At 47.4% G+C, this 70,074-nt stretch overlaps 4 protein-coding genes, 1 long non-coding RNA gene, 4 other non-coding genes and 1 pseudogene across 11 annotated transcripts; 3 read left to right on the forward strand and 7 right to left on the reverse strand.

Annotated features, from left to right (window-relative positions):
• Positions 1–1,211: 1,211 nt before the first annotated feature.
• On the reverse strand, positions 1,212–3,073 carry LOC125556602 (uncharacterized). Of its 2 annotated transcripts, XR_015602628.1 has the most exons (3): positions 2,767–3,073; positions 1,815–2,639; positions 1,212–1,735 (listed from the first exon to the last, which is right to left on the reverse strand). It is a non-coding gene; the product is annotated as an uncharacterized LOC125556602 (long non-coding RNA). The 2 variants fall into 2 exon arrangements; XR_015602627.1 differs by having other exon boundaries at positions 1,815–3,073.
• An 832-nt stretch (positions 3,074–3,905) lies between these two features.
• On the forward strand, positions 3,906–3,987 carry TRNAS-AGA (transfer RNA serine (anticodon AGA)). Its single transcript has one exon. It is a non-coding gene; the product is annotated as a tRNA-Ser (tRNA).
• Positions 3,988–7,997: 4,010 nt separating this feature from the next.
• TRNAS-AGA (transfer RNA serine (anticodon AGA)) lies at positions 7,998–8,079 on the forward strand. The gene has a single exon. It is a non-coding gene; the product is annotated as a tRNA-Ser (tRNA).
• An 843-nt stretch (positions 8,080–8,922) lies between these two features.
• Positions 8,923–13,503, reverse strand: LOC125510400 (cleavage and polyadenylation specificity factor subunit 3-I). 2 transcript variants are annotated; one of them, XM_048675564.2, is made up of 5 exons: positions 13,312–13,503; positions 13,126–13,223; positions 12,994–13,039; positions 12,739–12,888; positions 8,923–12,030 (listed from the first exon to the last, which is right to left on the reverse strand). In XM_048675564.2, exons 1-5 carry the CDS (start codon positions 13,459–13,461, stop codon positions 10,393–10,395), a joined length of 2,082 nt encoding a protein of 693 aa, XP_048531521.1. In that variant the 5' UTR covers positions 13,462–13,503; the 3' UTR covers positions 8,923–10,392. The 2 variants fall into 2 exon arrangements, with proteins under 2 accessions (XP_048531521.1, XP_087377710.1); XM_087521584.1 differs by lacking the exon at positions 13,312–13,503 and having other exon boundaries at positions 12,990–13,039; positions 13,126–13,196.
• On the reverse strand, positions 9,293–9,619 carry LOC147972663 (cleavage and polyadenylation specificity factor subunit 3-I pseudogene; annotated as a pseudogene).
• A 5,510-nt stretch (positions 13,504–19,013) lies between the features above and the next one.
• TRNAS-AGA (transfer RNA serine (anticodon AGA)) lies at positions 19,014–19,095 on the reverse strand. Its single transcript has one exon. It is a non-coding gene; the product is annotated as a tRNA-Ser (tRNA).
• A 4,091-nt stretch (positions 19,096–23,186) lies between these two features.
• Positions 23,187–23,268, reverse strand: TRNAS-AGA (transfer RNA serine (anticodon AGA)). Its single transcript has one exon. It is a non-coding gene; the product is annotated as a tRNA-Ser (tRNA).
• An 827-nt stretch (positions 23,269–24,095) lies between these two features.
• On the reverse strand, positions 24,096–26,302 carry PUP5 (purine permease 5). Its single transcript, XM_048675567.2, has 2 exons — positions 26,060–26,302; positions 24,096–25,365 (listed from the first exon to the last, which is right to left on the reverse strand). Exons 1-2 carry the CDS (start codon positions 26,121–26,123, stop codon positions 24,224–24,226), a joined length of 1,206 nt encoding a protein of 401 aa, XP_048531524.1. The 5' UTR covers positions 26,124–26,302; the 3' UTR covers positions 24,096–24,223.
• A 24,705-nt stretch (positions 26,303–51,007) lies between these two features.
• On the forward strand, positions 51,008–53,259 carry LOC147972664 (uncharacterized). Its single transcript, XM_087523468.1, has 2 exons — positions 51,008–52,627; positions 52,823–53,259. Exons 1-2 carry the CDS (start codon positions 51,323–51,325, stop codon positions 53,135–53,137), a joined length of 1,620 nt encoding a protein of 539 aa, XP_087379594.1. The 5' UTR covers positions 51,008–51,322; the 3' UTR covers positions 53,138–53,259.
• An 878-nt stretch (positions 53,260–54,137) lies between these two features.
• On the reverse strand, positions 54,138–56,769 carry LOC125507315 (GDSL esterase/lipase At5g45910-like). The gene is made up of 5 exons (XM_087523469.1): positions 56,414–56,769; positions 55,389–55,604; positions 55,114–55,265; positions 54,736–55,015; positions 54,138–54,645 (listed from the first exon to the last, which is right to left on the reverse strand). Exons 1-5 carry the CDS (start codon positions 56,730–56,732, stop codon positions 54,428–54,430), a joined length of 1,185 nt encoding a protein of 394 aa, XP_087379595.1. The 5' UTR covers positions 56,733–56,769; the 3' UTR covers positions 54,138–54,427.
• Positions 56,770–70,074: the final 13,305 nt, after the last annotated feature.

Raw genomic sequence — 70,074 nt, forward strand, 5'->3', positions numbered from 1 at the left:
TATCCTTGTTTTCGCTTAAAATATACACCGCATGATGGCATTTCCGTAAAAAAGCCAGATGTAATTGTACATGAGCAAGAATGATTATCCCTAGGAATAACTAGCTTAACCCGTGCGGCGGCACGCCGCGCCCGTCTGTACATCATGATAGAATCATGAACCATTATTATAAGCTAAAGAAAATATATGTGGTGGCTTCACGTGTGTTACATGCTATTACATGAAGAAAAGCACATTGAAGAGCCTTGTGTTGATTATTTGGCTAATTGATTGGTTGTTTATGTTAGTTGATGTGTTCTCCAAGAGTTTTCCAGGTTCGTGTAAGTTTAATTGTATGTTTTTTGTCACATTTTGTTTGGTTTTCATCTTCATATGTAGCTTCATGTGCTCGGATTTAACTCTTTTTTTTTGTTTGATTATTCCGGTTTTGTTAATTTCATGTGAGATAGATGATGTGTGTGTCTTTATAATGAAGATACAATCGGTTATGCATCAATAATACCATGTCTTTTGGGACCTTCAACCACTGAAAAAGTTGGCCTAAAGTATACCTAGGAAAAATTTCTACTTTCCATCCAAAATGGAGAGTAGCATTTTCTTTGTTCTCCAAAGAAAGCACATCCTGATCTCTTCTCTTTTCCACTGATTTTGAAGAGAACCAAAAAAAAATACATGCCTTAATTTGACAGCCAAGAGGTGCATGTTGAATCAAATTTTAGACGAATAATACACAAATATATGAATAGAGACCCTTGGGTATGTGTATAACTATATTGTAATCTGAGCAATGCTACACGCCCAGGCAGATTTTTACTAAATGTACAGGATGCTTAGCTGGGTTCAATTGATTGAAAGAAAAGCGGGTGAGGGGCCCATACCCTTGAAAATCAGGGGGATGGAGATTAGTTAGCGAGAAGAATCCCATAGAAAAACCCGTATAGTCTGTCGTTCTAGAATTTTAGTTGTAATCTAGGTGGACAGACTGAAACTAAAGCTTGAAATTAGGCTTTTGTAGAAATAGTGTAATGGCAAGATTATTTCAGTGAACTACTACCACATGAGTAAAGATATATATGGTTTAAGATTAAGCTCGCTGTGTGTAAGAATTGCATCGTCGGCATATGGATCTCATGGCTGGCACTTCACTACTCATTATACGTGTTAGGAGCGGCCAATGACCAGAGATACGTGTCTCGAACATGCAACGACCATAAGTAACACTACATCTATAGAAATTAAAAAATCAACTTGACATGTCATTGAGTGTGTACGTTTTAAATTACTAACTGAGAGCATTGCGCACGTTTAATAAGTAGACCGAAGAAACAAGAATGAATTAGGCATCTGTAAAGAGAGGGTCAAGAAAGTAGGCAAGAGAACGGAGCAGTAGATCTCCACCCCAGGTGTTGCCGTGGCCGCGGCCCTCGTCCTTGCGCTCCACCTCGAACTGCAAGTCTGCAACCACCAGCCAACTTTCCTCTTGCTATCACCATTTTTTGAAGCTCTACGGCAGGAATGTCCCAGCTCTCCGCTGACGACAATGGATGCCTAGTCGCCTAGATTACTCATCTCGGGGATGTTCCTGGCCATATATATCTCGTCGGGTTCAGCTCCTGGAACACGCTGGCTGCGGATGCGCGTCCTCCTCTCCTCCTGCAGTCGCCACATCCTCTCCAGCAGCTCTTTCATGTAGTCGATCGCGTCCCCAGGATCGACACTCTGTCAATCTAGATGTCTACAAAAACACACATTCAGATTTACTCCCAATATTCTAGCCATTAATTTTCCAAGATCGATTGACGATTGGTCTTTACCTTGATGATCCTGGGCACGACGGAGGTAGCCTGGAGAGACGATTCACGGTTGTTGAGGCGCTTACAACGCCGGCACTCAACCATCAGGTTCTTGGAGGGCATGCCCTCCAGTCCTCCACCCTCTTCTTCCTCGACGCCGGCATACATAGGAGCTGCCGCCATCGTGTAAGGGCAGAACGCGCCACTGTCCGCGCCCGGCAGCCCGGGATCTACCACGCAGGCGTCGAGGCGTCACACGGCGCTGGCGATTTTACTGCTCACCGCTGCCGGGCCGGCCCGTGTAGATAGGACGGCCGAAGTGGGCAAAAAGCGGCAACGATAGCCTCATCCTCGCCACCGAGGAGGGTGAGCATTCCGTTGCGAGAGCCGCCGCTGCCGCTGGAGTCAACGGTGTGGCAACCAGCGGGCCGCACGGCCACCGACCTGGACGGCGTCGCTCAGCACCGACTTCAGCTTTTCCTTTGGACCTCTGCGTTGCCGCAGTAGCTGTCTGTCGCTCTCGCTCCGCCCGCGTGGAACGACCCGGAGGCAGTCGACTGTCCAGACTCCAGGAGATCGCAATGAACCCGCCCGGGGAGTCGGCAGCGCCACGGCCGATGTACCCACTGTGGCAACGGCTGCACATCGTCCTTCGCTGGCAAACAAAAGAGCATGCATAGTCGACGACGGCGAGGACGGACTGTCAAGGCGAACATGTCAGGTGTGAAGGACTGGAGAAAGTAGAAGAGAAGCACATCCGGCGAGAGCTTTGACGCGAACTCGGCGCCGGCCTCTCACCCCGCCGTCCGTGTGCGGTGTGGTTCCCTCACCGGCTCCTTCCGTGCTCTTCTCGTGGTCACCCCAAGGCAAGGAAAAACGAAAGCAGGAAAGCCCGTATTATAGAACTTCCAAATGACCAGAACTAACGATGAAAGCAGTGCCTAGAATCCAAGAACGCCCAGAAGAGCTGCACCTGCTAACACGTCCTGCTACCGCTCCTCCTTCCGCCTCCTCGCCCACATCTTCATCGTGTACGATGGACTGGCGGCGCCCAGGTCGCCGACTACTGCCAGGACACTCGCAAGCTGCAAGTCGTGCGCCGCAGAGGACCGCGTCGGAGCCTCCGACAACCTGCCCGGTCTACCCGGGGTTGCCTCGAGCTGACGACCTCCCAGGCGGACGACGGCCTGCCATCCCCGACCAGACCGGACAGCAACAAGAGTAACCATCCCTAATTCTTATGCAAGACAGAGTGCACGGCCGGCTCGAACCAGGATGGAAAGAAGATGGATGGAAGAGGCTGGTATTTATAGGAAGCAACAAGGAAGCAAAGGACAATTTGAAGGTAGCCACTGCATGGATAGAAGAAGCAACCAGAGAAATAGAGAAAGGCGGCAGCCGACCATAGAGCAGGCCTAGAAAGCACGGCGAAGCGGCAGCCAACCTCACAACAGCACACGTGGCAGAAAGGAAATTCTAGTTCGAAACAACCAGCATTATTAAATATAAGCAGTCAGACCAGGATACATTGCATGTTGCATGCCTGCAGACCAATGAAAACTGCATATCCTGTGCGCACATGCAACCAAAAGCGAACCGGAGGAAGAATCGCGCATGCATGCCCATAGAAACCGCCCATCCTGCACACCCATGCAGCCAATGGCAAACCGATTTAGAAAACCTAGCCGCAATTGCTAACTGCACACAGGTGCATACCCTTCCAGATCCCCCACTAAAGCACGTGGCGTGTCCCCGTTGGCTCGCTTTTTACTGATAGAAAAAAGTCAAAGAAACAGTAAAAAAAATCCTGACCAGATTTAGTATATGTATAATTATCAGTGAACAAGGATTTTCCTCGGGCCAAAATGTATGTTCAGACTGAGCACATCATTGGGGATAGCGTGAGATAGAAGGTCGTTGCACTTGCACAAAGCGCTAAGAATAAGTTGCCATATGATGTCAGCGATAACCTGTGTAATTTCCGGGAATCCATGTAAAACGGACTATTGACAATATTTAGGCAAAGAACCCCGACAGATAGAGACGGATTTAAACGGTTTCTGTGCTTATGACTGACTCACTAGTAAAAACGCATGAATAAATGTCAAGCAAGTGGTCGTGCCGGAGTGGTTATCGGGCATGACTAGAAATCATGTGGGCTTTGCCCGCGCAGGTTCGAATCCTGCCGACCACGCTTCCACTTTTTCATTTTCTGTTTTCCTTTTTTTCACGAAGCCAAAAGCCATAACACCAACCCAAACTAAATTTGCATGTGCTTTTTGTCTTCCTTTTATAGCACAATAGCTGGCCAGCTTCTACAAACCGAAAAAGACTTTCGCCATGTTTTATACTTTCTCCATCCGAAAAAGCTTGTCCCTCAAATAGATTAATGCTAGATACATTCATTTGAGGGACAAGTTTGAGACAAGTTTTTCGGACGAAGGGAATATATAAAAGCAAACCGCCACGAGTTATACAAAGTTCAAACAAAGAATACAAACGCACACCCAAACACACATAAAAGTCCCACGAATAAGGTTTTGTTGAAGGCACTAGCTCAACAAGCCCAAGGTAGACCACAATTTCATATCAATGGGCTTAACCTTTTTTAGGTGAAAATTTTCTGTTTTCCTTTTTTTTCACGAAGCCAAAAGCCATAACACCAACCCAAACTAAATTTGCATGTGCTTTTTGTCTCCTTTTTATAGCACAATAGCTGGCCAGCTTCTACAAACCGAAAAAGACTTTCGCCATGTTTTATACTTTCTCCGTCCGAAAAAGCTTGTCCCTCAAATAGATTAATGCTAGATACATTCATTTGAGGGACAAGTTTGAGACAAGTTTTTCGGACGAAGGGAATATATAAAAGCAAACCGCCACGAGTTATACAAAGTTCAAACAAAGAATACAAACGCACACCCAAACACACATAAAAGTCCCACGAATAAGGTTTTGTTGAAGGCACTAGCTCAAAAAGCCCAAGGTAGACCACAATTTCATATCAATGGGCTTAACCTTTTTTAGGTGAAAATTTTCTGTTTTCCTTTTTTTCACGAAGCCAAAAGCCATAACACCAACCCAAACTAAATTTGCATGTGCTTTTTGTCTTCTTTTTATAGCACAATAGTTGGCCAGCTTCTACAAACCGAAAAAGACTTTCGCCATGTTTTATACTTTCTCCGTCCGAAAAAGCTTGTCCCTCAAATAGATTAATGCTAGATACATTCATTTGAGGGACAAGTTTGAGACAAGTTTTTCGGACGAAGGGAATATATAAAAGCAAACCGCCACGAGTTATACAAAGTTCAAACAAAGAATACAAACCACACCCAAACACACATAAAAGTCCCACGAATAAGGTTTTGTTGAAGGCACTAGCTCAACAAGCCCAAGGTAGACCACAATTTCATATCAATGGGCTTAACCTTTTTTAGGTGAAAATTTTCTGTTTTCCTTTTTTTTCACGAAGCCAAAAGCCATAACACCAACCCAAACTAAATTTGCATGTGCTTTTTGTCTCCTTTTTATAGCACAATAGCTGGCCAGCTTCTACAAACCGAAAAAGACTTTCGCCATGTTTTATACTTTCTCCGTCCGAAAAAGCTTGTCCCTCAAATAGATTAATGCTAGATACATTCATTTGAGGGACAAGTTTGAGACAAGTTTTTCGGACGAAGGGAATATATAAAAGCAAACCGCCACGAGTTATACAAAGTTCAAACAAAGAATACAAACGCACACCCAAACACATATAAAAGTCCCACGAATAAGGTTTTGTTGAAGACACTAGCTCAACAAGCCCAAGGTAGACCACAATTTCATATCAATGGGCTTAACCTTTTTTAGGTGAAAATTTTCTGTTTTCCTTTTTTTTCACGAAGCCAAAAGCCATAACACCAACCCAAACTAAATTTGCATGTGCTTTTTGTCTCCTTTTTATAGCACAATAGCTGGCCAGCTTCTACAAACCGAAAAAGACTTTCGCCATGTTTTATACTTTCTCCGTCCGAAAAAGCTTGTCCCTCAAATAGATTAATGCTAGATACATTCATTTGAGGGACAAGTTTGAGACAAGTTTTTCGGACGAAGGGAATATATAAAAGCAAACCGCCACGAGTTATACAAAGTTCAAACAAAGAATACAAACGCACACCCAAACACACATAAAAGTCCCACGAATAAGGTTTTGTTGAAGGCACTAGCTCAACAAGCCCAAGGTAGACCACAATTTCATATCAATGGGCTTAACCTTTTTTAGGTGAAAATTTTCTGTTTTCCTTTTTTTCACGAAGCCAAAAGCCATAACACCAACCCAAACTAAATGTGCATGTGCTTTTTGTCTCCTTTTTATAGCACAATAGCTGGCCAGCTTCTACAAACCGAAAAAGACTTTCGCCATGTTTTATACTTTCTTCGTCCGAAAAAGCTTGTCCCTCAAATAGATTAATGCTAGATACATTCATTTGAGGGACAAGTTTGAGACAAGTTTTTCGGACGAAGGGAATATATAAAAGCAAACCGCCACGAGTTATACAAAGTTCAAACAGAGAATACAAACGCACACCCAAACACACATAAAAGTCCCACGAATAAGGTTTTGTTGAAGGCACTAGCTCAACAAGCCCAAGGTAGACCACAATTTCATATCAATGGGCTTAACCTTTTTAGGTGAAGGTGAACAAGACCATTATTTATATCTTAATGTAGGGGACATACAAAGATTGTTTGGTGGGATTAACCAGCCAAACATAATGACCAACTTCCATAGTAGTGGCCACTTGAGATAGCCTATGAGCCGGGCGAGAGGTTGTTTTGATCCCGAGCTCATGTAAGCTTGGAAGAACAGTTAAATCACATAAATTAGAAGAAAAAAATCAGAGTTTTTTGTGCCAAACATTGATAAGTGTTTTGACTACTTGTAAAATTTCATCACGGGATGACATACACGGAAAAGGTGGCAAAAAACACAATCAATGCTCTAAAAGGTTAGTTTCAAAAGCATTTTCGAGCATCATTTTTTCCACATCTTCCACGAATGTCATTCATGATGTAGCTTTGCAAGCAATAACAATATTTGTCTATGTTTTGCGCAAAAAAAGATTCAGAACTTCTTGAATATTTCCCTCCTTTTAATTTTACTATTCACCCAAGCTCTCATGAGCTCGGGATCAAAACAACACTTTTGCTATGAGCCTCCTTATTACAAGTGCGTCGTTCATGGCCAATATTAACTACTGTCAGACAGTTAGTTGCCATGCATAGCTTGTCCAGCATAAGATCTTCTCCCATAAGCCTCTAGGGTTGACGTAGTCGTCACCCCTTCGAAAACCACTACTGATGAACCCAAGTAGGCGCCCAGGTCATTTTGGTGTGATGCAGTGGAGGATGGTCGAGACCCGGTGAGGAAGGGGGCCAGATGTAGCTGGGTGGAGTTTCGAAACGAGGTGCACAATGCCACATCGGCAAAAACGCTTGCCAAAACCACTAGAATCAGGGTTATGGGTGATTCACATGGTTTTGGAAAGATGGAGGTTAAATACCATGTTTTAGACCTCAGGGGGTAAAATAGCCGATTTATGTACCCCAGGGGTTATGTGGACTTCTTTCTCGACGCTGACATGCCTCCTGCTCAATGCAGGTGAACGCCATGGAGCTCGCCATGTCCAACATGGACATGCCAAAGAATGTCCTTGCCCAACCTGCATTGCACGGGGTTTCCACTACAATAACGAGGGAAGGAGGGCTGACATGACCTGGGCTCCTGAGAGTGGTGATCGTAGCCGCACAGGAGCGGCACTGAAATTCCCAATTTAGCGCGGCATAAGTGGTATTTCAGATTTTTGGCACCCTTGAAACCAAGAATTGTTGCCACATCGTGGAATCGGTTTGGATGCCGAGTAATTAGATTCTTCTACTTCAAAATTTGTGGAATCTATTGATCACTGTTGAGTGCCTGCCACGCGTATTCTATGCACTGTGGAGTATGAGCAGTAATAGTTGGGGGTGAGCAATATGGTCTAGGAACAAAAAGAAGGAGATCTATGTATTTTCGCTGATGAATTGACATTTTGATCATGGGACGACAATTTGAAGCAATGCCACGGTGCTTTTTTTTCTTGCAACGAATGCCATGGTTCAAACAGTTTGCTACTCGAAGCTGACAAAAATGACTGAGATTGCTCTGAGAAGCAAAAATGGCAAGCAGTGGTCGTGCCGGAGTGGTTATCGGGCATGACTAGAAATCATGTGGGCTTTGCCCGCGCAGGTTCGAATCCTGCCGACCACGCTTCAAACTTTTATGCTTATATCCCCCTTTTTTTCTCTCTCTCTATGCTTTTCTGTTTTGGAAGCATGTCCACATTTTTTTACTAACTGGAGTTGTTGTTTGCCCAAGATCAGTTGTCATGCATATTGTTTACCCCAAAAAGTTGTGCGGAGAATAGCCCCAAAAAACTCAGAAGTTACACACCAGTGACATGAATGACCAGAAACTGATCAGGAACAGGCAAGGAAATGCGTACCTATAATGTCCACATTTTTTTACTAACTGGAGTTGTTGTTTGCCCAAGATCAGTTGTCATGCATATTGTTTACCCCAAAAAGTTGTGCAGAGAATAGCCCCAAAAAACTCAGAAGTTACACACCAGTGACATGAATGACCAGAAACTGATCAGGAACAGGCAAGGAAATGCGTACCTATAATGTCCACATTTTTTTACTAACTGGAGTTGTTGTTTGCCCAAGATCAGTTGTCATGCATATTGTTTACCCCAAAAAGTTGTGCAGAGAATAGCCCCAAAAAACTCAGAAGTTACACACCAGTGACATGAATGACCAGAAACTGATCAGGAACAGGCAAGGAAATGCGTACCTATAATGTCCACATTTTTTTACTAACTGGAGTTGTTGTTTGCCCAAGATCAGTTGTCATGCATATTGTTTACCCCAAAAAGTTGTGCAGAGAATAGCCCCAAAAAACTCAGAAGTTACACACCAGTGACATGAATGACCAGAAACTGATCAGGAACAGGCAAGGAAATGCGTACCTATAACACTTGACAAGAGAAGACCTCAAAAGATTTCACAAAAAATATAAACTGGTCAGGAACAGGCAATGAGAGACTCAGGATGAACAGCAAAAATAAACAAGAATCAACTTCACTGGGACTTCAGCCCGTATGAGTTTTACTGCAAGTGAAGACGATTGTTCACACCACTGCTAGGAGTGACCACAACAGTCTAGTATCCGTAATCGACCAATTCGTTAACATATGACTGAACCACCTTTTATGTTAACATAATGTTACAACTCATGTTTCAGAGGCAGTATTGCACTTTTTTTCCATATCAGCCAAGTTTGAACTGCTACTTTGTTTACCTAGGAAACATTTTTTTTTAGACGTGGGGCAAAAGATTTGCCCCTTTTCATTAATTAAGAGAGAAGAAGTCTGACGAAGTTACAAGTTAAAGCATACAATAATCTTATTTATGGCTTTTCCTCACGAGGCCGAAAGTGGGATTGGTCTCACCGCGCCCTGTATGCGACGGAATGCAGTGCTGATCCTTTCTTTCAGTGCAGCATTTTCACACTCGACATCACCACTCCTCCCGTCCAAATGCGCGACGTCTCCATCCACGGATATAACAAGCTTCCCTTCCTCTGCGACTTTGACATCACCGAAAAGCGACACCATGAGAGCATATACTACCTTCTGCACCACCTTCTCCATTTCTTCTTCTGTCTTTGCTGCTGCTTCGATCGGAACAGCCTTTGGGCCTTCACGGCCTATGTTCAAGATCGTGGCCACCACAGAATCGGACACCATGTCACTTACGGAATCAGAGGACCACTGCAGCGTAACATAGCTTTCTGATTCCAGGCGAATGGTCACCCTCTCGTGAACAATCAAAGTTGGAACATCAGGTTCTTCGGTTGATGATTCCACACTCTCGTATATCTGCTTCAGCCTGTACTTGATCACTTCAAAAGAACCAGAATACGGGACGGAGATCCGCTGAGTAATGTTAGTAGTAGATAACTGTGTGTACACACGGAGATCCTCAGGGGCCCCAAAAAACTCAGAAGTTACACACCAGTGACATGAATGACCAGAAACTGATCAGGAACAGGCAAGGAAATGCGTACCTATAACACTTGACAAGAGAAGACCTCAAAAGATTGCACAAAAAAAATAAACTGGTCAGGAACAGGCAATGAGAGACTCAGGATGAACAGCAAAAATAAACAAGAATCAACTTCACTGGGACTTCAGCCCGTATGAGTTTTACTGCAAGTGAAGACGATTGTTCACACCACTGCTAGGAGTGACCACAACAGTCTAGTATCCGTAATCGACCAATTCGTTAACATATGACTGAACCACCTTTTATGTTAACATAATGTTACAACTCATGTTTCAGAGGCAGTATTGCACTTTTTTTCCATATCAGCCAAGTTTGAACTGCTACTTTGTTTACCTAGGAAACATTTTTTTTTAGACGTGGGGCAAAAGATTTGCCCCTTTTCATTAATTAAGAGAGAAGAAGTCTGACGAAGTTACAAGTTAAAGCATACAATAATCTTATTTATGGCTTTTCCTCACGAGGCCGAAAGTGGGATTGGTCTCACCGCGCCCTGTATGCGACGGAATGCAGTGCTGATCCTTTCTTTCAGTGCAGCATTTTCACACTCGACATCACCACTCCTCCCGTCCAAATGCGCGACGTCTCCATCCACGGATATAACAAGCTTCCCTTCCTCTGCGACTTTGACATCACCGAAAAGCGACACCATGAGAGCATATACTACCTTCTGCACCACCTTCTCCATTTCTTCTTCTGTCTTTGCTGCTGCTTCGATCGGAACAGCCTTTGGGCCTTCACGGCCTATGTTCAAGATCGTGGCCACCACAGAATCGGACACCATGTCACTTACGGAATCAGAGGACCACTGCAGCGTAACATAGCTTTCTGATTCCAGGCGAATGGTCACCCTCTCGTGAACAATCAAAGTTGGAACATCAGGTTCTTCGGTTGATGATTCCACACTCTCGTATATCTGCTTCAGCCTGTACTTGATCACTTCAAAAGAACCAGAATACGGGACGGAGATCCGCTGAGTAATGTTAGTAGTAGATAACTGTGTGTACACACGGAGATCCTCAGGGGCCATAATCTGATACGTGAAGCCCTTCTTCACGAGTAAGCCGCTAACTGATTCTCCCACTTCTGGTACCTTTGCTGCCAATCTGCCAATTGTCTTGGCCATTTTCTCAGAGCTGAAATACATCTCCACTGATTGGCAATTCTTGGGAGACACGATTTTTGTGTTTGTTCCATCAAACTGAGTAATAAGCTTCTGTTTAAGCCTCCCCGTCTCATTTGCTTCTCCGTGCACAAGAATAATGTTGGGTGGGCGAAGCTCGTCCAAGAAGCCGCTCGTCTGTAGGAAATCAGCATGAGCAGAAAAGGAGATGTAGAAGATCTGCATATGAAGGGGAGCAGTGAGCCCATTCGCTAACGTCACTTCTCTCGGCTCGCTGATAATGGCCTTCGCAAGGGAACCTTCTACGGCAAAACCTGGAATAACACATGTGTTCTTCTTATCTGTGCACCACTTGTCAAAGAGCTGCCTGGAGAGGCCACTTTGGAGACTACCTGGACTTGCCATCACCACTGACGGACCCACATCATGGAAGTTGTCTATGCTATTCAAAGGCTCAATATGCTTGAAATGGAAGGGATTGGATTGTGCAAACTGGTTCCTAATCCTTTCATTCATGGAGTTTATGTATGTCTGGTAGACAGCCATGCATTTCTTCGCAAGAGGGGAGGCGTAATAGATTGGAATCTTATGGAGCTCTGGGTGGTTAGACCAATACTCATCCAGGATAAGCAACAGTTCCTGTGCTCTACCAAGAGCGTATGCTGGGATAAGAACACGCCCCCCTTGAGAAACTGTGTTGTGGATGGCATCAGTGAAGCGCTTCTCTCTGATATGACGAGGTTGGTGTTGCTGCACACCATAAGTTGACTCGATAATGCAAATATCAGGGGAGAACTGGGGGACCTCAGCAGCTTTCAGGTGCCGGTCTTCTTCACGGGAGTAGTCACCAGTGTAAAGAATGCGAACACCGGCAATATCCACCATGAACATGGCAGCACCAAGTACATGGCCAGCGGTATAGCACCAGAAGCGTATGCCATTAACTTCCAGTGTCTGGTGGAAGTCTATGACCTGCATCACAATTATATGTTAATACAATCTCCATTCTCCCTGTGGTAAATTAAGACTTGCAATCCTCACAAGCAGAATCAGGCCTTAGCTGCAAGTGAAAGAGTCCTTCTGTTTGGAAGCAATGCCCAGATAAATACAGGGTTCTCAATTTTACCAACAGCCCAGTGGCCTTTAAATGTTTTGACTTTTCAGAATTGTACGGACACATATAAGAATTCCAAAGGCGGGAAGCAGGAGCTAGCGACATGGGGAAAACTGAATCTAAGTTCACTTTAAAATATCAACCAGAACAACTCCAGCTACCAAAAGAACAGAGTTTGACTGAATTTGTAGGAAAAACTATCAAGAACTACGATACCAAATTAATATCATTGGATACACAACAAAAATATATTTTCGTATTATATCTATTTAGTATTGTAGTTGTTGATGATTTTTCGTACAAACATGGTCAAACTATGCACCATTTGAGTTTGACCTCGACAAAATTTATATGACTTCGTTTCAGAGACAGAGGGGAGTAGTATCTTTGTGTGTTCTTCTTTTTTCCCCTAAAATAGTGTGTCGAATTTTCTATCGACCAGGCATTATCGATCATCATCTTATTAGCAACAGGCATCTCAGACCAAACGAAATGGATCAATTCATTCACATTTGTTCCATTTACACATGCCGGAAACAAAGAGATGAGCGAAAACAAGGTAGTACCTCGATCTTGTCCATGGAACGGATGATGTCCTGCTCGTCAAACAGCATGTCCTCCACGGAAACCTTGCTGACCTTGACGTAATCCGAGAGCAGCAGCCTGTAGATGGCCTTGGTGGCGTGGGTCATGAACACGCGGCCCTTGAACGTCGTCTGCAAACAAAAACAGAGCAGAGCAGAGCAAATTCAGGCACCAAACAGCATAACAACATCGACCCCCGCCGAACCGAAGTTAAGAGTTCCAACGTGATTACCTACCTTCTCGAGGAAGTAGGGCAGCGAGGCGGCGTGGTCCAGGTGGAAGCTGCAATTTCAATCCAAGGCCGGAAATCAGGCGGTAGGGAAACGCCAAGATGCGGAGGTGGGGATGGAGGAGGTGCGGCTGCTTACTGGGTGACGAGGAGGACGTCGATGGCGGAGGGGTCGATCTCGTCGAAGTAGGGCAGCGCCGCCATGCCGGAGTAGGCCGGGTGGATGCCGCAGTCGAACTGGGCACCAGCGAAGATCCAGTCAGTGGGATTCCCCGAGAACAAGGAGAGCTAAGCGGCGAGAGGGAGGAGGGGTTTGGATGCGAACCAGGACGGTGCGGCCCTTGAAGGACATGTGGACGCAGGAGCGGCCGACCTCGCCGCCGGCGCCCAGTGGCGTGATCACCATGTGGTCGCCCTCCCGCCCGCCCGACGCCGGCCGCTTCCCCGCCGGCGGCGCCATCGCCACGGATGCCATCTTTTTTTCTCTTTTCCCCGTTGCTTATGACAGAGAGAGAAGAGAGAGAGAGAGTAGAGCTTTCGGTATCAGTGGCTTCCCTATTTCCCGAAGGGATTCGTTTTTCTTGTTTTTTAGTAAGATGTTTCTTTTTTTACCCGCAAATTTTAACATGTTCCCTCTTATATCCTCTTTTTACATGAGAGATAAGAGTAGATAGTAAATTTAAACGGTTGACTTCATTAAGCAGTGGATCCGAGTAACTCTTTCCTTCTTTTACCATTTATGTGAAAAGTGAAGGTAAGAGAAAGCATGTCAAAATTGCTTTTTTTACTACTTTTCAGTAAGTTTTACCTGATTGTCATTTGTAATCCTAAGATTTTGCTGTGTACATCATCTAGCCGCGCCACACATTTGTTGACCGTGTTCCTATCTTCTTGCTCACTTCCTTCGTGACCGCCCCACCGCTATCCGCGCGCATAAAAGGGTTTGCTCCTATCGCCGATCCTTGTGCTCGGCTCCCAATTATGACTGACGTCTACATCGGGCATCTCCAGCCGCGTCTTTAGGAAGGTCTTTTCAGACGTTTTTTTTTACGCCGGCGTCGAAAAATTAGCCCAGTCACGTCTCAAGAACTCGATTTTCGCCGGCTTGAGCCGAAAACAGCGCCGGCGGACCCAGGCCGAACCCGGCGCGCTGGGGGGCGCCCGGGGGCGAACTGTTTTGGCGCGAAACAGCCGCGGGCCCGCCGCGTCAGGGACACGGCTCTCTTCTCGCCCCTTCGTCGTCCTCATCGCCTCGTTTCCCGCGGCGAATCAATGCCAAAACTGCCGCGCTGCCGCGCCGGTCAGCCTGCGCCATTGATGCCTCACGGGCGGCGCAGTGAAGACCGGATGACGCGCGTCCCTCGCCCTCCCTCGCCCGCCACGCGTACTCACGGCGGCTCGCGCACGGGCGGCGCCTCGGCCTATATAAGACGCGCCCCAGCGCACTCGGCGACTCGCACTCTCTCGTCGTCGTCGTTCCTCCCTCTTCTCTCTCTCGCCGTCTCCAGTTCATCATACCCATGACCGAGCGCTTTCCAGGCGACGGCGCGGCGGCGAACGGCTTCGGCCGCCGCCATCTTCACGAGAACGAGGCTCGCCTCCTTTTCGAGGCCGAGTACCCGGTCCCGCCGGACATGCGGGTGCCCGGGGCGTGGAGGATCAGCGCTGGCGGCGTGCCGGTGCCCCCGGTACCCACCGGCACGGCGCGGCGTGCCGAGATCGCACGCATCTGCTCGTCCCTGCCGCGTGCGGCGAGGGAGGGGCCACGGTACGTCCCCGACAGCCCGCTCTGGGAGCCTTATTTCCGCCGCCGTCACGCCGAGCAGCTCGAGGCCACCAATGGCGTCGAGCCCTCCGGCAGGCTCAACGCCGTCGGCCGGCGTCGGTGATGGGGCGTGCCCGGGCGCACGTTGGAGGCCGTCCTCGAGTACATCGAGGGTAGCAACACGCCGCGCCTCGAGTACCCCACTCCTCCGTCCTTCCCACGCAGCTGGGGAAGCTCTTGGACCCCGAGGCGCATGGAGACCGGGGGGTCCTCCTCCTCGTCCGGCGGCTCCCCCTGCCTCCACCTCCGCCCCGTCAAGCCGGAGCCCCAGGGCACGCCTGTCAGCGCGCGCACCCGCAGCTCCGGCGTCCGCATCGGCGACAACGCCTCCCCCACCGGCCGCTTCGTCCTCGTTGAGCCCAAGCCGGAGCCCGGCCTCCCCGCGGAGTACGAGGAGATAGCCCGGCGTGGCTTCTCCGACGAGGACGCCCTGCGGTGGGCGCGGGACGACTACCTCCGCAACGAGATGGTCCGGCAGCGCCGGGCCCTGGAGGAGATCGCCGCCCGCAAGCGTGGGCGCGAGGACAAGCACGACGTCGTGGTCCTCGACAGCGACGACGACGACGACGCCCCCGGACCGTCCAACCCGCCGCGCCAACCGGGGGAGGGATGCAGTAGGGACGGCGGAGGCGTCGGCGGGGGCGACGACGACGGCGGTGACTACACGCGGTTCTACAGTCTCCTCGGCATGTAGAACCGCGTGGGCGGGCGGCGAGGGAGACGGCGGGGTAGCCCGCGGTAGTTTTTCCTTTTTTTATAAAATATGTTTAAATTTAAACAAACTCAAACATGTTTGCATTGTGTTTGCGCCGAATTTAAACATTTTAAAAATCCGTGGAAGGCCGCGACTGGAAGGCATCACGCCCCCAATGTGCGATTTAGCGTCGGTGCGCCCCAGGGGCCAACGGCTGGAGATGCCCTTAGCTCGTCGGCGGCGTGTGCCTCGCCATAAGCCACCGCCAGGTCCACATCCCACCTCCCGGCGTATGGGAGTCCGTGTGAAGGCCACGACCGACGCGTGCCGGCAGAAAACTTTAGCCTTGTTGGCGTGTTGCCCCCATCGCCGTTGTCTGTGTCCTCACCATCCACGTTGCATCGCTATTGCGTCAACGGTAGGAGGGTGAGAGCATGACAGGTACCTCCTTCTAGGTCTCTTGGTTGTGTGTCCTGCCACCAGTCTCTCAGACCCGATCCAGCCTCCTTTGTACCCCATGACACCGACGGCTCCTCCGAACCACAGCTCTGTGCCTCCCTGGTTTGGGTCCAATGACTATCTTTTGTTTCCCCGATCTCAACTTTAGTAACCTTTCTTCATGTGTGCGCCCCCATGTGATTTTTTTTTTGTTTGCTGCTTGATTCCACTGACATGATGACGTTGAAAGTTAATTGACCTGTCAGGCATTACAATTAGTGACAGTATGTCTTTTTTTCTTTGTAATGGTTTGCAGACAAAAAATATGCAACATGCTACACAAAGCAGAACATAGTAATGATAAAAGCCAATTGAGCAGAAGATAAGCAACTCTGGTAAGTAGGCATTCAAAAAGAAAAATGCTTAATCGATCATCTCTTGCTTATTGCAGTAACTAAATTGGTGACGAAGTAGGTATTTAGCAGCTACTCGATGTTATTTACAACTAACATATATGTGTATTGAAAAAGCTAGGGAAAATTCGTTTTGGAAATTCCGAAAAAAGCTAGGGAAAATAAAAAATGATTTTTTTCTGGAATTTGAGTTTCTGGATTTTTTTTGGAAATTCGTTTTTTTATTTTCCGTGTTTTTCGAAAATTGGATTTCTTATTTCTTTTTCTGGATTTTCTTCGATTTTACAGGTTGCTTCCTTGGAATTTTTGCACTTTTTTGCTGATGTGGCATGCTGACTGGACCTGTTGACTGGTCAAAACCGGTCAACCAGGTCAAAACCGGTCAACAGAGAGGGGAAGGTTGAATCTTGACCGGTTTTGAGAGTTGGGGGTTGTAATTTAGATGGTATTAGAGTTCGGGTTTGTAAATTAGACTAGGGCAAAAATTGAGGGTTGAAATATGCACTTCTCTCAAAAATGTATGTCTGGACCACCGAACGGATCGATGTAGACCCGCATTGGATGAGAAAGCACATTCGAACTGCTCGAAAGATCGGGAGATGCCCTTAGTCGCATTCTTCATCAAATTGTTGTCGAAGCTGGCCAGCCACCGTGTGTTGTAAAAAGGGAGGAAAAACACATGTAAATTCTGTTTGTGTTGGTTCTTTTGTTCCCTCCTAAAATATTGAGCAAGTACAGATCTGAGGTCGTAATGGTCGAAGCATGTGGCATTCGGCTTGGCAACATCGATTTTCCCTGCAGTATTTCGAAGGGAAATGTTAAGAAAAAAATAAAACATAAAAAAAGCGTGGTCGGCAGGATTCGAAATAGACTAGGGCAAAAATTAAGGGTTGAAATATGCACTTCTCTCAAAAATGTATGTCTGGACCACCGAACGGATCGATGTAGACCCGCATTGGATGAGAAAGCACATTCGAACTGCTCGAAAGATCGGGAGATGCCCTTAGTCGCATTCTTCATCAAATTGTTGTCGAAGCTGGCCAGCCACCGTGTGTTGTAAAAAGGGAGGAAAAACACATGTAATTTTTGTTTGGGTTGGTTCTTTTGTTCCCTCCTAAAATATTGAGCAAGTACAGATCTGAGGTCGTAATGGTCGAAGCATGTGGCATTCGGCTTGGCAACATCGATTTTCCCTGCAGTATTTCGAAGGGAAATGTTAAGAAAAAAAATAAAACATAAAAAAAGCGTGGTCGGCAGGATTCGAAATAGATTAGGGCAAAAATTGAGGGTTGAAATATGCACTTCTCTCAAAAATGTATGTCTGGACCACCGAACGGATCGATGTAGACCCGCATTGGATGAGAAAGCACATTTGAACTGCTCGAAAGATCGGGAGATGCCCTTAGTCGCATTCTTCATCAAATTGTTGTCGAAGCTGGCCAGCCACCGCGTGTTGTAAAAAGGGAGGAAAAACACATGTAAATTCTGTTTGGGTTGGTTCTTTTGTTCCCTCCTAAAATATTGAGCAAGTACAGATCTGAGGTCGTAATGGTCGAAGCATGTGGCATTCGGTTTGGCAACATTGATTTTCCCTGCAGCATTTCGAAGGGAAATGTTAAGAAAAAAATAAAACATAAAAAAAGCGTGGTCGGCAGGATTCGAAATAGACTAGGGCAAAAATTAAGGGTTGAAATATGCACTTCTCTCAAAAATGTATGTCTGGACCACCGAACGGATCGATGTAGACCTGCATTGGATGAGAAAGCACATTCGAACTGCTCGAAAGATCGGGAGATGCCCTTAGTCGCATTCTTCATCAAATTGTTGTCGAAGCTGGCCAGCCACCGTGTGTTGTAAAAAGGGAGGAAAAACACATGTAAATTCTGTTTGGGTTGGTTCTTTTGTTCCCTCCTAAAATATTGAGCAAGTACAGATCTGAGGTCGTAATGGTCGAAGCATGTGGCATTCGGCTTGGCAACATCGATTTTCCCTGCAGTATTTCGAAGGGAAATGTTAAGAAAAAAATAAAACATAAAAAAAGTGTGGTCGGCAGGATTCGAAATAGATTAGGGCAAAAATTGAGGGTTGAAATATGCACTTCTCTCAAAAATGTATGTCTGGACCACCGAACGGATCGATGTAGACCCGCATTGGATGAGAAAGCACATTCGAACTGCTCGAAAGATCGGGAGATGCCCTTAGTCGCATTCTTCATCAAATTGTTGTCGAAGCTGGCCAGCCACCGTGTGTTGTAAAAAGGGAGGAAAAACACATGTAAATTCTGTTTGTGTTGGTTCTTTTGTTCCCTCCTAAAATATTGAGCAAGTACAGATCTGAGGTCGTAATGATCGAAGCATGTGGCATTCGGCCTGGCAACATCGATTTTCCCTGCAGTATTTCGAAGGGAAATGTTAAGAAAAAAATAAAACATAAAAAAAAGCGTGGTCGGCAGGATTTGTGTTGGTTCTTTTGTTCCCTCCTAAAATATTGAGCAAGTACATATCTAAGGTCGTAATGATCGAAGCATGTGGCATTCGGCTTGGCAACATCGATTTTCCCTGCAGTATTTCGAAGGGAAATGTTAAGGAAAAAATAAAACATAAAAAAAAGCGTATTTCGAAGGGAAATGTTAAGGAAAAAATAAAACATAAAAAAAGCGTGGTCGGCAGGATTCGAACCTGCGCGGGCAAAGCCCACATGATTTCTAGTCATGCCCGATAACCACTCCGGCACGACCACTTGCTTGTCATTTTTGCTTCTCAGAGCTATCTCAGTCGTTTTTAGTCAGCTTGGAGTAGCAAACTGACTTGAACCAATACAATCAAACTTGTGAAAAAACAGGCAGTGTATTCGGTGTCAGAAAAGTAGCAGTTCAGCCATGTTTACCGCGATCAAGCAACCACATGAGGCTGTCCGAGGAAGCCGAGCAGTAGCCGCCAGGGCTCTACGCCGGGAATGCTGTCAGCATCGCGCCGCCCCATGAGTGCGACGAGCGCCCGGAAGAAGGCGTGCTTGCTGCGGTACGCCGCCGCTGTGGATGCCGAGAAAATAAAGTTCAGAAATGAAGCAAATGGAACTTGTGAAATTCAAATATGCTGCCTGCAACTCAAAGTTAAAACTAACTTTGAATTTGTAGGTCAGTAGGGCCGAGTACAGCAGAGCCACTTGTACTGTACTGAGGCGGCAACAACATGAGAACATGTCTAATTTGAACGACAAAATTAAGTTTGTAGTCAAACAGAACTATGAGCTGCTTGCTAAAATCCGTTTGGGCCAGCTAAAATTCATGGGAGTTCACTAATTAGATCAAACGGTTTATAGTTTCCCCAAAATGCACCGCCACATTGCTTCACATTGTTGTCCACCCACGATGAAAAAGTCGATCCATCAGCGAAAATGCATACATCTCCTTTATTTATTTTTGTTCCTAGACCACATTGCTCACCCCCAACTATTACTGCTCATACTCCACAGTGCACAGTCTACGCGTGGCAATCAACTCTGATCAATAAATTCCACAAATCTTGAAGTAGAATAATCTAATTACTCGGCATCCAAATCGATTCCACGATGTGGCAACTATTCTTGTTTTCGAGGGTGCCAAAAAAAATTGAAGAGCCACTTATCCTGCGATAAATTGGGAATCTCAGTGTTGCTCCCATGCGGCTATGATCACCACTCTCAGGCACCCACATCATGTTACGCCTCCATCCCTTGTTATTGTCGTGGAAAGATCGTGCAACACAGGCTATAGCAAGGACATTCTTTGGCACGTCCATCGTTGGACATGGCGAGCTCCATGGCGTTCAGCTGCATTGAGCAGGACGCATGGCGGCATCGAGAAAGAAGTCCACATCACCCCAGGGGTACATAAAATGGCTAATTTATCCCCTGAGGTCTAAAACGCGGTATTTAACTCCCGATCTTTCCAAAACCATGTGAATCGCCTCCTAACCCTGATTATGGTGATTTTGCTCACCTCGTTTGAATCTCCACCCAGCTGCATCCGACCTTCTTCCTCACCCAGTCTTGACCATCCTCCACTGCACCATGCCGAAATGACCAGCGTGCCTACTTGGGTTCATTGGTAGTGGTTTTTGAAGGGGTGACGACTACAACAACCCTAAATGCTTATGCTTACTGGGAATCACTCGCTTTGGGAGAAGATCTTATGCACTGCTATGCATAGCAACTAACTGTCTGAGAGTTGTTAAAGATCTTCAAGCACCAAAATAGTCAGGGGACACTACATGATTATGAAGGATATCTTAGCTCACATGAATAGTATTTTGGTTTGTAATATAGGCCATGAACCACGCACATGTTAAGGAGGCTCATAGCGGAAGTATTCTTCTGATCCCGAGCTCATATGAACAGTAAAAAATCAATGCTTGCAAAGCTTCATCATGAATGACAAATGTTTTCAATGCTTGCAAATCTTCATCATGAATGACATTCGTGGAAGATGTGGTAAAAAAATCAATGGTCAAAAGTTCTTTTGAAAGTAACATTTTAAAGCATCAATTTTTTTTGCCATGTTTTCCGTGAATGTCATCCAGTGATGAAACTTCGCAAGCAGTCAAAACATGATCAATGTTCGGCACAAAACATTTATGTTTTTTTTCATTTTATGTGATTTTACTGTTCTTCCGAGCTTACATGAGCTCGGGATCAAAACAGCCTCGTCCGACTCAAAGGCTAGCTCGAGTGGAGACTACTCTGGAAGTTGGTCATCATGTTTGGCTGGTTAATCCACCAAACAATCTTTCTATGCCCCTACTTTGAGATATAAATAATGGCGTTGTTTACCTTCACCTAAAAAAAGGTTAAACATATTCTTATGAAATTGTGGTCTACCTTCGGCTTGTTGAGCTGGTACCCTCAGCGGAATCTTATTCATGAGACTTTGTGTGCGTTTGCATTCTTTATTTGAACTTTGTATGCTCGTGGCGGTTTGCTTTATATATAAAACGGAGCGAAAGTCTTTTTCAGTTTGTAGAAGTTGGCAAGCCATCGTGCTACAAAACAGAGACGGAAAACACATGCAAATTTAGTTTGGGTTGGTGTTTTGGGCTTTTGGCCTTCGCAAAATAATTAAAAATCAATGGTAAAAAATGCTTTTGAAAGTAATATTTGAAAGCACTGATTTTTTTGCCATGTTTTCCGTGAATGTCATCCGGTGATGAAACTTTGCAAGCAGTCTAAACATTATCAATGTTTAAACATTATCAATATTTGGCACAAAACCTTTATGATTTTTTTCCATTTTATGTGATTTTACTTTTCTTCCGAGCTTACATGAGCTCGGGATCAGAACAGCCTCGTCCGACTCAAAGGCTAGCTCGAGTGGCTACTACTCTGGAAGTTGGTCATCATGTTTGGCTGGTTAATCCACCAAACAATCTTTACATGCCCCTAAATTGAGATATAAACAAGGTGCTGTTTGCCTTTCACCTAAAGAAAATGTTAAGCCCATTCTTATAAATTTGTGGTCGTTTCGTAGAAGTTGGCCAGCTATTGTGTTGTAAAAGGGAGAGGAAAAACACATGCAAATTTAGTTTGGGTTGGTGTTTTCGGCTTTGGCCTTTTCAAGGAAAAAAAATAGGAGAACAAAAAAGTGAAAGCGTGGTCGGCAGGATTCGAACCTTTATGATTTTTTTCCGTTTTATGTGATTTTACTTTTCTTCCGAGCTTACATGAGCTCGGGATCAGAACAGCCTCGTCCGACTCAAAGGCTAGCTCGAGTGGCTACTACTCTGGAAGTTGGTCATCATGTTTGGCTGGTTAATCCACCAAACAATCTTTACATGCCCCTAAATTGAGATATAAACAAGGTGCTGTTTGCCTTTCACCTAAAGAAAATGTTAAGCCCATTAAGCCCATTCTTATAAATTTGTGGTCGTTTCGTAGAAGTTGGCCAACTATTGTGTTGTAAAAGGGAGAGGAAAAACACATGCAAATTTAGTTTGGGTTGGTGTTTTCGGCTTTTGGCCTTTTCAAGGAAAAAAAATAGGAGAACAAAAAAGTGAAAGCGTGGTCGGCAGGATTCGAACCTTTATGATTTTTTTCCGTTTTATGTGATTTTACTTTTCTTCCGAGCTTACATGAGCTCGGGATCAGAACAGCCTCGTCCGACTCAAAGGCTAGCTCGAGTGGCTACTACTCTGGAAGTTGGTCATCATGTTTGGCTGGTTAATCCACCAAACAATCTTTACATGCCCCTAAATTGAGATATAAACAAGGTGCTGTTTGCCTTTCACCTAAAGAAAATGTTAAGCCCATTCTTATAAATTTGTGGTCGTTTCGTAGAAGTTGGCCGGCTATTGTGTTGTAAAAGGGAGAGGAAAAACACATGCAAATTTAGTTTGGGTTGGTGTTTTCGGCTTTTGGCCTTTTCAAGGAAAAAAAATAGGAGAACAAAAAAGTGAAAGCGTGGTCGGCAGGATTCGAACCTTTATGATTTTTTTCCGTTTTATGTGATTTTACTTTTCTTCCGAGCTTACATGAGCTCGGGATCGGAACAGCCTCGTCCGACTCAAAGGCTAGCTCGAGTGGCTACTACTCTGGAAGTTGGTCATCATGTTTGGCTGGTTAATCCACCAAACAATCTTTACATGCCCCTAAATTGAGATATAAACAAGGTGCTGTTTGCCTTTCACCTAAAGAAAATGTTAAGCCCATTCTTATAAATTTGTGGTCGTTTCGTAGAAGTTGACCGGCTATTGTGTTGTAAAAGGGAGAGGAAAAACACATGCAAATTTAGTTTGGGTTGGTGTTTTCGGCTTTTGGCCTTTTCAAGAAAAGAAAATAGGAGAACAAAAAAGTGGAAGCGTGGTCGGCAGGATTCGAACCTGCGCGGGCAAAGCCCACATGATTTCTAGTCATGCCCGATAACCACTCCGGCACGACCACCTTCTGCGATTAGTCTCTGAATTGTGATTAGAGTACTGAGAACTTATTTTTGTCTAAGCCAGCAGGAGAACGCGGGCGATAAAACAAGCAGGCAGCCTTTTCGGTTCGGTGCCAGACAAACAAAGTACGTACAACAAAGCCATTTCCAACGTACAGTATGTGATAAGAAGTAATGCTACATGTACAAACGAGTTATAAGGTTTTACAAAAAGGATTGATTTGATTGATCAACAGGTAGGGAGGCGGCCCACCTCCCCTGAAAATCAGAGGAAGGAGGGCAAGTTTATGATTGGTTAGTAGATAAAAAAAATCCTAATCAACATGTAATTGCGTGTAACTCTTTGTATGTTTATCTTATTCAAAAATGCTACACCTACGTAATGCGTGTTACGTATCTTACGTATGAGCTGATTTGGCAGATTTTTATTGGCCATTAGTCGGGGACGCGGGCCATCCTTGAAATCAGGGGGGAGTTTGATTAGTGGGGAGGGGATTACGTATGTTACGTAGAAGTTGTACGTAGGTGTAGCATTTTTGGATAAGATACCTACAAAAACCCAACATATCGATCGAATGTACACTTCAATTTCAACGCGAGACGCGAATCAACCCGTGATTGAGTTGGTTAGATGGACAGTGGTATCCCTAACCCACCAGAGTTCAAATCCTGGTACTCGCATTATTCCTGAATTTATTTCAGGATTTCCGGCGATGCGCTTTCAGTGTGAGGAGAAGGTGCTCATAGAGGTAGGGTGTGCGTGTGTGCGTTCATAGGGGTGAGTGCATGCGTGTGTATATGAGCGCTTGTGTAATGCAAAAAAAAAAAATTCAACGCGAGACTACATCACTGTTGTGTTCAAACACACATCATTCACCAACCACGAATCAGAACTATACTCCTCTCCAGTAAAAAACCATAGCATCAGCTCCTAATTTGATTTTGCCGCCTATGTTGTTATTGAGGCGAACCTCCTGACGTTTTCTTGGCCGACGAATGGCCGACCATGTATGACCCGAACCCCCACACGGTGATCACCAGCGACAGGATCTTGAAGCCGCTCATGGGGTCGTGGAACCACACCACCGCCGCCACGCTCGTCAGCGGCACCCTCACCGCGTTCAGCACGCCGGCCAGCACCGTCGACCCCAGGTACACCACCCCCGTCGCCCCCAGCACCCCCAACTGGAACGTCGCCGCCGACCACCCCATCACCATCGCGTACCCCGCCTTCCCTCCCCCTGCGGCACTGAACCCCGCGGCCTCCCGCCGCATCGCCGCGAACCCGTCGGTGGCCGCCAGCCCCGCCGACGTGAACGCGAACGCGCTCAGCGACACCGCCGCCTGCTGCTCCAGCACCACGTGGAAGCGGGTCGCGGCGGCACCGTCTCCGCTGCCGTTGCTGAGGTACTTGTCGAAGACGAGCTCCGAGAGCGCGAAGATGAGGCCGTGGAGCGCCGACCCGGCCACGTCCAGCGCGAACCCGAGCGCGTACTGCCGGCCCGTGACCCCCGGGTACCGGTCGGACCCCGAGTCCAGCGCGATGATCACCACGCCGGCGGTGATCACCACGATGGCGTTCAGCGTGGACAGGCCTATCCTGTTCTTCTTCCCCACGATGAGGCGGCCGAACACGGCGGAGAAGGCGAGCGAGGACGCGGCGACGAGGGACGCCGTGGAGGCCGGCAGGTACGCGTAGGCCCAGGCGTACATGAGGTTGTCGGCGGCGCTGAGCAGGCCGAGCAGGGCGTACCAGAAGCAGAGCCAGGGCGACGGCGGCCACGTCGGCGACGCGTCGCTGAAGAGGTAGCAGGGGAGCAGCAGCAGCGCCGGGATGGGCCAGCCGGCGACGGCGGACCACGAGAGGATCCACTTGCTCTGGCCGCCTCCGTTGTAGTAGAGGCGCGAGAGCAGGCTGGCCGCCGGGAACGCCGTGAGCATCGCGCCGCCGCTGAGCGCGAGGAGCGCCCAGAAGGAGGCGGGCTTGCTGCGGTACGCCGCTGCCGAGGAGGCCATGAGCGAAGACGCTTTCTGGCGCAGCGAGACGCTTGGCCCTCCGTTGCTGGTGATCTCCGAGCCCGAGCCCTCCATTGCTGCAACTTATGGCGAATATCACAGTTCAGTTCAATAGAAACAGCACGTTCAGAACTTCAGATTTGGCACCAGAAACTAAAAACTAAATCTAGCAGAGCCATGTACAGTACTGTATCGAGGCGGCAACATATTTTCAGTAACTCGACCAAAAAAACTATTTTCAGTAAGCAAAATAACTGAACTAAGAGGTACTAGCTGTCAGCTAAAATTCATTTGGCTAGCCAAAAATCCATGAAAGTTAATTAGGTAAATCAAGCTCCCCAAAATCCACCATAGCATTGCTTCAGATTACCGTCCAACAATCATTGCTAGTAGTATATATATTGTTTAATCAATAATAAAAAGGAAAGAAAAAAGGTTTATTTGATTCTTGGCTCCCCTCCCCACACTCTGCTCCACTGTAAAGCCACCGCAATCGATTGGCAATCAATCCTGAGCAATAAGTGGTAGGGTAGATTTCACAAATCTGGAACCAAAAGAACCTAACTAATTGCTGGGCGTACGTGCCCAGGGCCAGGAACCTTGGATTGATTCAACCGTTTCGCCCTAGGCAGGGATAGGAACGGATAGGATGGAGCAGAGAAGAGAAGCAACCAACAGAATTCCGGTCCGGTGAGCGGGGGCCGGATGGCGTGGTGGGCATCACCGCTGTCGCCGGATGACGAAGGGAGAAAGAAGTGGGGGAGAAGCGAATCGGACCTGCGAGCGGGAGCCGGATGGCGTGGTGGCGGAGGCCTTCGCCGCCGTCACCGTCCTTCTCCATCGCCGTGTGGTGTGGAGCTAGCTTAGGGGTAGAACTAGCCTGGAACACAGCGACGACTCCCAGCTCATCTAATTTATGTGGGCGAGCCTTGAGATTGATTGATTGATCTATACTACGACGATGGTAGGTCGAGTCGCAGTCGCATCGGAGCGTGCTCAACGTGGTTTCGTTTTTTTGCGGGTGAACGTGGTTTCTTTGGTCTCTCCCTACTCTATTTCAGGAGGATAATGCGCCAGCGTTTTTAACGTGTTTGGGCCTACACAATAAACCAGGACTCTCTCCAAAAAAAATAGAAGACAAACCAGGGCACTTGCGTCTGCGTCCTGGTTACATTGATAGTCCTTTTGTAAGGAATTTTTAGGGTATTATCTCTAGTCGCAGCCGCGGACCTAGAATGATGCCCCAGTTTAAATTACACTAAACATTATCATAATCTCAATAAATAGTCTGAAAATAGCAACAACTTTGATGAGTACTCAGTGTCAAATGTCTAGTAAAATTTATTTTGTAATTTTGAAGGGGGTGCCATGGCATCCACGACACCCCCATTAGATCTGCCCCTGTCTAGTCGGCTCCTTCAAAATCCTGAGAGTAGCAAAATAAGCGGCTAAGCGCACCTAGCCAAACTAAGTCTTTGGACAAGTACAAATTTGAAGGGATTTTTCCAAAAAGGCAGCCCAAGTATCTTGTTTTTACCCCTTCGACGTCACTTATCTATCTATATTTATATCAATATAAAATGACCCAAATGGGTAGATCTAAACCATCTTGACCGTCAAATCATACTATCTAGCGGTTCAAATCGTTCCAATGTTGAGCACCGAACATGTTTAACACTCTAATTACCCATCACTGCTATTGGTTATAAACACGTTTTGACTCAACGCTATCCCTTGGAATCTACCATGTAATTAATATCCTACCATTCCTGCGAAAAAGTAATTGATATCTCACCAAATACCAACGTACAACAGATATATCTTACCTAATATAACGTGCAATTAATATCCTATTTAATATAAACGTGCATTGCACGTACATTATTACTAGTGAGTACAAAATTTCTTCTCCTCCTATCCACATGCCACACCTCCGCCGCTGGCCGCCGCTACCCCGGGTATCTGAAAAATGTAACCCCCAACCCCCCCTCCCCCCTCCCCAAAAAAGCCTCCGACGACCCTCACCGACACTAGAATGACGCTGGCGCGTGTTCTATACGATGGTGGTTGTGCTTGTGCGCCTGTGTGTATGTCGACGGCTATGTGTGAACACCTCCGTGTGTCGCGTTAGATGCAGGACATGTTGTGTGTGTGTGCGCGCGCGTTAGCAGCAAAAGAAAAGCGGAAGGGTGTCGGCTAGATCTGGCATTGGTTGGAACTGTTGGTGCTCAACGAAGCGGAGTTGTGATGCACGGGGTGGCGAAGTTGGGAGGCAGCGAACTGCTGGAGATGAGTGTGGCTGCTGTTGGACCTGCTCGAAGACCTCCATGCTGAGCTCCACCGAGTTGAGCCGCGTGCAAAAAAATTGGGTGGTTTGCACACGTGCAGCTCGACGGCGAGTGGCTTCCCAATCCATCCAGTTCACCGTCTTATATGTGTGTTGTGTGTGGCCGGCATGCTGTTAGGTTGTGTGTGCATTGAGTGTTGCATTGTAAGTGTTTGATTAAATGCATGAATGAAATGTAGGCTATAGGGAGTTAAATTAGAGGGTTTAGTTAGGTCCGGCCACCGTTTAACTTCCGAATTATAAGGAGTTAAGTATGAAGAGTTGATTTTATAAGGAATGGACTAAAGATGCCCTTATGCTGGTTTTCAAAACAGGCTACAAGGACAAGACAACACCGTCTCCCTTTTACCTTCATTCCTTATCACTTATATTCATGACAGGGATGGGCGTGTCTCTGAAGATGGAATAAGGTTCTTCCCGAGTAGTATCGGTCCAAACGGTGCATTTAGTATCATTGGAAGGAGGAGGTGTGTCTCTGACGGATCTCAACGGGATTAGATCGGTGTTTGTTGTCGATAGGTCTGCTTGCGTCAGGTCTTCGTTCATCTGTGTTCGGATGTCTACATGTTAGATTCTTCCGATCTACGCTTCTCTTTATCGACAATGGTTGTTGTGCTGGTGTGTTAGTTTTTCGGGGCCTTAGCATGAAGGCTACTTGACTGTCTACTACAATAAAGTTTGCATCGAAGGAGGGGCGATGATGACGGCACACATTCTGTTCATTTCATTTCTTTGTAGTTATCGCTAGGTAGTCTACGGACATGGATGTAATTTTTCGTTACTTGTATTGCTCTTTATACTGCCATGATGTTTTTTTTGCGGGTGAATACTGCCATGATGTTTGATGCCTTTACGACGAATTTTCATCTGACGATTGTACTATCTATACCAATATAAAAAGACCTAAATGAGCAGATCCAAACCATCTTCACCGTCAAATCATGTTATCTAGCGGTTTAAATCGTTTCAATGTTGAGCACCAAACACGTTTAACGCTCTAATTACCAACCACTGCCATTGGTTATAAACACGTTTTGACTCAACGCTATCCCTTGAAATCTGCCATGTAATTAATATCGTACCATTCCCGTGAAAAATAATTGATATCTTACCAAATATCAACGTGCAACAGATATATCTTACCTAATATAACGTGCAACTAATATCCTACCTAATACTCCATCCGTCTGGAAATACTTGTAATCAAAATGAATAAAAAGGGATGTATGTAGATGTATTTTAGTTCTAAATACATCCATTTTTGCCTATTTTGATGACAAGTATTTTCGGACGAAGGGAATATAAACGTGCATTGCACGTACATTATTACTAGTGTGGGTAAATTACCGTGTACTAGTAAGTGTGCACGTGCAACACACGTCTATTTGAACTAATAAGTGTGCACACGCAATACGCATCTATTTGGATTAACATATTATGCTAAACTTAATACAAGACAATTTATTCATAAATTTGAAATTTCCCAATAAAGTACATGTCGTGGTTCTAACTCTGACAGTGATGTAGGGGGGTATGTATGGAGAGGCTAGATCTCAGCTATTGGGAAGTTGTAAACACACCAAGATGTACGAGTTCAGGCCCTTCGCGGAGGAAGTAACAGCCCTACGTCTCGGTGCCCGGAGGCGGTCGACTGGATTACTGGCGTGTGAATAACAGGGGTGCGAACCCTTCATACTGAGGAGGGGGGTGGCTTATATAGAGTTCGCCGGCCCTCTCCTGCCCTCAGTAATGCAGGGTTTAAGGTACATTTAAGGTTGGGCGTTACTGGTAACGCCCCTAATAGAGTGCTACAATGACCATAAAGACTACTTAATAGCCGACCGTTTGCCTGCGGAGTGACTTCAGATCTCCTGGCGGTCGAGTGGTAGCTTCTTGGTCGAGTGTCTTGAACCCGTCGAGTGAGATACCTTCAAGTCGATTGAAAGGTGACTTCTTCTAGGGATGTCCTTGGGTAGGGCTCTTTGGACGGGTCCGTGCCCCTACCCTAGGTACATAGTTTCATCATTAGCCCCCGAATGGATCGAGGTTAGAGTGGGGAAAGAGTTGGGGATCTTCCCGACTGGTTCTTTGGGCTACACGAGTGCCTCGTTTTGGGCCAATCGTCACGGATGACGTTATCAACCTCTTTCAGTCGCCTTGATCCATTCCAGGCCTATCGTCGAGTGAATTTCTTTACTTGTGACATACTGAGCGCCGGCGCGATCGGGGTCTCCTGTTTTGACAAGTTGTTCTGTGGCCCGCGGATGTCACAGGATTCGGATTTTGGGAAGCGCGCGGGACGGGAGCGGCCGTAGTAATCGGAAGCGATAAAGCGGAAGCTCCCCGATCCCTGCGTCGCCTTTTTTGCCACGTACTGCGCGCGCGTCTGCTGCAGGATTTGACTGGATAGCCTGGGCCTACCAGTCAGCCACTCGGAAGCGGCCCCTTATAAGTTGCCGGCTCGGGGTTTCCAAACAGTGCGCTCCCTTCTGCTTTCTTCTTCCTCTCTCCCTTCGCAAGTCCTTCCGCCACCTCCGTTCTCACCCTAGCGCCGCAAGCCCGTTCGAGATTTCGCCGGCGACGATGGTGAAGGGCAAGACGACTGCTTTGGAGCGCGCGAAGAAGGCGGCGGCGGCGGGGAAAGGGAAGAGGTCTGCTCGGGGCGGATCTTCCTCTAGGACCGCTCTGCCCAAAGGTTGGATCCAGGGCGACTGGATGCCGTCAGTGCTCCGGTAAGAGGATCTCGACGACATGGTCGAGGGGGGAGTCATTCCCCACGAAGCCGCGCGTCTTCCGGGGGGAGAGATCGAACCTCAACCCCGCGACGGTGAGTGCGTGCTCCTAGCCACCCACATCGACCGAGGGTTTTCTCTGCCGCCCCATCCTTTTTTCCGGAGCTTCTTGAACTTCTTCGGAGCGCAGCTCCACCACTTTACTCCCAACTCCATTGTATACCTTGCCGCTTTTATTTCCATGTGTGAGGCTTTCTTGGGTTGCCGCCCCCATTGGGGACTTTTCAAGAACATCTTTACCTGCCGTTCTCAATCGGTCAAGAAGGCCAAGTCGAGTGACGAGAGGACGCAAGTGATCCAGTTGTGCGGGGGCTTGGCGATCCAGATGAGGGGGAAGAGCTGTTTTCCATCCATTACTTTCTCGGAGTCGGTCCGTGGTTGGCAGGCGACCTGGTTCTACTGTCAGGACCAGGCGACCCCAGGACAGTCGACTGGTCTTCCTCCTTTCTCCCTCGACCGAGCTGAAAAACCCGCTTCTCTGAAAGTGACGCCAGAGGAAAGGGCCCAAGTCAAAGTGTTGGCTGGTCGAGTGGTCGAGCTTGTCCGTGAGGGTGTGACTGGGATGGACCTGCTGGAGGTCTTCCTCTAGAGGCGCATCCAACCGCTCCAGGCCCGTGACCACCCGATGTGGTTGTACTCGGGTCTCGATGACACCACTCGGATCCACCCGGAGGAGGTCACCGACGAGATGCTGGAAGGGTGGCTGTCGAGCATCACGGGGAACAAAGACAACCCTGAGGAGCCAGGAGGGTAACTCCACTCGACAACTCGTATGAAGTGGACCAGGTATGTCTTTATGCTCCCGACTGAAATCTTGTTTTCTGCATTGGTCTTCTTTGAGTTGGTCGATTGACTTTCGTCTTGTCTATTGCTTTCCAGGCGACCACCGAGATGTACTCGACGCCCAACGGGGCTCAGGAGCCAACTGAGGAAGGGGAGGCGAGCGGAGGTGAGAGTGGGGACGACCAAGGCGAGTGGGAGTCCGACGGTGAGGGAGAGGGAGACGACAACGTTGACTCCAGCGAAGAGGAGGAGGAGGAGGTCGAACCCCCTCGCCCAGAGGGGCGGTCCAAGCACACACATGACCCAGCGCGGGAACGTGGCAAGGCGACTGCTTCTGTTGGGCAGTTGTCGAAACGCCCTCGGACCTCTTCTCCTACGCCGACTGGGAAGGTTCCCAAGCACCCACGCACGACGCTGTCCAAGCCGCCCAAGGCTCTGCCCAAGATGAAGATAGCTGTCCCTACCATTTCCGGGTAATAATAAAACTTGCTTTCCTTCGTCGACCATGGACAGATCCTTGGTCGATTCATTGAGCCAACTGACTGACTTTCGAGATTTGCAGCGCTGCTACTTCTGAGGTCTCCGCCAAGGACGACGACCAAGAGATGGAGGATGCTGTTACCTCCAACCCTGGTACAATTACTGACGTTCTGCTTTGAGTCGACTAATCATTTATTGCAACTTTGGTCGATTGAATGTTTCTCTTGCAGCCCCTCCTCATGTTATCGACCTTCCGGATGACGACGACAACGAACCGCTGAGAATGAGGAGGAACAAGAGATCGTCGGCTGACAAGACCCCCCAACCTGCTCCGGCATCTGAGGCCATGGCTCGGGATGGTGGTGACACCACTCGGGCTTCTGTGACTTTCGCCATTCCTCTGACGAGCGTGCGGCCTTCGGCGTCGACTGCGGATCCACCTTCGCTTTTTGCTGCGTACCCCATCCCTGAGGACCAAGCGGCTGCTGCAAAGGAGGCTATACGCCAGGCGGGGATCATAATGGAGCAAGTGAAGATGGCTCGGGAGGCCAGCCAAGCAGCCTATGACGCGAGTTCGGCTCTTCAGAGCAACGTCCAGGTCAGTCGACTCAACACTTGGTTTGTCATGATATGCTGTTTGAAGAGTGTCTTTTCCGAAGATCTTTTGTATCTGTATCTGTACACCCACTGGGTGTGTCTGCTAATCCTTGGACGAGTGGGGGCACGCTAAGTGCACCCACTGGGTGTAGTCCCCGAGACTACGGTGGACTGCTGCCAGTCGACTGTAGTCTTTACATTGTGTTGCTGTAGCTGTATTTCTTCACTCGGTTTGGTCGGGCCAGGTCGAGTGGAACTGTATCCGGTCGACTGCGGGCAGTCGACTTTTTCTATCTTTCTCTTTTTTTTGGTCGAACCAGTGGAGGCACGCTGAGTGCATCCACTGGGTGTAGTCCCCGAGACTACTGTCGAATGTTTTTGATTCGGCTGTGGTCTTAGAAACGTCATCATTGTCTCTTAGTTACTCGGAAGCAACTTATCTTGGACGTCTGTCGACTGATTTCTCTTTTTATAGAAATCTTGCGAACTTGTAGCTCGCTATACTGAGTTGGAGAATCAGCAGATCCAGCTCAACCTTAACTTGAAGCTTGCTCAGGAGAATTTGAAGAAGGCGCAAGAAGAAGCAAAAGGTATGGCTGGTGAGGTTCTCCATTCTTAACGGGTGGCTTTTCTTTCTTGTCCATTCTTGATGTTGGTTCCACTCGACGCGCCGCAGATAAACTGGAGGAAGCTCTGAAGAAGAAGGATCAAGACCTTGCAGAGGCACAGAAGGAGGCCTCGAGCAAAACGAAGCTCGCAGAAGATAAGCTGGCTTCGGTCGGAACTCTTGAACAGGAGAACTCCAGACTGAAAACTGCTCTCGAGACAGCTAATCGAGATGCCAGTCGACTGAAGAAAGAAAAGATGGCTCTGCACGACAAGGCGAGTGAGCTGGCGGGGAAGGTAAAAGATCTGGAGGCTTATCTCGGTGGACTCGCCAAGAAGCTGTTCGTCATGCTCGAAGGTAATTATTCCAACCCAGCTGTCTTGTAGTTGCCGAGCCTGCGTACGGCCACTGTCTTATTCTTGAATCGTGTTTGCAGAATTCTGCCAGAGCTTCGAAGAGGAAACCAGTCGAGTGGAGCCAGGCTTGGATCCCGCCAATTCTCTCGTGAAGGACGAGACTGCTATGAACATGCTCCGACTGGAGTCTCGTGTTACCAGCGTTGTTGATTATCTTGCTCGGCTGAAGGTTGCGATGTTGCAGATTGACACATCACTCTGGCCCGGAACGACACTTCAGAACGACCTCGAGTCCCTGATGGTCCGACTGAATGAAGTCCCGGGTCGAGTGGCAGAATGGAAGAAATCTTCTGCTATATGTGGTGCTGATGTCGCTCTGTCTCTGGTCCGCGTCCATTGCAAGGAGGCGCGAGAAGAAAAGCTGGCCGCCATCCAAGTTGCCAATACCAGGAAGCACAACTTCCAGGACTTCATGGAGACTTTTATTGCTGCTGCCACTCGTATTGCAGACGGGATCGACTTGGACGAGTTCGTCGCCCCTTCCAGTCCTCCTCCTGAGGAATGAAAAACTTTTATGCTTCACTTTAAATTTGCCTCGGAATGCCGAGTGGATTTGTAACCGTTAAAATCCGCCGAGCCGAGGGCTTGAGTACTTTGATCTGAGGTCTGGGACCTTTTAGGCTTTATCTGATCTTGATTTCTCGTTTGAATATCTTCATGGTTTGATTCGTCGAGTGGATCTTGATCTTCACTCGGAATAACTAGTATTTGCGGCGCAGCTCCGAAGGGGAAGGTAGCAGTCGACTCGCGGATTGGGTTGTGTCTTGTACTTAGGCGAGCACTGGGCTGCAGCTAAGCCTCCGAGTGGGAGGTTTGCTCTCCACTCGGTAGGATTTTTAAACACTTAGGCGAGCGCTGGGCTGCAACTAAGCCCCCGAGTGGGAGGTTTGCTCTCCACTCGGTAGGATTTTTTCAAACTTAGGCGAGTGTCTGACTGCAGCTAAGTCTCTTAGTGGGAGAACTTAGGTGAGTGCTGGACTGCGGCTAAGCCCCCGAGTGGGAGGTTCGCTCTCCACTCGGTAGGATTTTTTTTCAAACTTAGGCGAGTGCTGACTGCAGCTAAGTCTCTTAGTGGGAGAACTTAGGCGAGTACTGGACTGCAGCTAAGCCTCCGAGTGGGAGGTTTGCTCTCCACTCGGTAGGATTTTTGAACACTTAGGCAAGCACTGGGCTGTGGCTAAGCCCCCGAGTGGGAGGTTTGCTCTCCACTTGGTAGGATTTTTTCAAACTTAGGCGAGCGTCTGACTGCAGCTAAGTCTCTTAGTGGGAGAACTTAGGCGAGTGCTGGACTGCGGCTAAGCCCCCGAGTGGGAGGTTCGCTCTCCACTCGGTAGGATTTTTTTTTCAAACTTAGGCGAGTGCTGACTGCAGCTAAGTCTCTTAGTGGGAGAACTTAGGCGAGTACTGGACTGCAGCTAAGCCTCCGAGTGGGAGGTTTGCTCTCCACTCGGTAGGATTTTTGAACACTTAGGCAAGCACTGGGCTGCAGCTAAGCCCCCGAGTGGGAGGTTTGCTCTCCACTCGGTAGGATTTTTTCAAACTTAGGCGAGCGTCTGACTGTAGCTAAGTCTCTTAGTGGGAGAACTTAGGCGAGTGCTGGACTGCGGCTAAGCCCCCGAGTGGGAGGTTCGCTCTCCACTCGGTAGGATTTTTTTTCAAACTTAGGCGAGTGCTGACTACAGCTAAGTCTCTTAGTGGGAGAACTTAGGCGAGTACTGGACTGCAGCTAAGCCTCCAAGTGGGAGGTTTGCTCTCCACTCGGTAGGATTTTTGAACACTTAGGCAAGCACTGGGCTGCAGCTAAGCCCCCGAGTGGGAGGTTTGCTCTCCACTCGGTAGGATTTTTTCAAACTTAGGCGAGTGCTGACTGCAGCTAAGTCTCTTAGTGGGAGAACTTAGGCGAGTACTGGACTGCAGCTAAGCCTCCGAGTGGGAGGTTTGCTCTCCACTCGGTAGGATTTTTGAACACTTAGGCAAGCACTGGGCTGCAGCTAAGCCCCCGAGTGGGAGGTTTGCTCTCCACTCGGTAGGATTTTTTCAAATTTAGGCGAGCGCTGGGCTGCAGCTAAGCCTCCGAGTGGGAGTCTGGCTCTCCACTCGGTAGGATTTTTCGAACTTAGGCGAAACGGATTCGCAGCTAAGTCACCCACTGGGGGATTTCGTAAGCAAACAGAAGTGACATCAATTATTGGAACACTCTTGTCTTTGATAAAAATAAACTACAGAAATTTTTCTTATTACATCTCGTCCAAGGGAGAACTCAAGTGTAAAAGGGGCGGAGTAGTTCCGCATTCCAAGCTCGTGGCTCGTCGATCTGGCGATCAACATTGTAGAGGTGATACGCTCCATTGTGGAGGACTTTGGTGACGATGAAGGGGCCTTCCCAAGTAGGAGCAAGCTTGTGTGGTTTCTGTTGATCCACTCGGAGGACCAAATCTCCTTCTTGGAAGGCTCGACTCTTCACATTCCGGGCATGGAATCGACGCAAGTCTTGCTGATAAATGGTCGATCTGATCATGGCCATCTCCCTCTCTTCTTCTAGGAGGTCGACTGCATCTTGCCGGGCCTGTTCTGCTTCATCTTCGGTGTAAAGCTCGACTCGGGGCGCGTTGTGAAGAAGATCACTTGGCAGAACTGCTTCGGCTCCATAAACCAGAAAGAATGGAGTTCTTTCAATCGACCGGTTAGGGGTGGTCCTCAATCCCCACAGAACTGACGGAAGCTCGTCGACCCAAGCACCTGCCGCGTGCTTGAGATCACGCATCAGTCGAGGCTTTAGTCCTTTGAGAATCAGACCATTTGCTCTTTCAGCTTGTCCATTCGACTGGGGATGAGCGACCGATGCATAGTCGACTCGAGTGCCTTGAGAGGCGCAAAAAGCTTTGAACTTGTCCGAATCGAAGTTTGACCCATTGTCAGTGATGATGCTATGCGGGACTCCATATCTGAATGTTAGCCCTCTGACGAAACTGATAGCAGTGCAAGCATCGAGATTCTTGATAGACTTAGCTTCAATCCATTTGGTAAACTTGTCGACTGCCACAAGCACATGAGTGAAACCACTTCTGCCTGTTCTCAATGGACCAACCATGTCTAGTCCCCAGACAGCAAAGGTCCAGACGAGTGGAATGGTCTTCAGGGCTGATGCAGGCTTGTGTGACATGTTGGAGTAGAACTGGCACCCTCCACACTTGTCGACTATCTCTTTTGCCATCTCATTTGCTCTAGGCCAGTAAAATCCCGCTCGGTATGCTTTAGCCACAATGGTCTGAGAGGACGCATGGTGACCACAGGTCCCCGAGTGGATATCATCAAGGATTATCCGACCCTCTTCTGGTGTTATGCACTTCTGACCAATTCCAGTCGCGCTTTCTCTATACAACTGCCCCTTTATGACTGTGAAGGCCTTGGATCGGCGGACGATCTGTCGAGCCTCTTCCTCGTCCTCTGGGAGTTCTTTCCTTAGGATATACGCGATGTACGGTATCGTCCAGTCGGGAGTGATTGCCAAGACTTCCATGATTAGGTCGATCACAGCAGGAACTTCGACTTCAGTCAGATCTGTGGCACTTTTCGGCTGCGGGGCTTCTTCTGTAAAAGGATCTTCTTGGACCGACGGCGAGTGAATGTGCTCCAGGAACACGTTGCTGGGAATGGCTTCTCTCTTGGAGCCTATCTTTGCCAAATCGTCAGCTGCCTGATTTTTCAGTCGGGGGATGTGATGAAGCTCCAACCCCTCGAATTTCTTTTCTAGCTTTCTCACTGCATTGCAATAACCAGTCATAGCCGGACTTCTGACGTCCCACTCCTTCATCACCTGATTAACCACCAAATCTGAGTCGCCATAGACCATGAGGCGACGGACGCCGAGTGAAATGGCCATGCGCAACGCGTACAAAAGTGCTTCATATTCTGCTTCATTATTGGAGGAATTGAAGTGAATCTGGAGAACATATCTGAGCTTATCTCCTCGGGGGGAGACTAGAACTACCCCAGCACCGGAACCATTCAGCATCTTAGATCCATCGAAGAATATGGTCCAGTGCTCCGAGTGAACTTGAGTCGGAAGTTGCTGTTCAATCCACTCGGCGATGAAATCTACGATTGCTTGGGACTTGATAGCCTTCTTTGCTTCAAACTTGATATATAAGGGAAGGAGTTCAATCGCCCACTTGGCCACTCGACCAGTTGCATCTCTGTTATGTAGAATCTCTGACAGTGGGGCGTCGCTGACGACTGTAATGGAGTGGTCAAAGAAGTAACGTGCAACCTTCTTCGTGGTCATGTAAATCCCATATACAAGCTTCTGATAGTGAGGGTATCTTTGTTTTGAAGGGGTCAAAACTTCAGACAGATAATAGACTGGGCGCTGAACTCTGAAGGCCTTTCCTTCTTCTTCCCGCTCGACCGTAAGTACTGTACTGACAACTTGTCCTGTGGCTGCAATGTAAAGCAGCAGAGGCTCTTTACTGATTGGGGCAGCAAGCACCGGCTGGGTGGAGAGCAGAGCTTTGAGCTCTGCAAATGCTGCGTCAGCTTCTGGAGTCCACTCGAACTTGTCAGACTTCTTCATCAGTCGGTAAAGAGGCAACGCCTTTTCACCGAGATGAGAAATGAATTGACTTAGAGCGGCCAAGCAGCCTGTAAGCTTTTGGACATCGTGCACGCGTACAGGACGCTTCATCCGGAGTATGGTGCCAACTTTTTCAGGATTGGCATCGATCCCCCGTTCGGAAACGAGAAAACCGAGTAACTTTCCACCTGGAACTCCGAACATGCACTTTGATGGATTGAGCTTGATACCATACCTCCTGAGGTTGGCAAAGGTTTCAGCAAGGTCAGCTCGCAGGTCGGAACCTTTCCGTGACTTGACCACAATATCATCCATGTATGTCTCCACATTCCGACTGATTTGAGTGAGTAGACACTTCTGAATCATTCTCATGAACGTGGCTCCGGCGTTCTTGAGGCCGAACGGCATGGTGACGTAACAGAAGCATCTGAATGGAGTGATGAAAGCTGTTTTGATCTCGTCGGGTCCATACAGACGGATCTGATGGTACCCGGAATAGGCATCTAGAAAATACAATCTCTCGCACCCCGCAGTCGAGTCGACTATTTGGTCGATGCGAGGGAGAGGAAAATGATCTTTCGGGCAGGCCCGATTGATATGTTTGAAATCAATGCACATGCGAAGTGACTTGTCCTTCTTGGGGACCATGACGACATTGGCGAGCCACTCGGAGTGGTAAATCTCTCGGATGAACTCCGCTGCTAAGAGCCGAGCTACCTCCTCGCCAATGGCTTGCTTCTTCTAGATGGCGGACCGTCGAAGATGTTCCTTCACAGGCTTGAATTTTGGGTCGACTCGTAGACGGTGCTCAGCCAGCCCTCTGGGAACTCCAGGCATGTCAGAGGGCTTCCATGCGAAGATGTCCCAGTTCTCACGGAGGAGCTGGACGAGCGCTTCTTCCTATTTGGAGTCGAGCGTCGTTGAGATGTGAGTCGGGGCAGCATCGGGGTCGGTCGGGTGAATGTGGACTGGCTTTGTTTCACCGGACGACTGAAAAGCTGATTCTGAAGCAGGCTTCTTGGCTCGTAGCAATTCACTCGGATCGGCAGTCTTTTGGTACTCTTGTAGCTCGACCACTGCCATCTGAGCATCAGCGATCTTTGAGCCTTTCTGAAAACACTCTTCTGCTTTATTTCGGTTGCCTGTAACAGTGATTACACCTTTAGGGCCAGGCATCTTCAGTTTGAGGTACACGTAACATGGTCGAGCCATGAAGTGTGCGTAAGCTGGCCTGCCCAAAATGGCATGATAAGCACTTTGGAAGTCCACAACCTCGAATGTCAACTTTTCCTTGCGGTAATTCTTTGAATCGCCGAAAACCACATCAAGAGCAATCTGGCCGAGTGATTCGGCTTCCTTGCCAGGAATGACTCCGTGGAAGCTCATGTTACTGGTACTTAGTCTGGACATCGGAATGCCCATTCCTTTCAAAGTTTCGGCGTACAGTATGTTCAGGCCACTGCCACCATCCATCAGGACTTTGGTCAGTCGAGTGCCTTCGACAATTGGATCGACCACCAAAGCTTGCCTCCCAGGGGTGGCAATGTGTGTAGGGTGATCAGACTGGTCGAACGTGATGGCAGTCTGAGACCACTTCAGATAACTGGGTGTTGCCGGAGCAACCATATTCACCTCACGGTTAATGACTTTCAGTCGACTTTTGCTTTCGACATCAGCAAAAATCATCAGGGTGGAATTGACTTGGGGGTATCCATCGTCACTGTCTTCCTTGTCCTCGACTCTGTCCGACTCTTTTTCCTTATCCTTGGACTGTTTGCCTTGAAACTGCTGGATTAGGAGCCGGCACTATCGAGTGGTATGCTTTGGGTAAATGAAATTACCCTCTTCATCTTTCTTGGTGTGGATGTGACATGGCAGATCCAAAACATCATTTCCATCTTGATCCTTGACTTTCTTAGGCTTCCAGGGGCCTTTGGGTTTTCCCTTGAAATTTCCCTGGGTTGCGGCCAGGGCCTCCCCAGGGGCGGCTGGCTCGGCCTTCCGCTTCTGCTTCCGACTGGAATTGCCTCCGGTTTCCTGGGCGACTGCTTTCTGCTTGCCACTCCGGAGTCGATCTTCATCTTCTCCGTTAGCGTATTTGGTGGCAATTTCCATCATCCGATTCAGGGACATTTCTCCGGTCCGACCGAACTTCAGGTTCAACTCTCTGTTTTTGACGCCTTCTTTAAAGGCACAAACTGCTTGGTGATCCGGTACGTTCTCAACTGTGTGATGCAAAGTGATCCACCTCTGGATGTAATCCCTCAGAGTTTCACTCGGCTTCTGCACGCAAGACCGCAATTCTGTAAGGCCTGCGGGTCGCTTGCATGTTCCCTCAAAGGTTGTGACAAACACTCGAGAGAGATCCTCCCAAGTGTAGATGCTGCTGGGCGCTAACTGATTCAGCCACGCTCTGGCCGAGCCCTCTAACAGGAGAGGCAAATGCTTCATAGCCACCTCATCATTGCCATCGCCAATCTGTACAGCCACTCGGTAATCTTCGAGCCAAGTGTCAGGCTTAGACTCACCGGTGAACTTGCTGACTCCAGTCGCCAACCGAAAGTTGGGAGGAATCACCGCGGCCCTGATGGCTCGACTGAAACACTCTGGCCCTGAAACACGTATTCTGCTGCTGGCGGGCGCATCTCTGTTCTGGCCTTCCCGATGAGCCCTGTTTCTGTCAACCAAGCCTTGAACGAGGACAGATCTCGCGTCAAAGCCTGGGTCCCTGGGGTCGATGGGAATCCTCTGCCCAACGCTATGAGGGCGCCTATCATCTTGATGTCGAGGCGCATATGACCCACTCCTCGGGGGAGGGGTTGGCACTCGACGTCGATCATCACGATCGGATCGGTGATCATACTGCTCATTCCTTCTGTACTGATCATGCCGGTCGCCACGTCCCTCACGCCTCGGGGGCTACCGCGGGCTGTGAGCCGACTGGACTGTATCTGTTGCCACGGATCGACTGTGGATCCTATTCCGCGATTGAGAAACAGAGGAATTCTGGTTTCCCGCCACCCGGAGCAACGCTCTGATCTGTAACAAGCCCCTGCCATCCTCCGACTGGGAGGGCTGAATCGATTCTGCTATACGGGCCGCGGCGGCCAAATTCTGAACTGGGGTTCGGTATACCTGCATCGGCGGGAAGAGCTGGCGTCGACTAGACTCGGGAGCCCGCTGACGCACTTGCTCGTCGAGTGCTCGCTGGAGATTCTCCAGTCGAGTGCGCTCGGCCAAATTAGCTAAGCGTGCGTCCTCTAAGGCTCGGGCCTCGGGGGACTCTCCGACGATAGGAGTGCGGAGTGCGTCCGTGTTCCGGCGGCGAAGCTCCTCTCGCTGTAATGACGTGAGAGGTTCGGGGAGATACTCATCGTGGGGACGCGACGGGTCGCCCCCACCCGCACCTCCATCAGCGCGAGGGAAAGCGGGAGGACTGTGCGTTCCATCGACCGCCAGGATCTCAGCCGCTGGGTCGCTGCTGTCGCACTCGGATGCGGTCTCCGCAGAGCCAGTCGAACAGGCCGCAGAGGGATTCGTCGGGCTCGATTGCCGCGACTTGCGGGGCGGCCGACTGGCGAGCCACGGCGTGCCTCACCCACCTCTGAAGTCTCGACCGACCGGAGCGCTTGCGCCGGTGGGAGACAGAGCGGGGAGACGATACGGGGGCCGACCGATACTGGGTCGACGGCTGCCGCAGGAGGACGCCACGAACGCATGCGCGAAAATGTGTCGCACCGCGGACGGGGAGCGCGTCGATGTCGAGTGGCGCCTCCTGAAGCCAGGCGGAGTTGTCGGCGATGAACGTGAGCGCGCCAAGGCGGATCTCGCGGCCCTCCATCAAAACTCCGCACGAAACCATGATCAAAGGGATCGGAAAAATCGCAACTTCTCCAATCAGGCGCTAAGATTCCTGCCCCACGGTGGGCGCTAACTGTCGTGGTTCTAACTCTGACAGTGATGTAGGGGGGTATGTATGGAGAGGCTAGATCTCAGCTATTGGGAAGTTGTAAACACACCAAGATGTACGAGTTCAGGCCCTTCGCGGAGGAAGTAACAGCCCTACGTCTCGGTGCCCGGAGGCGGTCGACTGGATTACTGGCGTGTGAATAACAGGGGTGCGAACCCTTCATACTGAGGAGGGGGGTGGCTTATATAGAGTTCGCCGCCCTCTCATGCCCTCAGTAATGCAGGGTTTAAGGTACATTTAAGGTTGGGCGTTACTGATAACGCCCCTAATAGAGTGCTACAATGACCATAAAGACTATTTAATAGCCGACCGTTTGCCTGCGGAGTGACTTCAGATCTCCTGGCGGTCGAGTGGTAGCTTCTTGGTCGAGTGTCTTGAACCCGTCGAGTGAGATACCTTCAAGTCGATTGAAAGGTGACTTCTTCTAGGGATGTCCTTGGGTAGGGCTCTTTGGACGGGTCCGTGCCCCTACCCTGGGTACATAGTTTCATCAGTACACGATCTCTTATTTCCAACTCGTATAAATAATTTGAAATATCGTTTCTCCTTAATCAACATCTCTCCTGTATTAAAAGACCACCCACTTTTCTTAATGTATAAAATTCAAAATTATTTAGAAGATTCATCATGATTTTTCATATGCACACATTTATGCAAGTATAGTCACACATGAAAATGTCACTTAGGACAAGCTAAGGAACCGTTTCAGTGTCAACAAATTCCAGTCAAGAATTACACAAGATCGTCATGAACATATACAGAGAAGTGACCTCTCTTTCTCCGAGATTGATCGAACAACAAGTTTTTGTATATATCTATCCGACACTACTACATATATACAATATAACATCTCTTATAGTCCCTAACATCTAAAATCAATTTCAACTTCCACATGGCATTCTCCGTCTTTATGTATGACATGGTCAAGAAAGAATCCCGCCAATTCCTCTTGAATTGCTCGTATGCGATCATATGGTATGAGTTCATTCCGCATCTGTCACATCTAATTTAAAGAAGAGGGCCAATACATACATATGAAAGAAACTCAACACAATTGATGGTAATAAAATAAAATTGTGAATATTATTTATGTACTAAATGACATGAGAATTACCATGACCACAAAATATCCTACATTCATCATCATCATAATCAACATGCAGTTTTTGCTTCTCTTGTATGTAGTCCAAGTTTTCTATCAGGAAAACATGTTAACTCAACTGTAGATAAGGACGGTATGAAAATACTCATGTAAAATTACAATTGCCATGTATCTGCTGGACAAACAAATACACTTATGCAAACTTCAGGCTTTTTTAGTAAAACTTATGCGAACTTTAGTTTTTTTCATTAAAACTTATGCAAACTTCTGAGTTTTTTTCAGTGAAACGTAATTTCATGACTGCAAGTAAGGTCTTGGTTCAGCGAATTTGTCTGTGAGTTCACTATGTAGTCGTGAGTTGGCCATGTAATAACCGGTAGTCAGTACTTAAAAAACAGGGATGTCTGTTACAGGTACGCGAAAATCAGTGAAAAAATAAAGAAAGAAAGAAGGCCAACGTCTCTGTGTGTGCTCCAGCGCTCCTCTGTTTCTCATTGCCTCATCTCTAGTTTCTGTACTTCTAGATGTGTCACCATCGGCGAGGTAGCGATGACAGTAAAAAAACAACACTCGATACTTACCTAATTAATGCGTGCGTGTGGTGCGTTTACGTGAAGGCGAGCGTCTCCGTCGTTCAGGCCTGCGAGCGGCCGCGGCGATCGTGTCCTCTCACCAGCTGGGCGGCATTGTCGACATAGGTGAGTCAGTCGTCCAGCTTTGAGGCGGTGGCCTCCACGCACCGGGATTAGCTTTGGACGACGTCGTCCACGCGAGAGTACCGGACAAGCGTGTCCAATGGATCAGCATGCGTCAGAGCTGAGGGAGTCGGCGGTGGCTTCAGGCGAGTGAGATGGGGCCATGATTAGCTTCACCTGTTGCACAGTGGCCGAGACCTGCACCGCCCTGGGGACGATGATGGTTGGCGACCAGGCGAATCTGCATGCATGGCTGTGGGGGCAGATTTTTTTTTGGCCCGCTTATACTGGTCCAAGATACTCAGCGTTGCCCCCACTTGAAGGACCTCAGCAGTTGGTGGTTGTCAGCGTGGGTGTTGTGGATGGAGCTGAAGTCGACGCGGATGCCGGTGGTTCCCGGAGAGCATGCCCAGGATGTGGACGAAGTCGTTGCAGTCAGTAGAAGTGTGTTCAGAGGAAGCCGCAGCTCCTCCTCGCGTGTCTCCCATTGTGGCTCGCTTGGGTAGTGGGCTGGTGACGGCTGGCGACTCGCGATCACGATTCCCTGATAGGAGACATAGGATGCGCTCGCGATTAGTTTCCTAATAATTAGATGCGTTCGTGGTTAGTTATCTAATATGATGCAGCCATGATTAATTTCCCAATAATTAGATGCGTCCGTGATTAATTTCTTAATATGATGACTCGTAATTATTTTTCTAATAATAGGATGCGCGTGATTTTTTTTCCTAATAAAAAGATGGGTTTGTAATTAGTTTCTTAATAGGATGTGTCCGTGATTATAGTTTCCTAATTGACCAGGATTAGATTTTTATATTTTCCTCCGCGGTGAAGTACGGTCAGTCAATGTAAATTGCTAAGTGCACAAAAAGAACAGATTCGGTTAAGGCTAGCCGTTAGATTGAGTTTAGTGGGACTAATCATACGGTGGTAATATATCCGTATATATTTTGTGGGATGCACTTAAAAAAGATAATGTTTGCTCTTTTATAAATAGTATAGATATAGATTAAATTGCTACGTCAGGCCAGGGATGAGGGAGGTGGAAATCGTACACAAAACAGGACTCTGCCGCCGTGCCGCGTGCGACGTACGCCTTGCACATGTTCGATGGAATGCATGCCCATGCACATGCAACGGTGTCGTCGGCGCATGCATGGAGAAGCACAGGGCCCATTGCCAGCGACGTAGGCCCATATAACCCAACAAGCAGCTGCAAAACAGATAAATGGGCCGCACAGTGTCCCTCGTCTGATTTTTCTAGTGCGTGCGATGCAACCCTAGCCGCCGTGTCGCGGATCTCTTTTTCTCAGGGAGAAACATCGATCGACCCAAGTACTGGAAGCGATCGATATCCAAACATGTCGCCCGAGCCGCCAAGATGGCCGCCGATCTCCCGCCGGAGCTCCTGGCCGTCGTCTCCTGCCGCCTGCACGACGCGGCCGACTTCGTCCGCTTCCATGCCGCCTGCACGCGGTGGCGGGACTCGCTGAGCCATACGACGGCGCTCCGCCCGACCTTCTTTCCCTGGCTCATCGCCCCGCCGTCCGGCTATGGCTCTTCCGTCGTCAAGCTCCGCTCCGTCTTCTCCAAGACAAGCTACCTCGCGGCGGCGCCCGAGACGTTCTCCAGTCGCAGGTGGCTCGGCGGCCTGGTTCTTCGCCGATGGCTCCGCGCTTACGCTCATCAACCCTCTCACAGGAGATGTTGCCACGTCCCTGCCGTCCTTCCCGGAGGACGACTGCAAGAGCACACGGAGGATGGAGATCTCCCGCGGCATCATCTATGCCGACGGCACGGTCTTCCTCTACAACTTCTCCTACTCCGACTACGACGGCGAGCTCGATGAGGACGACGACAAGTTAGATGAGCAAATCTACTTATGCTTCAATACGGCCATCCTTGGTCCCGGACATACCATGTGGAAGTTTTCCCAGAGAGAGTTGGACGTGTACACGAAGTGGGAGGCGATGAAGGGGCAGTATGAAATCGAGAAGAATCGTTTCCCGGCCGCATACCATGTCGACGACAGGATGAAACTGGTGTGCGTGGACGGAGAAGGTTACGATTTAAATGACACCTGGACGTGGCCCATCGTGCCCGAGCTGACAGGCGACGAAATCATGGACGAGGAAGAGGAGATCCTCATCAGTGGCATCCAAGAGGAAGAGATCGACACCACCGGCTTGTACCTTGAGTCTTGCCATATCCTTGAGTCCCGCGGCGAGCTGCTGCAGGTGTCCGTCCTGGTCGAACAAGACAGGAGCTTCATATATGAGGACGCAGCGGCCCAGGCGAGCGCGTTGGTTGTGTGGGCGCACGCGTTGGAGGAAGAGGCCGATGCAGACGGTGGACGGACGGTGATGCGGTGGGCGAGGAGGAATGATCGGAGCTTCGCCAACCGGGTCATGTTCTTGGGGTTCCCGACCAGCTTTGCCGTGGAAGCCACGAGGTTCCGCGGCGCCGGGGAGGGCGACGTGAGCGGCGGGTGCGTCTACTTGCTCCACCACAGAAGGTTGGACTTACATGGCTGGCCATCGTGTGGCGTGTTCAGGTACAATCTTCTCGACTACATGGCTACGTTCATTGAGCACCTGTCTCCGGAGTGGAGCGGCGAGAAGAAAACCGATGCTTGCCTGTGTGGTTCATACCCCAGCCTTCCATTGCTCCGATCCAGGTGCTTATCGAACTCATGTTGTATGTATCACTGCTCGGTTCATAAATATAATATGTTTTGGATATTTTAGTATGGATCACATATAGATTGCTAAAACATGTCAATATACATCTGCTTCACAAAAAAATTAGAACATCTTATTTGGGAGTGGAGGGAGTACGTGATAGTAAAATCCATGTAGAAAATAATCACTATAAATAATTCTAGTTTGTTACACATTAGAGTAGGACTTTATAATAGGGCGACAACTTGCAAAACAAGACAAGAGCCCACCTCGCACCATATTTACACTATTCAAGAGTACTAATTTCATTGCACACTTTGCACCAGGTTTAAGACAATTTAGATATATCCATGGCATCATCAACTTGCATGAAAATCGACTGTACGCGTGATAATTTCTTTTGAATAACTACTTGTTTTCACAGGTAACTAGAGAAAGGCTAGAGGCTCCAAGGGCAGACTATCCAAACATGAGAATTAGCACTTTCCGCATGGAAAACGACCAAAACAACCCATGGTTCTGTTCAGTTTCCTCGTGCAAAACCTACCTCCAGGTGTGGATAGCTCTCGGCTGTGCTCCTTCTTCGGTAAGCACGGCCAAGATGATCTCAGCAGTCATGGCATGTGTTATCGTGTTCATGGAGATGCTGGATAGACTAGATGACGCCGAGGCCACCCTCGATGGGCTAGTCTTGGATGGCTGCACCCTGACGTTGAAGTGCTGACAGCAAATTAGGGCGCCATTTGCAATTGTTTAAATAACCACCTACAAATTAAGAGCAAGTACACTTGTTAAAAAGGCATCATCATTCTCTTAAACCTCCACATCGTCTTGAGATACCAATTAATACGTTCAACAATACATTATATCTTTAAATGTTATCTCCAGTTCAGGTTTCTTCATCAGCCACAAACTTGATCTGCCTCGCCCAGGTTCTTTTCTGTTTCCGTGAGCGAGGAGAAGAAACATGAACTGGGGCGCTCTAGCTATTTGCTAGCATTTTGTCCACTCTCTTTTGGTGATAGGAATTAATGTCTGCATGTAAACATCTATACAATTTGATATGCTGAGGGTTTCACTGTGGCAAAACCGTTATGTATGAATGTGTGTTCTGCTATGCCCGGAGGTGCTGAGTAGATAATATGCACTTCAGTTATATTGTTGAGGATCTTTTAGAAATTTTGATAATTCGTTTGGATGGACTGTACAGTAGTTTGTTGTGCTTCGTTCCGCTGGGCCAACTACTGTATGGTGTGAGGAACAGTATCGGGACGGCAGGCAGTACTGGGAGTAGCACCGTGCCAGTGTGCCACAGCTTGATTTTCGTCGTCCATCGTCTTTTCAAATCCTGCCAAAGGCCTTCGTCTATGTTCGTTGGGGCTCGCGGGTTACTGCTCTATGTAGGTTCCTGCCACAGTGGTGTGTTCATGGATGTAGGATGTTCTAGCTACAATCATAACGCTAGTTCTTTTGTAATAAATTACTGGTGATTGCTGGTTTTAAGAACAGGCTATGACAAGGCAACACACTTTTCCTTCATAATTTTTTATCTCTATCATTATAAGATATCCTTCAGAAAATTATTCTTAGGGTGTTGGACAACGAGCTCTTGCCTCACACTTCGTCTCGGAACTTTTGTTTACCAATAATTTGGCTTAAACTGAACATTTCGCCTACACAAAATAAATTTGTGTGCCAACAATTTGGCACAGGACAAATTCATGGGTTACATGTCTGGAGGGTGTAGCCATAACGAATCATAGTCCCGACCCATAATGCAGTATCTTGTCCTCTCTATACCATCACCTATACTTTGATCTTCTTTGCAATACATATGGTAACCATGCTCCAATGTCACCGAGTACAATTCGTCACCAGGCAACCGGTCTTCTTTAGAGCGGCAATCTTCAGAGTAATAGATATGGTTTCTCATCAGACCACGTCGGTCAGCACCCATAGGCACGTGCACTGCCTTGGACCTTATGGGACCTAAGAATAAGGCATAGTCGTTGAATCTACCTCTGCCCACTTGTGCTCGTAATCCTCATCGACGAGCATGAAGAGCTTGAAGAAAGGCTCACGATCGGGTAACCACCGGGTCCTTATTGCTACTGATAGCTTGCCATTTAACTCAATGATGCAACCTTTGTATGGATCGAAATGATCCCACACGATGGGGCCGTGGCGCCTCCGAACGGCTAGCTGGTGGGTAGATGTGACCATGCATACCCCGTCTTCCTTGATGTCGATATTAAACATGAATACTTCCTCATCGGGGAACGTGAAACCATAGAGATGACCAGCGCAGAACACAATGTCTTGGAACATATTATTGGGACAATTTACTATGGTCCACCCAGTGTCGTGGCCAACTTTGCATAGTGTAATGTCGAGTGTAACAGCTCTAATGGCGGCAAGGATGCAGCCGTTAGAGGAGGTTGGGGCATCCGAGAAGATAAGTTTTTCTATAAAAATTTGGGACCTGGGTAAAGGCACCGCGACTTGGGCACCGGAGAAGAAGTTGGCAATCATGAGCTCCTTGTGGTTGTTGACCGTGGCGACCCAACCGCCGTCGTGCGAGCCGACAAACCATGGCGAGTCGTTGTCCACCTTGGCCGGGGCGCGCGTGACCCATGCGTCATCGGGCCCGCAGAGGTGCTTCCTCCAGCTGCATCGGCTTTTGCGCGGCCAGAGTAGCAGCAGCGGAACGGCAGGCTGCCCCGGGAGCTGCGCCACGGCGGCGAGGCTCGCGCGGTCCTTTATGGAGGCGACCCTGAGGAGGATGTTGCCCAGCAGGTCGTCCGGGAGGTCGGACCATGACGTTGAATCTGTTGAAGATTCGGTGCCTCCATCGCCATCGCCGGCGGGGTTCGTCCGTGTGGTCGACATCTCGTATCCTATTATAACGTGTATATGTATGTTGTCTCGGTCAATTACGTGTGGCGGCAGGGTATAAGTTGTAGAAGTCCCCACTTCCGAATTGTAGTTGTCTCCGGCTCCGGGGTGGATCCGTATCCTCCATGTCTTCTCAGAGTCGGAGACGAACTCATAGACTGACATGTCGAGCTCCCGGCGGTTGCATGCCCATTTACGGCCGGCGTCGGGGAGGCAGGAAGCAGCATCAAAGGCATGCATGTATCGGGTCGCAAGTATTCTGGCTAGCTACAATGTGCCTCCTGGAGTGAACTAATGATGGACATTCCCTGCAAAAAAAAATGATGGAGTCCCATGCAGGAATGCACTATATGACAAAGCAACACACTTTCCCTTTATACATTTCTTATTTCTATAATAACTTATCCTTCTACAAATTATTCTTAGGGCGTTCGTCAAGGATCTCTTGCCTCGCCCTTCATCTCGGAACTTTTGTTCACCAATAATTGGCTTAAACTGAACATTTCACCTACACAAAATCTTTTTGAGTGCCAACAATTTTCTGTTATCCTTACGCTCTTTTTAAGTAGCAGAGGAACATATTTGCTTTTGAATTGTTTGGATTCTCCTCCATCACGAGCATCAAGACCTCTCCACGCGCCACAAAGGATGTCCCAGCCTGGGCTCCGGAGAAATCCAGTGTCTTCTCCATTCGGTCAGCCTACCGCTTTGCCGTGGACGAGCGTGAGCGTCCATCGGCAAGCGCCTCGAACAGGGCTCCAGATGGTCGTCGCGCCATCTGAAGGACCATATGGGGGTGCCGTGCTCCCCCAAAGGTACGAGTATTTGCATGGCGGCTGGTCTCAAACTCCCTTGCTACTTGGGCAAATAAATTTTCTAGAACTCTGGAGCCTAATGATATGTGTCCACTTTGTGGTGTGGAACGCGAGGATGTTTTCCATGCTATGTGCAGATGTCCATGGGCAAAGGACCTATGGGGCACGATGGCGAAGGACTGGACTCTTCCGGACATCAGTTTGATCCAGAACATGGGGCCGGAGTGGTTATTCGGTGTTCTGGAGCCCCTCTCGGATACTTTCTCGCATGGTGGCCCTGATGATATTTTGAAGATCGTGGCATGTTCGTAATGAGATCATTCATGACAAAGAACCGCCCCCCACATAAGTTCCTGCAGATTCTTGCATAGCTATATTTCTTCGCTTCTCTGTATTCAGCAGCACCCCATGGGAGATGTTGTAAAAGGCAAAATGGTGCTCACAGACCCAGCATGCCTAGTTGGTGTAGTTGCTGCGCCAGCACCGAGTAGGAGAGGCGCAGACCCGCGACCAGCAGAGAAGTGGGAGCCTCCCCCTGCTGGATGGCTAAAGCTGAATGTCGACGGTGCCTTCTCCGAGCACGCGGGTAATGGTGGAGCTGGTATGGTCCTGAGGAACAGCGACGGCAACATTATCTTCACTTCATGTAGACACTTGTTTCCATGTGATAATGCACTGCAAGCTGAGTTGGAGGCGTGCAAAGAGGGAATTTCTCTTGCGCTGGAATGGAGTTCATTGCCTTTTATCGTTGAAACGGACAGCTCAGTGGCTGCAATGATCAGCCAAGCCGCTGTTGATCGATCCAAGGATGCTGCACTAGTCCAGGAGATCAAAATGCTAATCAGGGGTGATAGGAGGGTCCAGGTGAAGGCTATTAAACGTGAGAGAAATCAGGTTAGTCACGAGCTTGCTCGTATAGCTCGCACATGCATAAAAACTGCAGTTTGGCTGAGTTCTGGCCTTGAAGGGATTGTAAATCTTTGTGTACTGGATCAGCTTGATTCAGGTTGATTAATATAAATCCCTTTTCCATGCAAGAAAAAAGAAGAGGATTGTTTACCACATGTGTCATGTGGTTTTTAAAGTACATGTAGGGATAGAGATAACAGAAAATCTTTTTGGTAACCTCTGATAAACCAGACCCAGCTCCAGTGACGCACATCCGTAGACGCATGCAGAGTCTGGTTTTTTCTGCAGGTGCATGCAACCCTAGTCGCCGCGCGTGGATCAGTTTTTTCAACGAAGAATCAATCGACCTATCTACTCTGAGATTCCTGGAACCGATCTATGGTTCTATACCCAAACATGTCCGTGCCGCCAAGATGGCCCGATCTGCCGCCTGAGCTGCTCGCCGTCGTCTCCGGTCGCCTGCACGACGCGGCTGACTTCATCCGCTTCCATGCCGTCTGCACGCGGTGGCGGGACTCGCTGCCCCAGACGACGGCGCTCCGCCAGGCCTTCTTTCCCTGGCTCATCGCCCCGCCGTCCGGCTATGGATGTTCGCACGTCAATCTCCGCTGCGTCTTCTCCAAGACAAGCTACCTCGCGGTCGCGGGCGCGCCAGCGACGTTCTCCAACCGCAGGTTGGTGGCGCGAGCCGACGGCTCGGCGGCCTGGTTCTTCACCGTTGGCTCCAGGCCTACACTCGTCGACCCTCTCGCAGGAGGGGTCACGGCCCTGCCGTCCTTCCCGGAGGACGACGAGAAGACCGCGCGGAGGATGGAGATCTCCCGCGGCATCATCTACGACGACGACACGGTCTTCCTCTACAACTTCTCCTACTCCGAGGACCTCGATGAGGATGACGACGAGACAGAGCAACAAATCGACGTATGTTTCAACACGGCCGTCCTTCGTCCCGGAGATACCGCGTGGAAATTAGTCCACAGACCGTTGGAGGGGTACAACGAGGACGAGGTAGAGGGGGAGTACGAAATCTACGACAATCGTTTCCTGGCCGCATACCGTGTCGACGAGAGGAAGACCCTGCTGTGCGTGGACGGGGAAGATCACAATGACACATGGGCATGGTACTTCCTTGCAGAGTGGGGACCTAGTGCCGAAACAGATGACACATACTTGACGGAAGAGGTCGACGCCACCGGCTGGTACGTCGAGTCCAGCCACAACCTTGAGTCCCGGGGCAAGCTGCTGCAGGTGACTGTCGTGGTCCGACAAGACAGGGGCTTCATATATCAGGGCGCAGCAGCCCAGGCGAGCGCGCTGGTGGTGTGGGTGCACGCGTGGGAGGAAGGGGCGGATGCAAACGGTGAACGAAGGTTTCGGTGGGTGAGGAAGGATGGTCGGAGCTTCGCAGACCGCGTGATGTTTTTGGGGTTCCCGACCAGCTTCGCCGTGGAAGCCACGAGGTTCCGGGGCGGGGAGGACGACGTGAGCGGCGGGTGCGTCTACTTGCTCCACCACAGAAGGTTGGAGTTGCATGGCTTGGCATCGCGTGGCGTGTTCAGGTATAATCTTCTCGACGGCATGGCTAAGTTCATTGAGCGCCTGCCTCTAGATCTGGAGTGGAGCGGCCAGAAAAATGAGGCATGCCTGTGGTTCATGCCCCAGCCTTCCATTGCTCCCATCCAGGTAGTTATCGAACTCATCATTTCGTATGTTGGTACGTGATGGTACAACCCAACATGTAGAAAATAGTTACTATAATAATTTTAACTTTTACACATTACGGACAGCCCGGGTGGGCTCACTTATAGGATAGGTGTATCATATGTATGCATGTCATTGTCAAGTAGCCTGATAAACGACTCACTTGTTTTTCGCCAGGTAATCAGAGAAAGGCTAGTGGGGGCAGATCATCCAAATGTGAGAAGAATTAGCACTTGCCGCATGAATAGACAACCAAAACAGCCCAAGCCGCCCTTCTTCAGTTTCCTCGTGCAAAACCTACCTCCAGGCGCGGACAGCTCTCGGCTGTGCTCCTTCTTCGGTAAGCACGGCCAGGTTTCCGCCGCTGAGGTGATCTCACCAGGGACGGCACGTGTTACCATGTTCATGGAGACGGTGGACAGACTAGATGACGCCGAGGCCACCCTCGATGGGCTGGTCTTGGATGGATGCACCCTGACGGTGAAGTGGTGAAGACAAAAGGCGCCATTTGCCAATGTCCAAATGGCCACGTACACATTAAGAGCAAGTACATTTTTTTGTAAAGGCATCATTCTCTTAAATTAATCTTCACACCATCTTGATATTACAATTAACATCATCTTTTAGTGTTATATCCAGTTCAGGTTTCTTCATTAGCCGCAAGCTTGATGTGCCTCGCCCAGGACCTCTTTTGTTTCTATGACCGAGGACGAGGAGGGGCCCATGTTATTCTCAAACATGAAGAAACCTGAATTTGGGGTGCTCTAGTTATTTCTTAGCATTCGCATCTTATTTCACCAGGAGTACTTGGTCCTACATGATTGATGTAGACTTCCCCTCGGCATACATGATTGATGGTAGTTCTTCATGGTGCATTTGACACAACACGCGCGGAGATATACAAAATTATATGGCGCGTGTTAGGCTCTAGCCAGCTGATCCGCGCGTGAGATCAGCCGCATGGACTTCCCGCAAAAAGTTATGGTAGAGCATGTTATGAGTGTCCATTTTGCACAGAAACACACACAAAAGAAACCTTATCCAAGCGTTGCAACAATATTTACTCCTACTATGTATGACAAAAGAATATACATAAAACATGAAAAAATAAATTAGATCTTTTGCAGAAACCGTAGTAGTGTTGTGGTAGAGTCACACAATTTTTTAAGATTGATCTTGTTTTATCGATCTCGTCGGCAGGAATTCAAATATATAAAATATTTTAAAATACTGTTTTTTAAAAGAGATATCGATGAATTAATATCTCTCGAGCCAATAAATTGCTAGGTTTTCTAATGCTGACATAGCACTATTCCCCTGCTAATGCTGGCATAGAATTCTGTAGCATATCTGACAAGTTAGATGGGTATTGTAGAGTGCAATGTTAAGAAGAAGCATTCGAATATTTTCTGCTGCATTTCGAGCGGGCATCTCGGCGCCGGAATGAACGCATGTACTGAAGGTTCCGTGCAGCATAGATTTTCCACTTTGGACGTACTCCCTCTGTTCCAAATTACTTGACCTCTATTTGTCTAGACACGGATGTATCTAGACATTCGTATCTAGACAAATGAAGGTCAAGTAATTTGGAACGGAGGGAGTACATACTTGAGCGGTTCAACATTTTGTAAACTACTACGTGGGCAAGAGGCCAGGAAGCAACCTATGCCGTGCCGGTGCCTGGTTGTTCTAGGATTATCATCATCATACATAATTGATAGGTAGATACATGGATCTGCTTGGTCCTTTTTGGTGTAGGGCTGCTTTACGAGAGTTTTTAGCCTAGGATAGGATGGGAGGGGTGCAGTAGGGTCCCCTGAGCAGTGCCCCGGCGATCACCTTGTTAGCCGCCTCCGTAGGGTGGATGCCGTCCCAGCTGAGCCGCGCCGACGGGTGGCGGCACGCCACCGTGGCCCCGTCCATGCCGCACCTCGCGCTCAGGTCGAAGTTGTACTTGCCCCCTCCCGCCCCGCAGCAGGCCTCAAACGGAGCGCTAAACCCTAGCGCGCCAAGCCAAGCAATCACGTACTCAGCTTGTTGAATTGTTCAAGCTAGAGCTAGAGAAAGGAAGAGAACTTAGTAGGTACTACCAAACTTGTGGGGCTCCTGGACCATCTGGTACACGAGGCCGTAGTAGTCCGCGTACATGAGCCTCGTCGAGTTGTGGTGCCTCCGCTGGAGGGCCTCCACCTGCTTCCGGAGCATCCAGTTGTGGTACTTGCTCAGGAGGTTGTAGGCCTTGAGGCAGCCGGCGTCGTCCAGGTCGCCGTCGCCGTCGCCGTCCCCGAACAAGGACAGGAAGATCGGCAAGCAGCCGGTCGGGAAGATTCCCGGGACGACGACGTGGACGGCGCCCAGAGCAATCAGTTTCTGCACAAAAATAATTCGCCTTGAGTCTTAATTTCTTGGCTAGCTGGAACATACTATATGCATGCAAAATTAATTTGCTGTCAATGGCATAGAAATACCTCCACGCCGTCGGCGATGGCACCAACGATCTTTGGGGTGTAGTTCATTGCCTGCTCCGGTGTCAAACCGCGTTCAAGCAGCTGCACGTTGTAGTCGTTCCCGCCGTATGCACCGAACATGAAGAGCGATTTCCTCATGTATCCTTTGCAACCTAGTTAGTACATGCATGCAACACGTTTTTTTCTTTACCGTTCGGCATGAATTCATGATGAGCCTTTTTAAACGGCCGGGTTAAATTAAAATATCGATTTGTTCAGAATAGGTGCGTGCTCACTCTGCTCTGTCCCGCATATGGAGGGCAACAAGTCCTTGAACCATTGGATCTGCGTGTCTAGTGAGCCATGGTTCCACACCGGATTTTCAATGCCCAGAGATCTGTAGAAGGTGAAGTTCATGGCCGTGCCACCGGTGATGGCCATGTTTACGCCCCGACGGAAATCTTTGCCTTTCGCTTTCGACGGTGGGAGTAATGGAAGCCCAAGTGCTTGTGCTGGCATCCATGCATGGACACAAATAAAATTCAAGTTATAACAAACTTGTGTCTCAGTTGACGTGAAAGTAGATCAAACATTGAAACAAAATATCTCAGCATAATGGTCACACTTTTCTTGCAGGAAATGAATTGTTTCTTATGCTAATTTTTGGGTTTAAAAAAGACAAAAAAATCATTCATTTCCTTCATTTTATTGGTTGGTGAAAACAAATTGTTTTCCGGGATTGTAAGGCATTGTAGCAATTATTGTAGAAACTCTTTTTTGGCATTTATTTCCAAATGTAGTACGTGCATCTCTTAGTTAGTTAAACTACAAGATGCACCTAGTGGAAAAATGGTTTTGCTTCTTTTTTTTACACGCTTTCAACCAAACCTTTTAAACTTGGTCCAAAGTAGCCAGGTTTGTATGATTTATGATACCCATAAATATATATTATTATACTATTTACAGAGAAATCATTGTGAACTAAGAAAAATGACCAGAAATTTCAAAAAAAAAGTGTTCACTTATAAAAATGCTTACAAATTTTAAAAATGGTCACAATTTTTATAAAAGAATGATGAATTAATAAACATGTTCATGATTTTATAAAAATATTTGTGAATTTGGAAAATACTCATGAATTTTAAAAATGCCCATAAATTTCAGTCATTACTCGACGTATGTAATGTTAATTGATCGATGCGTAGCATATGCCCCATAGTTATTTCTCAACTGAACTGATACAGAAATACTAGCAAACCTCATATGTTGAGGAAAAAGTATGTATGCTTTGGAAAACTTGCGTAAAAACGGATTGAATTACCAACAAAATCAACAACCACGCGGCCGTCGCACCACCGGCAAGACGGCCTTCCGAAGTAGGTCTCGCCGTACGGCGGGTGGGTGCAGGTGAGCACGTTCAACTCCGTCTTGTTGCTGCTGGCGACGCATATGTTGCCTGTCTCATCCATCGAGTCACCGAAGGTGAACATGGCATTGTATTTCTTCGGTGCCGCCGCCGTCGACGATGTAGTAGTAGTACTGCTGCCGCCACCACTGGCCACCAGCACCACCGTGATCAGTTGGATGACTAAGGAAGCCATGAGCAGCGATGACCCTAAGTATAAGCTTGGGAGTTTCATGGTGACCTGAAAATATTTCGCTCGGACTTTTTAAGCTTAGTTGATGGTGATCTAATGGCGGCAATCGAGGTTGGCCGATATATATATATATATATATATATATATATATATATATATATATATATATATATATATATATATATATATATATATATATATATATATATATAGACACTGCCGACTGTTGTCCTTGCTAAATTAATGCTGAACAGTTGGCCGTCAATAAAGTGTCCAGAGTGGTTGGATTGCAACACAACATCGAGGCTCTATCATAACACCTTGCTCATTGGCACCATCAATTGAGCCGCGAGAGTGGTTGGATTTCAACATCACTACTCCCTCCATCTATGTGAGTAAGATGTTTAGGCGCCGTTCATTAACTTTTCATCTCGATGCCCGCCCTGCCTTGTTCGCCAGCGAGCGCTTTCACCTTTGCCTCGTTGTCTTCCGTGGAAACTCCTTTTCTCCTTTTTTTTTTTCGGACAAAGACCAATGCATGCAGCACGTCCATACGGTTATTAGGCAAGAAATAAAAACGCTTTGCATGCTATGAATTACGAGGGTCTGCATGGGTAGCTAATAAGGCATCCTCTTAACTGTTGTGATTAAATGTTGTGTTTAGAAGAGAGAATTATTCTTCTTTTCCCCCAATCTACTTGCACCTAGGACGTGATGCACCTTCTAATATGACTTATTCACCTAGACAGAGGGAGTAAAAGGATTGGCCGCTTTAAAACATGGTTAATGATACAACCAACGGCTGGCTATAAGAAGTTGTCATGTCATCTACAACCAACCTTTTAGCCGGCGCGTATAATAGTAAGTTTTAAATATGTACTAGTTTATCAATAGTTGCCCCACCTTACATCCTTACAAAGTGTCTTAGGTCTCGTGTTGCAGCTGGCTACTAATCAAGAACCCGCTTCTCTTCTCTCTCCTCTTTTCTTTCCTCCACCTAATCACAGATATATTATTCTATTCCTTATAGCATGCTTATGTCACCCTATTGTACTTGTTTTTACTGCGCCGTTCGTGTTGTTGAGTTTCTTAAAAAAGTAATCACTCTGTTTTAAAATATATGGTGTATTACTTTTTTGAAAAGGTAAATTTTTTAAGTTTGATTAAATTTGTAGAGAAATATATCAAAATCCATAATATTAAATCGGTATTTGAAGATTCACCATGAAATGAATTTCCATACTTTTTTGTTTAATATTGTGATGTCGATATTTTTACTTTGAATTTGGTCAAACTTAAAGAGATTTCACTTTCTAAAAGACTAATACCCCTTATATTTTTGAGCTGATGGAATATTTAGTTTGGCAAGTGGGGAGATGATACAGTGTGTTTTATTTTTATTTATAATGCATTGATTTGGTGGGTCTTTTATGGTGTGATTCTGTGTTATCCGTTAACCAACTTATATTTATGTATGGAATTTTGTGTCAGTGGTTGCATATACTACATTGGTGCTACAATATCACATGGTGGCATTTCTTTTTTCTAGGTAGTGGGAGGGTGCGTTGTATTAATATGTTTCTATAGGCCAGCTGCTGCTGATTAATTTGAAAAATCGTTGGCCCAGTCAAAATCATAAACCAAATTCCAAATTGAATACTCAATTGAATGAAAAAGTTTCAATATTAGGGAACATAATTAATGAATTAAAAGAATTGAATGGGAGAGTCTGAGACATTGTTGACCCGGTCAAAATCGGATGGCCCAATTCTAAATTGAATAAACTAATTGTGAGTTTCTAAAAATTAGGAAGCATAATGTATAGTATAAAAGAACTGAACGAGAGAGCTGTGAGAAATTGTTAACCTGGTCAAAATCGGATGACTCAAGTCTAATTAGAGACCTCAATTAAATGTGGGCTCTTTAAAATTAGGGAGCTTAGTGTTATAGAGGATACACTGCCCGTCAAAGATCTCCTCTATGCCGCTCGGTCCTCCTTCTCTTCCCCATTCGGCGGCCTTGTAGGCAGCAAGAGGAGTATAGACACATATGTTTCATCCCCCCCCCCCCCCGGCCGGTCCTGAGATTTTGGGGGCCGGGGCGAAAATACAATTTGGAGCCCCTCCCTTGTTATAAACATAATATGCATATTATGTTCAAATTTCCTTGTAAGATTCTTCGATGCAAAATCACTTGTGATTGTGTCAATGTCAATATCATCGAACGATTAGTTCTCGATGCATAATCTTGCATAACCATTTAAGCCCTGTTAGGTCATTGTTTATCCCAAATGGTTCTTCAATAATTTCAAATTTGAAAAGCTTCTTTTAGATGATGCAACAATCACATGCACGGTAATCTGAATAAATCTTTAAACACCATGACTTAAATACTTTCTTCAAGGGAGTGATTCATATCAAGCAGAACAGACAGATATTGAACATGAAACAAAATCCACCTCAACTTCTAGAATTTCTTCTTGGCAACTACTTTTTATCAAACTATTTCATTCTCAAAGCACCAAGTTTTACTTTAAATTGTAGTAATATGGGCATACCTGAGATTGATTAGATTGACGTCTGTCATTGGACGCTCGGTGATGATGTGATGTGGATTTCTAGTGGCAGACACTCGGCGATGTACGTGTGCAGCCCCGCCGGCAATGTTAATTTTCAGGGGTAGGTGATGTTAATTTTCAGGGGTAGGTGATGTTCAACCCTCAGCGATTTGGGATCTGGAGTTTGGAGCCAGAAGAGAACATAGAATATAGGGAATTAAGGATGAACTCACGTCACACAATTGTTTTTTTTAGAGGGAGAATGTCTCACGATAGTTAAGGAATAAAGAGAATGAGCCAACGTGATTTATGTGTGTACTCTGATTGGTTTCCGCACGATCGTATGCTTTTTATGTGCGTACGCTGCTACCTATCGTCCCTTCCTTCTAGGGGTTGGGCTACTTCTCTTTTTCTACGTGAAGCTATGGCCCATGAGATATTGTATACTTACCTTTATACGTACATTACATCTTTGGTTTAGAGAAATCTTGTAGGAATTTTATAGGATAGGATTTTTATAGGAAAAATTCCTTTAAAGCCCTTTGGTTTGTAGGAATGAAATCCTATTTCTGTGAAGGAATTCTTCCTATCCTCCACATTTTAAAGAAAAATAAATATTAGTCTAGACTCAATGGAAAAAATCCTATGATGTGAACCAAATGAAGGAAATATGCCCTAGAGGCAATATGTAACATCCCAAATTTTCAATTTGGAATGTTATACACTAGATCATATGCATATCATATTTTCTTGCATTTTGGTTGATCCTAGAAATTTCACGCAACTCAAGGACCCTCGGAGAGAGTTGGAGATTTCGTTATTTTCATATTTGAGAGTTCTCTCGAATTTTGAAAATAGGATCATTTGATTTATTTATTTCATCTTCAATAATTTTTCCGGTGTCAAAATATATGAGAGAGGGAATAATATGACTTTCCCAAATTTAGGAAAAATGAAGATATAATAAATAGATCAATTTTGCTTTCCGGTGTTTATTTGCATTTTATTTGGATAGGGAAAAATGCGCGTTTTCAAAAATTGCATTTTAGGTCCGGAGAACATTTTGTTCGGCTCATTTTTAGGAGTCGGGGAAAATTTACTTTAGATTTTTCGGAGTTCGTTTAGATCCCTTTTTGTTTTTTTTTCTGCGCGAGGAAACTATTTAAAAAAAATAAAAAATTTGAGCAGCGCCTTGGGCCAAAGGCCCAAGCCAAGCCACCTACCGCCGCGCTCCCAGGCGCCAGGCGCCGAGCCAGGAGCCGGTCGGCCGCCGCCGCCTCTTGCTAGGACCGAATCCTTTTAGGATTCTAGGGCGCCCCCTTGTCCCCTTTTCCTTATTTCGTTTTCTTTAGTCCTATTCCGTTTATTTTCTAGATCTTTCCTACTCCTATTCTAATTCCTTGTCCTCTACCCCAAGTAAACCCCTCCCCTCCCCAATATAAATACCCAAGCACCCCCCCCTCTAAACACATCAAATCAAAGCTCTCCTCCACACCGCGCCTTGCACCGCCGCCGCGCCGCATCACACCGCGCCCTGCGTCACCGCCGCCGCACCGCCACCCCACACCCGCGCCGCCGCCGCACCTTGCCGCCGCCACCCCACACCCGCGCCGCCGCCGCACCTTGCCGCCGCCACCCCACACCCCGTGCCGCCGCCGCACCTTGCCGCCGCCGCCCCACACCCGCGCCACCGCCGCACCTTGCCCACGCCGCCGCCCTACGCCGACGCCGCCGGAGCCCCGTTCACCGGAGACCTCGCCAAGGTTGCCCCGCGCTACATCTATTCTTTTTCTCGGATCGTCCTCTTCTAATCATTCCGATTCTTTTCTTCTCTAAACCGTTCCGGTTTTCTAGATCGGTTTTTCGTTCGGTTTTTCTTCTCCGAAACCCTAAATCGGATTCGTTTTCTTCTCCGATTTAGTTGCTTTGGACCGTTCGCCAGACCGTTCGTCCTAACGAACGTGATCACCGGATTCTTCTAGGTTAACGAACGTCCGTTCGTTTAACCGTTCTTCTTTTTCTTTTCGTCGGATTTATTCCGCGATCGCGATCTCAGATCCGATCTTCTTCCTAGTCTATCTTTTCGCTCGTTTATCGGAATCAGGTGATTCAAGCGCCTGGAGTTTCGTCTCGAAACCGCCGTTCCGTCTAATCAACTTGAACAAGCTTTTGTTACAGTAAAATTTTGACCTAGATTCAACTTGCTAGAACCGAGTTGTTTTCTTCCGCCGTTTGTTTTTCGTTCTTTCTTTGCAACCGGAGTTCTTAAGTTGAACTACCTGGTTCGTTCTCTTGTTCGAGTTTTACTTGTGCATTAGATGAGTACTTATTGTATGCTTGTTGTTTGTCTGCGATAGATTACCCGGATTGCGCCGCTTGTTACTTCGAAACCCTAGGACTCGCGGATCATCAGCAAGGCAAGTAACACTTTGATCATACCTTTTCTACAACCCATGTTTTATTGCATTAGATCAATCCTCACACATTGCATGATTAGGATATAATTAAATTGTGGGATGGGAAGTAGATGAGGTAGTACCTATTACCTGTATTATTATCAAACCTTTGGGAGTTACTCTACGTTTGCTTATTATGCCATGCTATGCTAGTAGACGTGGATTGGGTGAGTGATATCCATGACAGATGTGAGATTGATAATTTTAATGGTTTATCTAAGGTGGCAACTTAAACACACATCTGGGTGGATTGAGGCACCTGATGTCTATCAGGACTTGCCTGTTTTTTCTGGACCGCCACCCAGGCTCAAAGGGATCATAAGATCTTTCATGCTAGAAACTTCCGTGTGCAGCCACATGCTACTATGGGCTCTAGCATAGTTGACTAAGTTGTGCGAACTCTTACGGGGTGGACTAGCAGATGTAGGGGATGTAGGTGTACCGGTCTACCCCACATGTAAGGTGCTAGTGCTTCTGAAAGACTATGTCTCGGTCATCCGTTTCTCAAACACCATGTAGTGCGAGAAAACAAACGGAGGCGATCGAGTCATGTGGGGAAAAGTGCGCAACCTCTGCAGAGTAACAAACTAATCATGATTAGCCGTGTCCCCGGTTATGGACAACTTGAGTATCTAGTACTTGAATATCATTGTGAATCTCAACATGTTACTTCTAATTAATGTTATTGGGTTTTAATTACTTTTAATTGGGATTGAGAATGCTGTCAACCATTCTCAATGTTTCACAACCACCATGATAGTAAATAAAATTTATTCCTTTGCAGTAGGGAAAAATTGGCTTTACGCAAAAACTGTAACCATAGAGCTTTCCACCAGCCATATATGCATATAGTATAGTTGTTTCATTCCATTACTCTCTATGTGTTACTTTGCCAGCATATTCCATGTGCTGACCCGTTTTCGGGCTGCAACGTTAATGTTGCAGACTTTTCAGACGACGATTGAGGTGCGTTTAGGTCGTGGCCCTATACTCAGTGATGCCGCTGGAGTTGATGGACCCATTTATCTTCCAAGTCTTCCGCTGTTATCTTTAAAATATGGCCTTAAGTCATATTTATTGTAATAAGTTCTTTTTCAGCCATCGATGTAATAAGTGTGTGATTGCAACTCTGCTATAAAACCTCGATGTACTGTGTGGTGTCAGCATTACTGATCCAGGGATGACACCGTAGCACAGTAGACGTGATCCATTCGGGTCAGGTCGCTACACAATAATAAAGTTATTATTTATTTTCTTATATCATGATAAATGTTTATTATTCATGCTAGAATTGTATTAACCGGAAACATAATACATGTGTGAATACATAGACAAACGGAGTGTCACTAGTATGCCTCTACTTGACTAGCTCGTTAATCAAAGATGGTTATGTTTCTCAACCATGAACAAAGAGTTGTTATTTGATTAATGGGATCACATCATTAGGTGAATGATCTGATTGACATGACCCATTCCATTAGCTTAGCACCCGATCGTTTAGTATGTTGCTATTGCTTTCTTCATAACTTATACATGTTCCTATGACTATGAGATTATGCAACTCCCGTTTGCCGGAGGAACACTTTGTGTGCTACCAAATGTCACAACGTAAATGGGTGATTATAAAGGTACTCTACAGGTGTCTCCAAAGGTACATGTTGGGTTGGCGTATTTCGAGATTAGGATTTGTCACTCCGATTGTCGGAGAGGTATCTCTGGGCCCTCTCGGTAATGCACATCACATAAGCCTTGCAAGCATTGCAACTAATGAGTTAGTTGCGAGATGATGTATTACGGAACGAGTAAAGAGACTTGCCGGTAACGAGATTGAACTAGGTATTGAAATACCGACGATCGAATCTTGGGCAAGTAACATACCGATGACAAAGGGAACAACGTATGTTGTTATGCGGTCTGACCGATAAAGATCTTCGTAGAATATGTAGGAGCCAATATGAGCATCCAGGTTCCGCTATTGGTTATTGACCGGAGACGTGTCTCGGTCATGTCTACATTGTTCTCGAACCCGTAGGGTCCGCATGCTTAAGGTTTTGATGATAGTTATATTATGAGTTTATGAGTTTTGATGTACCGAAGTTAGTTCGGAGTCCAGGATGTGATCACGGACATGACGAGGAGTCTCGAAATGGTCGAGACATAAAGATTGATATATTGGACGGCTATATTCGGACACCGGAAGTGTTCCGGGTGATTTCGGAGAAAACCGGAGAGCCGGAGGGTTACCGGAACCCCCCGGAAGAAGTAATGGGCCATATGGGCCTTAGTGGAGAGAGAGAGGGGAAGCCAAAGGTGGGCCGCGCGCCTCCTCCCCCCTGGTCCGAATTGGACTAGGATAGGGGGGGCGGCGCCCCCCTTTCCTTCTCCCTCCCCACTTCTTTCCCCCTCCTAGTAGGAGTCCTACTCCTACTAGGAGGAGGACTCCTCCTTGGCGCGCCATAGGGGCCGGACGGCCTCCTCCCCTTGATCCTTTATACCCGGGGGCAGGGGGCACCCCTAGACACACAAGTTGATCCACGTGATCATATTCTTAGCCGTGTGCGGTGCCCCCTTCCACCATAATCCTCGATAATATTGTAGCGGTGCTTAGGCGAAGCCCTGCGACGATAGTACATCAAGATCGTCACCACGCCGTCGTGCTGACGGAACTCTTCCCGGCACTTTGCTGGATCGGAGTCCGGGGATCGTCATCGAGCTGAACGTGTGCTAAAACTCGGAGGTGCCGTAGTTTCGGTACGTGATCGGTCGGGCCGTGAAGACGTACGACTACATCAACCGCGTTGTGCTAACGCTTCCGCTGTCGGTCTACAAGGGTACGTAGATCACACTCTCCCCTCTCGTTGTTGTGCATCACCCTGATCTTGCGTGTGCATAGATTTTTTTTTGAAATTACTACGTTCCCCAACAGTGGCATCTGAGCCTAGGTTTTATATGTTGATGTTATATGCACGAGTAGAACACAAGTGAGTTGTGCGAGATAAAAGTCATACTGCTTACCAGCATGTCATACTTTGGTTCGGCGGTATTGTTGCACGAAGCGGCCCGGACCGATATTACACGTACGCTTACGCGAGACCGGTTCTCCCGACGTGCTTTGCACATAGGTGGCTTGCGGGTGACAGTTTCTCCAACTTTAGTTGAACCGAGTGTGGCTACGCCCGGTCCTTGCGAAGGTTAAAACAACACCAACTTGACAAACTATCGTTGTGGTTTTGATGCGTAGGTAAGATTGGTTCTTGCTTAAGCCCGTAGCAGCCACGTAAAACTTGCAACAACAAAGTAGAGGACGTCTAACTTGTTTTTGCAGGGCATGTTGTGATGTGATATGGTCAAGACATGATGCTAAATTTTATTGTATGAGATGATCATGTTTTGTAACCGAGTTATCGGCAACTGGCAGGAGCCATATGGTTGTCGCTTTATTGTATGCAATGCAATCGCGCTGTAATGCTTTACTTTATCACTAAGCGGTAGCGATAGTCGTGGAAGCATAAGATTGGTGAGACGACAACGATGCTACGATGGAGATCAAGGTGTCGCGCCGGTGACGATGGTGATCACGACGGTGCTTCGAAGATGGAGATCACAAGCACAAGCTGATGATGGCCATATCATATCACTTATATTGATTGCATGTGATGTTTATCTTTTATGCATCTTATCTTGCTTTGATTGACGGTAGCATTATAAGATGATCTCTCACTAATTATCAAGAAGTGTTCTCCCTGAGTATGCACCGTTGCGAAAGTTCTTCGTGTTGAGACACCACGTGATGATCGGGTGTGATAGGCTCTACGTTCAAATACAATGGGTGCAAAACAGTTGCACACGCGAAATACTCAGGTTATACTTGACGAGCCAAGCATATACAGACATGGCCTCGGAACACGGAGACCGAAAGGTCGAGCGTGAATCATATAGTAGATATGATCAACATAGTGATGTTCACCAATGAAACTACTCCATCTCACGTGATGACCGGACATGGTTTAGTTGATTTGGATCACGTAATCACTTAGAGGATTAGAGGGATGTCTATCTAAGTGGGAGTTCTTTAAGTAAATTAATTGAACCTAAATTTATCATGAAACTTAGTACCTGATAGTATCTTGCTTGTTTATGCTTGATTGTAGATAGATGGCTCGTGCTGTTGTTCCGTTGAATTTTAATGCGTTCCTTGAGAAAGCAAAGTTGAAAGATGATGGTAGCAATTACACGGACTGGGTCAGTAACTTGAGGATTATCCTCATTGTTGCACAGAAGAATTACGTCCTGGAAGCACCGCTGGGTGCCAGGCCTGCTGCTGGAGCAACACCAGATGTTATGAACGTCTGACAGAGCAAAGTTGATGACTACTCGATAGTTCAGTGTGCCATGCTTTACGGCTTAGAATCGGGACTTCAACGACGTTTTGAACGTCATGGAGCATATGAGATGTTCCAGGAGTTGAATTTAATATTTCAAGCAAATGCCCGGATTGAGAGATATGAAGTCTCCAATAAGTTCTATAGCTGCAAGATGGAGGAGAACAGTTCTGTCAGTGAGCATATACTCAAAATGTCTGGGTATAATAATCACTTGATTCAATTGGGAGTTAATCTTCCAGATGATTGCGTCATTGATAGAATTCTCCAATCACTGCCACCAAGCTACAAGAGCTTCGTGATGAACTATAATATGCAAGGGATGAATAAGACTATTCCCGAGCTCTTCGCAATGCTGAAAGCTGCGGAGGTAGAAATCAAGAAGGAGCATCAAGTGTTGATGGTCAACAAGACCACTAGTTTCAAGAAAAAGGGCAAAGGGAAGAAGAAGGGGAACTTCAAAAGGAACATCAAGCAAGTTGCTACTCAAGAGAAGAAACCCAAACCTGGACCTAAGCCTGAAACTGAGTGCTTCTACTGCAAGCAGACTGGTCACTGGAAGCGGAATTGCCCCAAGTATTTGGCGGATAAGAAGGATGGCAAGGTGAACAAAGGTATATGTGATATACATGTTATTGATGTGTACCTTACTAATGCTCGCAGTAGCACCTGGGTATTTGATACTGGTTCTGTTGCTAATATTTGCAACTCGAAACAGGGACTATGGATTAACCGAAGATTGGCTAAGGACGAGGTGACGATGCGCGTGGGAAACGGTTCCAAAGTCGATGTGATCGCAGTCGGCACGCTACCTCTACATCTACCTTCGGGATTAATATTAGACCTAAATAATTGTTATTTGGTGCCAGCGTTAAGCATGAACATTATATCTGGATCTTGTTTGATGCGAGACGGTTATTCATTTAAATCTGAGAATAATGGTTGTTCTATTTATATGAGTAATATCTTTTATGGTCATGCACCCTTAAAGAGTGGTCTATTTTTATTGAATCTCGGTAGTAGTGACACACATATTCATAGTGTTGAAGCCAAAAGATGCAGAGTTGATAATGATAGTGCAACTTATTTGTGGCACTGCCGTTTGGGTCATATCGGTATAAAGCGCATGAAGAAACTCCATACTGATGGGCTTTTGGAACCACTTGATTATGAATCACTTGGTACTTGCGAATCGTGCCTTATGGGTAAGATGACAAAAACACCGTTCTCCGGTACTATGGAGAGAGCAACAAATTTGTTGGAAATCATACAATCAGATGTATGTGGTCCGATGAACGTTGAGGCTCGTGGCGGATATCGTTATTTTCTCACCTTCACACATGACTTAAGCAGATATTGGTATATCTACTTAATGAAACACAAGTCTGAAACATTTGAAAAGTGTTGGAAATATGCCCTAGAGGCAATAATAAAAGCATTATTATTATATTTCTTTGTTCATGATAATTGTCTTTATTCATGCTATAACTGTATTATCCGGAAATCGTAATACACGTGTGAATACATAGACCATAATATGTCCCTAGTAAGCCTCTAGTTGACTAGCTCGTTGATCAACAGATAGTCATGGTTTCCTGGCTATGGACATTGGATGTCATTGATAATGGGATCACATCATTAGGAGAATGATGTGATGGACAAGACCCAATCCTAAGCATAGCACAAAGATCGTGTAGTTCGTTTGCTAGAGCTTTTCCAATGTCAAGTATCTTTTCCTTTGACCATGAGATCGTGTAACTCCCGAGTACCATAGGAGTGCTTTGGGTGTACCAAACGTCACAACGTAACTGGGTGACTATAAAGGTGCACTACAGGTATCTCCGAAAGTGTCTGTTGGGTTGACACGGATCGAGACTGGGATTTGTCACTCCATATGACGGAGAGGTATCACTGGGCCCACTCGGTAATGCATCATCATAATGAGCTCAGAGTGACCAAGTGTCTGGTCACGAGATCATGCATTACGGTACGAGTAAAGTGACTTGCCGGTAACGAGACTGAACAAGGTATTGGGATACAGACGATCGAATCTCGGGCAAGTAACATACCGATTGACAAAGGGAATTGCATACGGGGTTGCTTAAATCCTTGACATCGTGGTTCATCCGATGAGATCATCGTGGAGCATGTGGGAGCCAACATGGGTATCCAGATCCCGCTGTTGGTTATTGACCGGAGAGTCGTCTCGGTCATGTCTGCTTGTCTCCCGAACCCGTAGGGTCTACACACTTAAGGTTCAGTGACGCTAGGGTTGTGAAGATATGTATATGCAGTAACCCGAATGTTGTTCGGAGTCCCGGATGAGATCCCGGACATCACGAGGAGTTCCGTAATGGTCCGGAGGTAAAGAATTATATATAGGAAGTGCTGTTTCGGCCATCGGGACAAGTTTCGGGGTTATCGGTATTGTACCGGGACCACCGGAGGGGTCTCGGGGGCCCACCGGGTGGGGCCACCTGTCCCAGGGGGCCACATGGGCTGTAGGGGGTGTGCCTTGGCCTAGATGGGCCAAGGGCACCAGCCCCAAAAGCCCATGCGCCTAGGGTTCCACTTGAGGGAAGAGTCCCAATGGTGGAAGGCACCTCTAGGTGCCTTGGGGGGGAGGGAAACCTCCCCTTGGCTGCCGCACCTAGGAGATTGGATCTCCTAGTCTGGCGCACCATCCCCCTTGGCCCTCCTATATATAGTGGGGGAGAGGAGGGACTTGAGACACCACCCCCTGGCGCCTCCCTCTCTCCCCGTTACGTCTCTCTCTCGTAGTATAGGCGAAACCCTGCTACTGTGACGCCCTGCATCCACCACCACGCCGTCGTGCTACTGGATCTTCATCAACCTCTCCTTTCCCCTTGTTGGATCAAGAAGGAGGAGACGTCTCCCGTCCCGTACGTGTGTTGAACGCGGAGGTGCCGTCCGTTCGGCGCTTGGTCATTGGTGATTTGGATCACGTCGTGTTCGACTACATCATCACCGTTCTTTGAACGCTTCCGCACGCGATCTACAAAGGTATGTAGATGCATCTAATCACTCGTTGCTAGATGAACTCATAGATAGATCTTGGTGAAACCGTAGGAAAATTTTGTTTTTCTGCAACGTTCCCCAACAGTGGCATCATGAGCTAGGTCTATGCGTAGTTTTCTTGCACGAGTAGAACACAATTAGTTGTGGGCGTAGATGTTGTCAACTTTCTTGCCGCTACTAGTCTTATCTTGCTTCAACGGTATTGTGGGATGAAGCGGCCCGGACCAACCTTACACGTACGCTTACGTGAGACCGGTTCCACCGACTAACATGCACAAGTTGCATAAGGTGGCTGGCGGGTGTCTGTCTCTCCTACTTTAGTTGGAGCGGATTCGATGAACAGGGTCCTTATGAAGGGTAAATAGAAGTTGACAAATCACGTTGTGGCTTTCACGTAGGTAAGAAAACGTTCTTGTTAGAACCCTACTTCAGCCACGTAAAACCTGCAACAACAATTAGAGGACGTCTAACTTGTTTTTGCAGCAAGTGCTTTGTGATATGATATGGCCAAAGTTGTGATGAATGATGAATGATCTATATGTGATGTATGAGATGTTCATGCTATTGTAATAGGAATCACAACTTACATGTCGATGAGTATGACGGTGACAGGATGATCATGGAGCCCCAAGATGGAGATCAAAGGAGCTATGTGATATTGGCCATATCATGTCACTATTATTATTTGATTGCATGTGATGTTTATCATGTTTTGCATCTTGTTTGCTTAGAACGACGGTAGTAAATAAGATGATCCCTCATAATAATTTCAAGAAAGTGTTCCCCCTAACTGTGCACCGTTGCTACAGTTCGTCGTTTCGAAGCACCACGTGATGATCGGGTGTGATAGATCCTTACGTTCACATACAACGGGTGTAAGACAGATTTACACACGCAATACACTTAGGTTGACTTGACGAGCCTAGCATGTGCATAGACATGGCCTCGGA

The sequence above is a fragment of the Triticum urartu genome, chromosome 5A (assembly GCF_056163025.1).
Source record: "Triticum urartu cultivar PI428250 chromosome 5A, HENAU_Tu73, whole genome shotgun sequence".
Lineage (NCBI taxonomy): Eukaryota > Viridiplantae > Streptophyta > Magnoliopsida > Poales > Poaceae > Triticum > Triticum urartu.

Bases quoted from the DNA above. Each gene is read 5' to 3' on its own strand.
- LOC125510400 (XM_048675564.2), bottom strand. From the start codon at position 13,461: ATGGCATCCGTGGCGATGGCGCCGCCGGCGGGGAAGCGGCCGGCGTCG. The intron at 13,224-13,311 runs GTTCGCATCCAA...GCTGGTGCCCAG, and splicing joins TCAAGGGCCGCACCGTCCTG to TTCGACTGCGGCATCCACCC. The intron at 12,031-12,738 runs GTACTACCTTGT...ATTGTGATGCAG, and splicing joins GTTCCATGGACAAGATCGAG to GTCATAGACTTCCACCAGAC.
- PUP5 (XM_048675567.2), bottom strand. From the start codon at position 26,123: ATGGAGAAGGACGGTGACGGCGGCGAAGGCCTCCGCCACCACGCCATC. The intron at 25,366-26,059 runs GTCCGATTCGCT...ATTCGCCATAAG, and splicing joins CATCCGGCTCCCGCTCGCAG to TTGCAGCAATGGAGGGCTCG.
- LOC147972664 (XM_087523468.1), top strand. From the start codon at position 51,323: ATGGTTCTATACCCAAACATGTCCGTGCCGCCAAGATGGCCCGATCTG. The intron at 52,628-52,822 runs GTAGTTATCGAA...GTTTTTCGCCAG, and splicing joins CTTCCATTGCTCCCATCCAG to GTAATCAGAGAAAGGCTAGT.
- LOC125507315 (XM_087523469.1), bottom strand. From the start codon at position 56,732: ATGAAACTCCCAAGCTTATACTTAGGGTCATCGCTGCTCATGGCTTCC. The intron at 55,266-55,388 runs GTGAGCACGCAC...TGTACTAACTAG, and splicing joins CATATGCGGGACAGAGCAGA to GTTGCAAAGGATACATGAGG. The intron at 55,016-55,113 runs GTATTTCTATGC...ATTTTTGTGCAG, and splicing joins CCATCGCCGACGGCGTGGAG to AAACTGATTGCTCTGGGCGC.